At 45.3% G+C, this 72089-nt stretch overlaps 1 pseudogene; it reads right to left on the bottom strand.

Moving 5' to 3' along the window:
• Positions 1-37605: 37605 nt before the first annotated feature.
• On the bottom strand, positions 37606-65784 carry LOC146855082 (apolipoprotein L3-like; annotated as a pseudogene).
• Between the last annotated feature and the right edge of the window lie 6305 nt (positions 65785-72089).

The raw sequence follows: 72089 nt of genomic DNA, 5'->3' as shown, positions 1-72089 counted from the left end.
TAAGTTAGTAAATCAATGCACCGCAGTCATCCCACCGCTACACTCTATTCCACTTCTACACAGACATTTGGGTCTGCTGTGGTTGTTGTTGACGTGTTTACCTTTAGGCTTTTAAGTTTTATGCCACTCATGAAACGTCCTCCTGACTTGTTATTATTCCACCAATCATCATCTCCGATACTTTTACTGACTGACTGTGAAGATCGGCCTGCAGTAGAAGTAAAATTGTTATTACACAACAAGAGTAGAAATATTATTGACTTGAGTCAGTCTTCAGTGTGTACAGAAAGATAGATTACTAGTAACCTTTGACTTCACTTTGTGCACAACAAACAAACAACGAAAACACAAACACCAATCGCTCAGAGTCAGGTGTCCAATGCATGCCATTAATTGTCATTACCTGTTCCTTCTCATCTTAAGTTAACAGGCCGTCTATTTCGCCATCATCATCATGGATGGTGCTGTTGTGTCAATCCTACTCATTGCGCAGATTGAGTGAGTCCCCTTCCTGTATTGAATTAAAAGCAATGTATCACCAAGCTGCAGGAGAAGTACAAATTTCTTATTTGCAAGAAAGGGAAAATTCACCTTGAGTTAAGTTTAGTGTGTACTGTAGAAAGATGATTAGTGCACAATTACATAACTTCACGCACAACAAACACAACAAAATCACTCAGTCTGCGACTCTGCGTCCAATGCATGGCATCAATAATTACCTGTTCCATCCTATTTTCAGTTAATGGGCAGTCTCTCTCGGCTCTGAAAGGAGGATAGCTATAGTAGTCATCTGATTCATGCTCCACTTCTTTTGGCGGGACTAGGAAAGTTTAAATTTTTTCTTCTATTTACCATCATTCAATCATCATTCATGAGGGCAATGGATTTGGGCGGGAGATTCAGTATGATGGAGCGGAGGAGCTGGATTCGGAGGACTGTACTGTCAAATTGCAGACACCTGAAACTTGTATATTAAATAAGAAGAGTAGAAGATGGTGGTAATGGATTTGTTGTGCTTCAGAAGTTTGTAACCGGAACGACAGACACACAAATAAAGGGTGGGAAAAGGGAGGAAGACAGTAAGTGCAAGCCTAATTGTCGGGGAAGTATAGCTCGTCCTCAAACTCTGGGGGGTCAGCCAGTAGTAGGTAATCATGTGACACACTACTTCTGTCACCTGAGCCGCTGTCCTCATCTTCCTCCATTGATTCATGTATTGTGTAATTCGGTGGTATGAAGTGCTGATTCATTTTGATCATTGTTAACCTCTCCACGTTTTTGGGCGCGAGACTGGTCCTTCTCAATGTTACAATGGAACCAGCAGCACTGAAAACACGTTCGGAAGAGACACTTGCGACAGGGCAAGCCAGATAGCTGAGCAGTGGCCATTCAGACCTTTTCCTATACCAATATTGCAATGGGTTTTGATCAATGTACACCTCTGTTGGGTCGTCCAGATAGGCCTGGACCATCCACTCAATGTCCACGGGTGCTGCTGGTAAGCTTTCGGGCTCTTTTCTCTGTGCATCAGCACTGTGCTTATTAATGCCTAACTGTACATACCAATCGTCTAACGATTCTACTGGGCCTAATGATCCAGTTATTGTTGCTGTTGTTGATAGCGATGGTGAGTGTTGTGATCCAAACGCACTGCCCTCAGCCGACAAAGTTGCACTTGATCCTGCATGCCCTGCTGCAGTACTTCTTGTGGGTTGATCTTGCGGGCTTTTAATTAGCAGCCGTTTGTTTTCCAACTTACTGGCTGCCTCAGCTATACAAGTTTTGTAGCGGGCAACATCAATCTCTGAAAAAGCAAAGAATGTCTTCAGTCCAAATTTTGCACGTGGATCCAGAATTGTGGCACAAATGTAATGTTCTTGTGGCAAAAAATTTATTTTCTATCCTTGTATTTTCAGCTAAGCGACGGGCTAAGCTCTCAACCAAGTCATAGGCATCCCTTTTGTCCTCTACACCTTTGTATGATTCAGAAACCTTCTTCAGCTGATGCTCTAGCATTTGCAATAATGGGGTAGCTTGCCCATTGTACAGTCCTCCTTGCTGACTTCACGTGTGAAGACCTCAAAAGGACGAAGCATCTCAGTCAGGCATTTAATTAGGCTCCATTGCTCCATCTCAAGGTTCATGCCTTTAACAGTAGCATCCCCTCTTTTCCAGACATATTCATGTAGTGACCTGTACTGCTCATACAGACGATCAAGCATGTAATACGTTGAGTTCCAACGTGTTGCCACCTCCTGGATGAGTGCCTTGACTTGCATCCTATTTTAACGTTGGATGATCCTCAGCTGCTTCCGAGCTTTAAAAGAATGGCTGAAATTAGTGCATATTCTTCGGAAGATGGCCAGTAAGTTGCTGACAATGGGTTATATTTTCAGAAAGTCTTGAACTATATTGTTTATGCAGTGCGCCAAACACGTAACCCTGAAATAGGAACCAAGATCCATTGCCTTAAGTACATTACTGCCATTGTCTGTGGCAACAAAACCAATACTAAGCCCTCTTGGGCGCAGCCATTCAAAAACCTTGCTGCGAAACTCTTGCAAAATGTTTACAGCCGTATGAGATTTCTCCATGGCGAACATGGCTACAGTTGCATGTTTCCGAGTACCTTTAAAAATCGCAGCTGTGTCAACAGCACCTCGTGCAGATAGGTTATCTCTAACCCCCACAAAAGAGACCCAGTGTGCAGTGATGCACATGTAATCTGTGGCTTTGCTACTGGTCCACATGTCTGTTGTCAGGTGGATATTGTGAACAGCACTCTGCTGCAAAGCTTGTCCAACCAATTCCAGCACATCATGATGTAGTGCCGGAATAGCAATTCTTGCGAAATAGGACCGGCTGGGAACCTTCCATTTAGGGCAGATGGCTGACACAAATTTAAGGAAACCCACCCTTTCCACAAATGAAAAAGGAAGAAGGTCCAGCGCTAACATTTTAGCCAGCTACGCATTGTACAACCGTGCCATTGGGTGGTTGCGTTGGAACTGCCCCTCCAACCTAAGCATGCTCTCAATGGTAGGCTGGATTACTTTCCTTTGTCGTGCTGTTTTCATTAACCCACTTAGGCTCAACGACACAGTTTGTCTCATTGCGGTACTAGGTGGCCTTAGTGTCTCAGCCTGACTGAGTATGGCTCTTACTGCGGTGCCACACAGATGTTACTGAGGAGGATGTGGGCGGTACCACTGCACTACTGGGGACAGGGCTAGAAATGCCTCCATCTTCTTCACCTTCCACCGCAATAATATCGCTCCCTGATTCTTCCTGACCAATTTCAATGGGTTGAATTTTTCTACTTTCTTTTAACTGAAGTAGGTGATTCTCCCACACGATAGTGTGGTGTATTCTGAGATGACTTGCTTGTCCTCCGGTACCATAGTTTGTACCAAGCTTACCCGGCCGAACACCTTGCCGACAAATTGAGCATATAGCAACGTTCTCCTCCTTGGCGCTAACAGAAAAGAAGTCCCAAACTGGGGAGGAGAACTTTCTGGCACTGCTGGATGTGCCACTTTCAATACCAGATGAACTGGAGGGTGTGCTTGAAATGTGACCCTGTGCACCTAGACTGTGACTTTTACTACCACTACCTACTGAGATGGTTGAGCTGGATGTAGGTCCCTGCCGGACCTTGGAAAATATGGCAGCTGGAGGTAGTGGTGGTGTAACCTGTGTTGGTGATATCCGTGCTACATCCCGCTCAGTAGCAGCCTTTCTGGATAGGGTGAGAATGTTGGTCTCCAATCCCTTTGGGGCGGGAGTAATGTGCGTGATGACTGGCTCGTCTTCATCAACATCACCCCCCTCTTCTACATCTACCTCCATAACTCTAAGTTTTTCTGGGACCTTCCTTTTCAGAAGCATTGTCTTGTGGCGTATATCACTCTCAGACTGAGCTGGTCGGTGCCAAGTGGCATCACGATCATCAGAAGCGGGGCTTGAAGAATAAGATGATGGACTAAGCCTCCTTTTCCTTGCTGGCGGTCTGGAAGACAATAAATCTTCTGAAACAGTGGTTTGACTTTGCTCCACTTTGTCTGCAGGAAGCTCGATTTCCTGAAATGCCCCTACGTCAGGAGCAACAACTACTATGGTGGGCTGTTGCAGCTGCTGCTGTTCTTGTTGCGGCTGCTGCTGTTCTTGTTGCGGCTGCTGCTGTTCTTGTTGTGGCTGCACATTTATCTGCTGAGTTTGCGCCTGCGTTGATTGTGTACTACTTTGCGATAATGACATTTCAACATCGCTGCTCGTTAGTAGACTGGCTACCTCTGGGACACTAAAGCCCTTGGGCCTAGGTTGTTGGGGTTGGACCGCTGGTGCTGAGGTGCTGCTCCCAGCTTGGTTCCCGGACAACGCTGCTGCCGGCGTAACTTTTTTGGTGCCAAAAAAACCATTGGCCGGCACACCACCAGTCGTGGTTAATGGCACTTCCTTTTTCTGTTCCTTCTTCTCACCGGCAACTTTCTTGGTACTGGACCTGGTACCTTTCTTTGGGGCCATCTTCTTCAGATGTCAGGCAGGATCCAGATGCACAACAAGTTCTGGTCACACGTGGGCGTGATGCGCAGCAGGACTTCTGTCTGGCTGGCAGTACAACGGGTAGCCGGGTGATGCTGATGACACCTCCTCCTCTGGCTTTTTGTGCACCTAAAAGCAAATAAGCCAGGAGAAGAACATCAGTGAAATGTTGCATTTGTTGTTGTGGTTCAGTTACTTAGTACTGTCCTAGTGCAAACAAAAGATAGTCTGGCCATTTAGGACTTTTTTTTCGACAAGGGCTATGTTATACTATTGTGTACAGTCACACACTACACTCTCAGGAGGGATAGGAAAGTTAATAAGAACCACCAAAATAAAAATATAATGGAGGTGGGGTGGACCCTATTTGCCATTAAATTATTTGAGCATCTCAGCATCCATGGAGCTGCTGCTGGCAAAGGGGGTGGATGGATGGAAGCAGTAAGCCAATAGGAAAAACATGCAGGCCTATATGGCAACAGCAGGAAAGTAATAACTCCCAACACAAAAAAGGCCACCAGCCACATGGACACTCACAAATCACAAATAAGCCTGGGAAACACCAGGAGCTGACAAAAGGCCTATAAAAGCCAGGTAAAGGATGCATGCTAAAGCACACTGCTCTGCCTTTTTAATGCAACAAAATGCAAATACGAACATTCACAGGCCACAAAAATGTCTGCTGCAGGGTGCATGCATTGCACACCAACACACACCAACACACACCAGACACACACAACAAAAGCATGTCTTTAAGACAACCAACATCAGAAAGCCCACCCCAAAAAACACACTGCCCCAACTCAATCCAATGCCATCCATGCCCTAAATGATGTCTAAATTCAACAGACCACACAGAAAACACTTGATTAATACAGCTGTGGCTACCTGCCCTGATCCTACTGGATGAAAGCAGACAAGGCCAGGCAAGCTTGCAGGCCTAGGCTTCAAAATGGCCACCAGCCACATGGCCAGGCCCAACAACATCAGAAAGCCCACCACAAAAACACACACTTCCCCAACTCAATCCAATGCCATCCATGCCCTAAATGATGTCTAAATTCAACAGGCCACACAGAAAACACTTGATTAATAAAGCTGTGGCTACCTGCTCTGATCCTACTGGATGAAAGCAGGCCTGTTGGCAGACAAGGCCAGGCAAACTTGCAGGCCTAGGCTTCAAAATGGCCACCAGCCACATGGCCAGGCCCAACAACATCAGAAAGCCCACCACAAAAAAACACACATTTGCCCAACTCAATGCCATCCATACCCTAAATGATGTCTAAATTCAACAGACCACACAAAACAAAATACTTGCTTAATAAAGCTGTGGCTACCTGCTCTGATCCTACTGGATGAAAGCAGGCCTGTTGGCAGACAAGGCCAGGCAAACTTGCAGGCCTAGGCTTCAAAATGGCCACCAGCCACATGGCCAGGCCCAACAACATCAGAAAGCCCACCCCAAAAAAACACACTTCCCCAACTCAATCCAATGCCATCCATGCCCTAAATGATGTCTAAATTCAACAGACCACACAGAAAACACTTGATTAATAAAGCTGTGGCTACCTGCTCTGATCCTACTGGATGAAAGCAGGCCTGTTGGCAGACAAGGCCAGGCAAGCTTGCAGGTCTAGGCTTCAAAATGGCCACCAGCCACATGGCCAGGCCCAACAACATCAGAAAGCCCACCCCAAAAAAACACACTTCCCCAACTCAATCCAATGCCATCCATGCCCTAAATGATGTCTAAATTCAACAGACCACACAGAAAACACTTGATTAATAAAGCTGTGGCTACCGGCTCTGATCCTACTGGATGAAAGCAGGCCTGTTGGCAGACAAGGCCAGGCAAGCTTGCAGGCCTAGGATTCAAATGGCCACCAGCCACATGGCCAGGCCCAACAACATCAGAAAGCCCACTCCAAAAAAACACATTCCCCAACTAATTCCAATGCCATCCAGGCCCTAAATGATGCTTGAAAATGAAATACATTCAAAAACACCAAAGGAACAGTTGCTTCATCATGCACACACCCATGAGGCCATGACTAGCTCGGGCCTACTACTGACTACTACTACCCACAACGTTTAAAAAAAAAGGAATGATTATAGTTACCAGAAATATATTGTAGTTACAACAACTGCAATGCCCCCAATCAAACAGACACAACAACCACTTACTTGTAAAATATCCAATTAAAAAATCCTCAAATCCAATTGCAATGATGCAGCAGACAAAAAGAGTGATCTTTCCAGCTCAAAATACAAAGGCAGAATGAGCAGGAGATGGGCAAAGCACTGGGAGGAGCCTGCTGGACAGGAACAGGAAGTTGGAGATTCTGTGGCACTTCATCCCTCTCCCCACCTTTTCAAAAAAATACTCCTTGCACAAAAAAGGACAGCCAAATGTCAATCTGAGGAGTTGTTTTCATCCAAAATCATCATTTGCAGAAGGTTTCATGCTGCTGGAGCTGATATTCTTCTCCAAATTGAAAATTTTACATGTTCGAGTTCTCGAGCTTCACATTACTTCCGCCGGATGTCGATGGCATGTCCAAAATGACTTGATCGCATTCTCTCGCTCCCTGTTACGTTGGATATGACGTGTTCGGGGCCTCTTTCTCCTTTTCGCGTGCGATTAGATGTGACCGCGTCGTCACGCTCTCGCTCGCGGTGGAGAATGACGTGTTCGAGATCTCAATCTTCTCATACTCTTGCGGTGCATGATCGCGAGAAGAAAGACGTAATCATGCGACAAATGACGTGATCGCGTGACAAATGACGTTAATGGGGGCACGAACTGTTGCGAGACAGCGGAAAATGGCTACCAACAATCCAACATCTCGTGGAGAACGCGACCGGGTCGGTAAAACTTGTCGGCGAACGTGGGGATTCAGGTAAGGCGATCGCGCGCACACGAGAATGTATTTTTTTACAGCGCGAGCAAGAAACAAATTACCGCTAAGATGCGGTTTGCGGAAATTTTGACATTTTTGCGCTTTCAGCGGAACGTGACAATGCCAAATTATCGCAATTTCCGCGAGCGGAAAGGAATTTTGGCCCAGGCCTAATTCAGCTACCAGTATTGACGAATTCCGCACACGAGCAGTGGCGGTAGAGTCAAGGGAGATTGAGTTGCTGAGAGGTGATCATCTTTAACGAAGAAAAGTTCTGTATTTGTTCTTTCATGACCCATCCGTCCACCTGGGGTTCTCTTTGAACTCCTCAAGCACCATAACTTTGAGGGGGGGAAGGTGCTCTCCAGCCCACTCATTCTGTGAGCCCGCACAAACCTGTTCAAGCCCTAAGAATAATAAGCCCCGGTGCCCAAAAGTGGAAGCATTCATGCTGAGAGACTAAACCAGTTTTTTTTTATGAAGGAACTTGGTCTGTTAATTGTGTGAAGGAGTTCAATAATGCCTTTAGTGCCAATATGGCTATGTGAGAAGCTGGCTTGGTATATGGTGTACACTTATGTAAGTGGGCACATTGCACCATTCCATACAACCCTTATGGTGATTTTTGTGATCTTAGACAACTTCAGAAAGCTCTCTAAGGGGTTGCTGTGGAAAGCAGCCTTCAGGCTTAGCCCATAAGGAGTGTAAAGCAGCTTGTGTTACCAGACCATAGTCTTATAGGTATAGACTAAGGGAAAATAAACCACACAGTATAGTTATAAAAATGTGTATTTATTATAAGACACTCAAGTCAAAGTCAAAGAAGGCTTTATTCGATTGAGTAAACAAACAATCATAAAATCTCAAAGTTTAAAAACATTCTTACAATTCATACAAACATGGTTCAGATAAGAATTACATTATTGGTTAAATACATAAAGTTAAAAAAGATATTAAATTTAGAAAGCCTTCATAGAATACATTTAAAAAGAGATCCATAACTCATTAAAAACAATTAAGTACACCTTTGTTTCCTTAAACTCAACACCCTTTTCAGAAAGATTGTTATTCTGAAAACACTATGCTCATTATCTAGATATTGGAGAGCCAAGAAAGCAGGACGGCATTGACGTAGCCCGCAGTGAGTCAGGATAGGTATAAGGAGAGAGCTCCTGGGTGCAGAGTAAAACTTACAGAAAAAAGTAACATGTAACGTGGATTGTGGGGAAGTGTTGTCACAGGGGCATAGTTGGAGGTTTTGAGACCAGTCATTCCTTGTGGGAAAAGTAACTAGTCTATGAAAGACCCCCAACCTAAAACGAGTTAATAAAAATCTATCATGGGCACTAGGTACAAAGGTTAGGTAGGGTTGAATATTAAAAGTAGTTTAAACCATCTGATTGCGCAGGACTGTGGGATTTAAGATCTCAGATGACATTCTAAGGGTATCCAGATGGAGAATGCCATCATACCTTAGTATGTTGCCCTAATTGTAATAGTTTTAATAAAATAGTCTGCATGGCCGAGATCTTTTAGAAAATGATAAGCATATTTTAGCCATGGAATCCTCATTACACCTTCCAATTTCAAAATATCAGTAAGGATATCTCTGTTCAATTTGGCCTCTACTTTAGTCCAGAGCCTGTGCCATAACAGGACAGGCTCGAGCCTTATTAGATCGGAGATAAAAGATAGTCCTAGCTCAGTGTGACAAATGCATGCTGAGGTACTACTCGGGACTGATGGGATGTATCTTAGGAAGGAATTCTCTACTCTCTGGATTGGTAGCGGATCAGCAAACCCCCAAACCCCGCTCCCATACACTGCAGCTGAAACCCACTTAGCCTTGTAGATTTTAATGAGCTCCTCTGGGATTTTTTTGCCTAGTTTTTTTGCAAAGGCAGTAAGAGCAGAGGTAGTGCGTAAAAGTACCACTTTATTTGCTGCAGTTGCTTGCGCCCAGGTATCATTGTGGGCAAAAAGAATGCCCAAATATGAGAAGTTATTTGTGACTCCAATCTTTTGTCCTGCCACATACATATCTTTATGTTTCTTTATACCGATGCCACAGCACATAATAAACATTTTGGAAGAGTTTACCCGTAAACCTAGGTCATTCATAAAAAGGGAAACACTATCCAGAATGCGCAGTATGCCTACTTGTGTGCGAGACATCAGCACCGTGTCGTCCGCGTATAGAAAGGCTGGGATAGAGCGGCCGGCTATTTGAGGGAGGTCCCTGTTGTCTTTAATAAGAGCCTCCCCCAGTCCGTTTATATACAAATTAAAAAGGAACCGAGCCAGGACACAGCCCTGCATAACTTCGCTCCTAATTGGAAATGCAGCCGAGCGCTCGCCCTTCAGTCCGCAGCGGACGCGAGCCTTGGCATCGCTATAAAAATATTTAAGAAAATAAATAATATTTACATCAACCCCCATGTCTTGTAATATTGACCATAGTTTAGTGTGGTGCACACAGTCAAATATGGCTGTGAGGTCCACAAATGCTAAAAAGAGATTCCCTTTTTTGGCTCTGGTATACTTCCCCACCAGAAGGGAGAGGTTTATGCCCTGCTCAACAGTCCCCACACCAGTCCGAAAGCCATACTGAAGATCAGACAAGAGTCCTGAAGGTGTTCCAAGACAATTCTACCCACTACCTTTGTTATAGCATCCAACAGGGAAATTGGTCTATAACTTCCTGGGTCATGGCTGTCTCCATTCCTAAAAATGTGCACAATAGTAGATTCTACCCAAGTGGGTGGAAAATCAGTGCTACAACTGGCGTTAAGCACCTTTACCAGTAGCGGCTCCCACAGAGAAATGTTTGATTTAAACATATCCACGGGGACCCCGTCTGGTCCAGGCACCTAATATAATTTGAGCCCTGTGCCCTACAGGCTTCAATATCCACCTTGTCAGGGCTCCCCTTGCCCTCAGGGCTTCCATCGCCCTTGTATACTTGGGCAAAGTGCCCGATCCACTGTTATTCCGTTATGGCTTCTCGATTGACGGGCCGATCTCGCTAGTTAAAAAATGTGGCCTGATGACCTTACAAAATGCCGCAGTATCTCTAGCTATTGAGGCCGCATGTAGCGCCTCCCATACCTCCTTTTTCAGTGTGTTTTTTCTATCCCTTATTGCTTGATTGTATACCCCTCTAGCTAGCCTTATTTCCGATGTATTTCTTGGAGTTTAGTGAAGTACTTTTTTTAGCTGGGAGTTAGCTTGAGTGCACCTGGGATCAAACCACCCGTTCTGAGACCTATTACTCTTTCTACGCCTGATGAGGGACTCTCTTATCGCAGTGGTTATTGCCATAAAGGAGGTTAAAATTTTGTCAGGGGGCGCTGTTTTGGTCAGACGTCTCTATGTGCGATTTGCATTTATCCACCACTACTTTAGTCACGACAGCTTAGTCTACCATGGCCCAACGAAGGGAGTACCCATTGGTACTACTAATGGATATGTTTTCTAGCAACCGGTCATTATTAATGTCAGATCTAGAAGTTTCACTGGAGGGTAGCATAATAGTCAGACAAAGGGGAAAGTGATCGCTAAGCGAATTCTCTGAGACACGAAAAGAATGTAAGCTTTGTGCGTGATTGTTTGATACTAAAATGAAATCAATGGTGGATCAGAGGCCCCTACCATTGAATGTCCATGGCATTGGGGCTGGTGTTGGACATACATCGTGAAAAAATCCCAAATCAAGACTAAAAATAAACTCGTTTAACTGCTCCCCCAAAGCTGTATGCCTAAAATGAGATGAACATACTTCTTCTTCTCTTAAGACACTCAATAACACATACAGATATCGCCCAGCCAGAGATATACACAATGCACACAATACTTTGCAATTGGAACAGGATAGTAGAACGAAATACACAGTGGTCACCAGCGGAAGACCAAACCATACACTAAATAGTGTTATGTGAACCACAACTTTAGTCAAGACTATACCCAGGAGACATAAAAGTGACACAAGGAACCACCCAAGGTAAGTAACCCGGAGCCCCACGGAGGGCGTGTGCAGAGTGGGAACACAACCGCGGGATCAATGCAAATCAAAGGGTAAGTCGGAGTTGCAATTTTAAAGAAGTACCCTTCCCAGTGGACCCTGATGAAACCCCATGGAAGACAGAAGGTTGTACAGCGACCCCACCCATTGATACCTTAGGAATCAGGATACCTGAGCCAGGGAAGCCGGGTGCATAGGTGTGAAGTGGTGTCGGAAACTGCTGTCGAACTCAATGGAGGACTTCAGAAAGATGCTGCTGCTGGAGAAGGTGAAAGTGTCCGTTGGAACCCAAAGGTGGATTCAAGTTGTGGGTTCAAGTTGTGAAGAACCTGCAAGCAGAGTAGACAGAGTCTATGCCACTCAGAAGTGACCAGGAGGCACGGGAGAAGAATGCCCATCCATGTCGAGAGTTGCAGGGAAGTTGACGGTGACCTTGCAGCTGTGCAGACCAGGCAATGCTGTGGACAACCATAAGCTGGATACGAGCTATCCCATGTTGGATGTAGAGAGTTGAGGGGTCGGTATATGTCGGAAGCACCAACAAGCCTTGGAACTGCAATTAATGTGGAAGTTGAAGAAGGTGCAATGTCGGGTCCAGCAAGGTTCAGGAGACTCACCACAAGCAGGAGAGTCAGGGCAGGCCCCGAGCAATCAGGGGCGCCCAAATAATTCAAAGATGACCCTCAGGAGGACCCACAGGCAGGAGACAATGGAGTCACAAGGGACCTCGAGCAGCTCACCAAAGATGGAGGCCCACGGTGCAAGTGATGCAGTGTGGACAAAGATCTTGGTTACTAGAGATGCTTGGGGTTGGGGCTACTTGGAGCCCTAATATCTTGGTTGGTGAAAGGCAGGCAACAAGCCTTTGCAACTGCAAGTCAAAGCGGTGCAAATGGGCTTGGGTCCTGCGGCTCCGATGAGGGATACGGCCTCAAACTTGGTGAAAAGACAGGGCAGGCCTCGAGAGATGTGAAGAACTATCACTTGTGTTGCTGAGCCTTTCAGAGTCCATGGGAGCCCAGGATTGGCAGACCCGTCAGCTTAGTTGTGGGGTCTGCAGATGCAGGGAAGGGACTCCTTCACTTCAAGGGAGATTCCTTCAGATGTCTTGAATGCCCACAGGCCTTGGAAGGTTCCTGTATGGTGCACAGGCATGGATGTTGTAGCAGAAGACCAGGGCGAGGAGATCATGAGCAGCAGGATTCTTCCCGGTTGCAGCCCTGATGCCTAGAGCGAAGTCCAGAGTGCCCAGACGGTAGAAAAAAACTTGGTGTCGGAAATGTATCTTGCCCCACAACGAATCTAGGGACCCACCCACAGGTAAATCCTTAAATACCCTAAGGGGAGGGTTGGAATGATACAGGGGTCCCTCCCTAAGGAGGCGCTGGACAAGAGGAATGATATGCCCCTGTCCTTTGTCCAGTTTTGCGCTGGAGCCAACGGCTACCTGAACTGGTTTGAGCCAGACTATGCATGCAGGGCACCAAGTGTGACCTGAACGCAGACTATGTGGCGCTGGCAAGGGCCCCCCACCCTGCCCCAATACACTAAACCCTGTCTCGGAGGTGGTCACACATGAAATCTCACTAAACAGAGAAGTGCTAAAGTCAATAAGACTACTTGATCTAAAGAAAAGAAGCGAAGGGGTTGTACTGCACAATACCTCCTAAACGCCAACACTACAGATCAATTATAAGAGGACAGTACAGAAAGGGGAAGACAACAATTGTCTTAATACTGCCCTCTGTCATGATTCTGGGCTGCGGCTCTAGGGGCACCACTCGAAGCCGCTCCATCTGTGGTAAAATGCACAGCGCCAAACATTTAGCCCGTTTTTGGTGGCAATGTGCATATCTGTAAAGCCTGCATAAACATGGTTTATCTTGAATAATGACCTGAGGCCTTTCCATATGTATTTTTGTTGATTATGCGTGTAATGTTCTTGCCATGTTTTGACTTGAGTTACGCACACAATTGTTGTAAATGCAGCATATGCAGCGTTTCTTTCATTGCATCTAATATACGTTTCAGGTGCACGCATATAGTACGTGTCAGAACGTTATGGGTTAGGCATTCGCTGCTCGCATCCCATAGTTTCTACGAACGTCTGTTACGTTCGCGCGTTCTTGGGTGTGGCACATGTATAAAGGGAAACCACACCCAAGACAATGCGCTCAGTATTCTTTGATTCTTCGTTGGAGAGAGTCTCTCGATCTTGGTGCGACCTCCAGTGGCAATCAGTGGAAGGCAATTGCGAGGGATTCAGCGTTCCAGGCGGCACGAAGCGGAGCACTGGAATTAAATCCGAAAAGACACAGTACAAAAGGAAGCGCTGGGCTAAGTATTGAAGAAACCTTCACTGCTACTTTGGGTAAGCCTAGCGAACTATTTAATCTTTCCTATTGAACCTAGTCAGATAAATAGTAACAGCCAAGGAGCGAAGCCACTATAAGAACGCTACAGTTAATATGTTTTGGAATGATTGAAATACTTGATGAACAAACCCTGCAAAGATCTAATTGGAGACTTATTGGTTATGTTTAAAACCTCAGAGAATGTACATGATTTATAAGAACTATATGTTGCAACCAAAGAGTTAAAGACTTTCAGATTCAAGCGTAAAAGAATACTTTTGATAAAACGAACTGCCATTGTAAAACCAATAATTGTATATAGTTGCGTGGCTGGCCCAGCACTAAAAAGACTCTTGAGATAACAACAGACATTTACATTTTGGATGAAGATCAATCTAAAATCATTCTACATAAAAGGTAAAGATCACAACAGGTGAATATCTATGTTTCCCAAACAAATTGATAAGAACTGTAATAAATTAGAAAAGTAGTATGTTTGGTTAACTTGTATTCCATTCTTTTACAGATCTCCTTCCCCGCTGTCCCTTCCCAAAACCCTTTCCCTCACCTGGCCACTCTAATACTATGAGTCATTACGACACTGCAGAGTTGGAGCTGCCTGGAGGTGGAATTTCTAACATCGAACAAGCTCCGAGGAATCAGTGCCTTGACACCCTCACACACTTTGCAGTGTCATGCTTCATCATAGGGCCGCATCTAATGTCCAGGTGCAGACCAACACACTGGACTTAATCATTCTTCCTTGCCGCTGCCTCCTAGTGTCCTCCAGACCTCTTCTCTCCCGGTTGATATATTGGTTAATAACCCTCAGGCACTCCTATTGCTATCTTGGAATATTGCGGATCTGTCAGCCAAATTCAAGGATGATCACTGGTTCTCCTTTGTTAGGCAATACCAGGTGATCTGTATACAGGAAATGTGGTAAAAGTCAAACCGTTTCTTCATGGAAGGGTAGAAAACATAGTTTACCCCGGCAGGGGCCACGGTGGCAGGGCAGGCTAAAAGGGAGCTGATTACTTTTGTTTAATTGAACATAGGTAGGAAATTTGAGGATCTGGCCTTGGGACTCGCATTTGTTACAAGTATTGAAGTTAACTGCTCAGGGCTTCATATCATTTTCTTTCATCAATGTTTATAATACCAAAGCCTGGATGGGGGAGTTAACCAGTCTTAGATCTCTAAATGCAGCTATGGACACCTTGTCATGCCTAGGCATGGGTTGGAGAAATACATTTTAGTCGGTGATTCTAATTGTGAGCTTTGTGAGCCCCCTTTTGTCTTAAATATCACCAAGACCAAGTGCTTCTTCGTAAAGGAGTTACTTATAGTGCACACCAGGGTAGGTGTGGGGTTAAATGCATTGTTAAGCAACCATAACCTTGTCTACTCCTTTGAAACACTTGTAAACTCAATCGGCCCTTGTATTTTGCATACCTTCAAGTACAGGATGTGTGCCTATATAATTGATTTCATCTTGAGTCAGCTCCCCTTTTCTTTTGGATTTCCTTTTTTTTGTCCTCATTTCACCATTGCATCTGCAAGACTCCAGCCATTTTACAGTTGCTGTCTGACTCATGGTCTGTTGCATTTGCATTAGGCCCAAACGCACCATCCAAGCCTACTGGCCCGCCACCCAGAGAGGTGCCTCGGTCTAATCATAGGACGTGTTGTTCTATCGATTCTACACCCAAGATTCCACTGCACCTAGGGAAATCAGCCCATACCTTGTTTGCTCCGCCAGGCTTACCTCTATATCTAGATGGCAAGTCTGATTTACCATTCTAAGGTCCTTCCTTAGTGCATGGAGGAGATGGATCAGTCCCGCGTTTACAAATCTCCCACCTGGCTAGAAGCACAAGGTAATTCAAGAGGCTGTGCTCTACTCAGTAGGCTACATGAGGCTGTATCCACACCCATTAGATCTAACACAAGATTTAATGTGATATTGACCCCCAATTGTCCTTTAGAATGTTCTCAAAGTCTCCCCAAAGCACATTGATCCCAGGACAAGTGTAAAAGACGTTTTCATCATGACTCTGAAATGGCCACATCTTCTACATCTGGGGTCAGCTCCTGTACACATTTTGCGATCTTTTGGGGGTGTCCAGTAAAGTCTATTGATGGTAAAAAAGGTGATTTCACATGAGATTAGCTGGCTTAACCACTAAATACAATAACTTCAAGGAATGTTGCCATATTAGTAGCAACTCAGTCCCCTGAAAGGTACCTTCCCACACTTCCCCATTATTTTTCTATCCTCAGCCTCCAGAAGCTTCCAGTACCAAGTGCCAACCTCCTTACTTTTAGGGCTCACATCCTGGTGTGTGGACTCAAATTCCCAGGCCCTTCCAATCTCCTGAGCCACACTTGTGAGCCAGGAAGACAACTGCACATATCTGAACCTTAACAGGGAATCCCCAGTCTTGGCTTTTAAAACTTTCCACGGTAATACCGCCTGCACTGTCATCAGCTCCCCCCAGGTAGCTATTGATTACGCTAAATTGCACCCCTGTCTTCCTCCTAACAATTAGCGTTCTGGATCTTTTATTTATCTACTAAACAGTGGTGGAGGGGAAAAACATTTTATAACACAATGACAATAGTATACCTGAAAGTACCACGGACTCCGACTTTAGGTTTATCAATTTATTATAAGGCCAAGAATAATAAGATGCCCATCTCTCACTCATCTCTATCCCGGCGTTCAAATGGGTACATCAAGGAGGCCGCAGATTTGCCACCCTTGCTCCTAAATTGTGGAACTCCTTTCCGTTGGAAATCCGGTCTTGCACAGACCTTCTGCAATTCAGGAAATCCCTGAAAACGTGGCTATTTGCACAGGGTTAGCTTCTATGTTTCTCTCTGACAGCTTTCCGAGCCTTAGCGCCATGAAGCCACCCGGCGTACGTGCGCTCTACAAATTTTTATTAACATTAACACATCGTAAGATTAACATATAAAGATATAAGAAAAGTAATACAAGCCGATCCTACGAATATAAGTAATTCGGCATAACAAAAATAGAATGGTAAATTCGAGGATCAGGATGCAACTCAAAACTGACACAGAGTCTAAGGTCCCTTATCATCAGAAATAAAACAAATCTGTCCCTACACTGTACTAAGAGAAGATGCTATCTAGTACCCTTCCATCTATTCCCAAAAGTGTCAGCACGTGTTGTCTTCCTGAGAAGTACTCACGTCAAATGTGTTAGGGTGCTTAAGGCTAGGAGCGAGTTCTAAGCTGCTCCTTTCTCTCCGAAAGCTAGCAGAAATCTGGGGTCTCTGTCCCTGCGCATCATACAATATAGAATTCGATTCTTAGTTTCATCCTGGTAAAATATTCCATTTCAACTTTTTCTAAATGGGGAGGTTCACACTTTCTAATTAAGTTTTCTTTGTTCGGCGTGGTGACCTTGATTCCCAGAGTAGCCAGACACGATAGATACCCTCCCTTCTCGCTTCCAACTGTCTTCAAAGCATTCCTTGTATCTTCTCCAATCTGAAAATGATGAGTTGGCATTCCGATACCTGCAGTATGATGAGAACACTGCTATTTCTTGAAAACAACATGCATTTCATTCTTTATTTCTCAAGAAGCCAAGGAGGTGCAAAACAAGTACAGTCTTGGGCCTAGGAAATCGGGCAACCTAAACATCAGTCGATTATAGTATATGATTATAAACTGTCCTGCTCTCTATATATGCAGGCATGACCATACATAGATGATCATATTATAACAATTCCAAACCAACTGCCAATTTGTCCGAAACCCTTTCCAATGTGATCCCAGAGTCCCTCAGCAGCCAAATTACTCAATTCTTGATGGATATCTGAAATATTGGCAATATATTTCCTTATATCCCGACTATTGTCTGGACTATAAGTGCAGAACTGTTGGACTCTCAAACGTTTACAGACTCCTCCAGCTTTTGTAGTAGGACATCTAAAGGAAGACGATTTTGAAGAACCATAGCCCTTATCGAGACCATCTCACCATCCACTAATAACAGGATTTGTGCTGTATTCACGGAGAGTTTATACACCATCGTTGCCAGTTTTTGAATTTTTACATCATTCAAAACCACACCTAAACTAGGTATCATGGCACCAAACACATCACCAATGATTTCTCCAGCACTTACACCATGTCTTCCCCTATGAGTGCTTTTCCCTTCCAAGGGCCACAAATCATCCACATGAAATATTGTGCGAAATACTATGGCTAAATTACATGTCCCATACCAATTCTTGGGCAGTTTCACATAAGCATTCTTACAACACACAAAATAAACATTAGGCACTATGGTCAATTTATCCAATAGTGCTTTTCTTATGGACTCTTCAATCAGAAAAACTTGTTCACAATCACTTTCACCCACAAATATCTTGTCGTAATATGTGGACGGATGTCTAATGCACAACTTTCCTTTCTGCTAAAAGTCTAAAGCTATGGGTCCTGAACTACCCTTTGCCTTGTGATCTAATTCTTCCTTGGTCCATGGTAGTACCTTATGCTTCGGATCTGGACGAAACAAAGTTTGCCTATGTAGATCATCTATCTGATCTACGAATTTCTTTTCAATGTCAGTTAACATGCAGATTAAATTGTGTCTGTGTGCATAGGACGTATCTAGAGTGATGGTAGGCACGAAGTACTTAGACATGTGCTCTACTTCCTTGTAATAATCATATTTGTTCATGTATTTTAGGACTGGCACTTCAGAGAGTATCACATTATAATTCGAGAAATAATATTAAAAATGGTTTGCTGTAAAACATACTTAATAGTACACTGCATGTAATGCCATAAGTCACAGGTAAGTGATGGTATTGTATGCCTTCCTCTACTGAAGCTGGTAATTGCATGCACACATAGCAGTCTTTCGCTTCCATTGTGTCCACGTACTTGTACAACAAGCGTGCATATGCATTCAGCGTGAAATCACCCTTTGACAAATCGACATGCAATCTACGACTAGTTTCCTTGATCATTTCCTTATCTTTCATAGATGGACCTTCTTCTTTATCAACATTTGAACCAGGTGGGGTAAGGGTAGGTTGTTCCCCATTCTTTTCATCATTGGGAGACCCACTCAAAGATGTGACAATCACCACAATTATGACAAGCGGTACTACTGCTATTAGAGTTCCAATAATACATTTTTGTTTTCGATTAGATTTTTCGGAAGCCATGATTTCACTGTCGTATTTGATACACCAAAGAATCATTGAGAGTCTCTGTTTTCTTTTCTGTTCTTTTAGTTTCAAATTACAATGTACTTATTGATTTCTTCACTCGATTATTGCTGAATTTAGTCCTTCAATACTAAGCCTATTGTAGAGAAGTAGTCAGCCCTAATCCTGAATTCTTCTCTCTATTGAAAGGACCATAATTTGAAATCTTCTTTCACGGGGGGATAGGTTATCTTCTTTCTCAGGCCTAATGAGTTCTTTGATCAGATCACAGTTCAAGCTTCATCTCTAATGCAGTTAGAGCCAAGTATTTGGAGAACCATTTGCAGGATTTTAGCACAAATTTCTCCCAATTCCAAGGCAGTAAACTGTCGAACAAAAGAAGGGAAAACAACTTGATTAAGGATCAAGAATCGCAGTCCACTCAACTTGGGCGGATTCAGAACTTGCAATGTCAGGGTTCCAAAGGCTTCAACTCCCGGGACTAGTAGCTGAATATCAATCGGTAGGGTGTCCCCTCCGTAGCTCACTGTTCCAGTTCCCAGTCTCCCAGAATTCCTCGGTCCCTGCATCTGCAAACAGATATGTCCACTCAGGAGATGTGTACTTCTGAGACGGTGTTCTTTTTCTTCTTGAGCGTCTTAGATCATCCAGAATATCTTCTTTTTCACTTTGTTCGGATTCAGACATATTAGGAATCGTATCAAGATTTTTCTCAGATGCAAGTCTTATGTTCACCCTTTCTTTTATTGCTGGCCACTTTTCTGATCTGGCACTTGCTCTCTGCTCTTCCTCTTTGTCTGTTCTTTCTGCGCCAGTCTGTTTACTCTGGTCTGGTTCAAAGGATACTTCCACAATGTCATCAATCTCAGGCTCTGTAGTTGGCTCTTCTGCAGGCATTTCTCTTTTTCCTTGTACTGTTTCTCCCTGTATATCTTCAGATTCAGTTGTTCTTCGAACAATTTGAGGAATGGATGCTTCCTCTACCGGCTCCGGAACCTTGCGGGTATGTGAAGCATGAATCCAATGTGGCAGTCCTCCACACTTCACCGCTGTATTTGTGACCAATATCACCTGATATGGTCCTCTCCAATGGGCATCCAGACAGCTCTTCCGCACGTGCTTGCGTACAAGAACCCAGTCTCCGAGGTTCTGATCATGCAGCAGGTCTCTCGAGGTGGATGCAGTTGCAGCCTCGACCTGGTGGGACACAGAATTAACCACATCAGCCAGCCCTCTACAATAGTTCAACACCATATCATCAGTGATATTAATCAATGCTGTTGCTGGCACCATAGGCAATCTCATAGCTCTCCCTGTCAGTATTTCATGAGGGGATAGCCCTGTCCTTCTATCAGGAGTGCTACGCAAACTCATGAGAACAAGTGGCAAAGCATCTGGCCACTTCAATGCAGTCGATGAACACACCTTAGCCACTCTCATTTTGATCATGCCATTCACCTGTTCCACTAGACCAGATGCTTCTGGTCTGTAGCTGCAATGCAATCTCTGGTCTATGTTTAAAGCAGCACACAACAGTTTCATGAGTTCACTATGGAAGTGAGTTCCTCTATCTGTTTCCACTGAAGTCGGAAATCCGTATCTTGGGATAAGTTCTTGAAATAACAGCTTTGCCACAGTGAGACTATTACATCGTCGAGTTGGATAAGCCTCAACCCAATGAGAAAAGATACACAGCACCCCCAAAACATATCTTAGCCTATTGCATCTTGGCATCTCAATAAAATCCAATTGTATTCTGTTAAAGGGACCTCCTGATCTCCCAATGTGACTCATTCTAACCACAGTTCTTTTTCCTGCATTCATTTGCTGACATGTAACACATCTTTGACACACTTCTTCAGCAATCACACAAAAGCGTGGATTAAACCATGTCAGCCTGAACACTCGCACCATGGCTTCTCGTCCCAGATGAACTGCTCCTTGAATCTGTCTTGCCATTGGGCTCAACAAACAATTAGGAAGTATTGCTCTATTATCAGTTGACACCCAAATGCTATCATCTCTCTTTTCACAACCTGCTCTGACCCATGAAGCAGCTTCTTCCTCTGAGACTTCATCTTGTAACCATTTCACCTCATCCCATGTATAAGCTACAGCTAACATCATGCTGAGCTCGGTCTCTTCTGTGCTTTCTCCTGTATATTGCCCATTAAAAACACATGCATGTATGGCACAAAAACGAGCTACTTCGTCAGCATAGTTATTGCCCTTTCTGACAAAATCTTCTCCCTTTCCGTGAGCAGCGCACTTTACAACTGCTATGGCCTTGGGCTTTTGCAAAGCATTCTGTAGTTGGCGCACATATTCACCATTTTGAATCGGAGACCCTGAGGATGTTAAAAATCCCCTTTGAGACCACAGCTGACCAAAATCATGAACTACACCAAACCCATATTGGCTGTCCGTATAGATCGTCACTCGGACTCCATGTTAAATAGTACAGGCACGTATCAATACAATGATTTTTGCTACCTGAGCAGAGAATACTCAGCTTCTACTACTCTGGTGATGGTACATACAGCAAATGCTGCTCTTAGGTACCCTTCATTGTCTATTAGACATGAACCATCAACAAAAAGGGTCAAATCAGAGTCAGGTAAAGATTCATCTACAATGTCAGGTCTGGGTTTGGTAGATAGTTCAGTGACATCTAGGCAATCATGCTCTTCACAATTTTCATCTCCATCTTTTTGGGGGACAGGCAACAATGTAGCAGGATTCATAGTGGTGCAACGTCTCAACGTGACATTTTCAGATGCTAAAATAACTTGCTCATACTTAGTCAACCTATTGTTCGTGAGGTGTTGCGTTTTCGTTCTAGTCATCAACAATTCAACAGAATGGGGTACATACACAATTAACGGATGACCCATCACGATGCTTTCGCATCTTTCAATGCTGACACCAGTTGCAGCAACGGATTTCAGACATCCGGGCAACGCAGAAGCTACTGGATCTAATGTAGCTGAAAAATAGGCCACTGGTCTACGGGCACCCCCATGTGTCTGTACAAGGACCGCAAATGTACATCCCTCCTTTTCATAGCAGAAGAGCGAAAACGCTTTATAATAGTCTGGCATTCCAAGAGGTGGGGCATGACATATGCTTTCTCGCATCTCATGGAAGGCTCTCAAGCACTCTTCATCCCATGGTACCGGATCACTGATGTCTTTTCGTGTCAATTTTAACAGAGGCTTTGCTTGTAAGGAAAGGTTTGGGATCCACTGTCGGCAATAGCCGACCATACCCAAAAACATGCGGACTTCTTTTTGTGTTTTCGGAGTTCCCATTTGCAAGATTGCCTCTATGCGATCTGGTGACACTCTTCGCTTTCCTTTCTCAATGCGATGTCCCAGATACTGAACATCAGGTAGACAGTATTGTAATTTGTTTGGAGATACCTTGTGTCCATTCTCTGCCAAATGGTTTAACAAAGCCACTGTTTCGATCCTGCACGCATCCTCATTTTCTTAGGCGACCAAAAGGTCGTCTATATACTGAACCAGGATTGATTTCTGGGGCATCACCAGTCCTTCGAGATTCTTTTTCAGGCACTGGCTAAAGATGGAGGGGCTTTCTGTATACCCTTGTGGGATTCTACACCATGTTAAGACACGGTCGCCTATCCGAAATGCAAATAAATACTGGCTATTTTCATGTAACGGTATAGAAAAGAATGCCTGACACAAATCTATGACAGTAAACCATTCCGCTTCACATGGTATTTTAAAGAGAATCACGGCTGGATTCGGTACCACAGGACAACAGGGAATCACAATTTCATTAATTCTGCGCGGGTCTTGTACTATCCTATACTTGCCGCTAGGCTTTTGAAGTCCCATAATCGGTGAATTACAGGGACTTCCTCGTATCTCCTTCAGAATGCCTTGTGCAATCATTGACTCAATGACAGGAGTTATTCCAGCCACTGACTCCGCAGACAGTTTGTATTGCTGGGTTCTTGATAATTCAGCATTTGGTTGCACCTGTTTCTTCACAGGTTCCACACTTCGGATTAACCCTATCTCTTCACCTGTGAAATCCCACACTTGCGCGTCAACTGAGTCTCTCAAATCATGCGGCAATTCGGCCTTTGTAAGAACCACAAACAGTTCTGCACACATGCTCATAGATATTAGCCATTTTGAAATCAGCATCATCATCATAGGTCTGCAACTCCACACCTCTCGGAGTGCATGAAATGTTACAATTTAATTTGTACAACAAATCACAGCTCAATAGACAGACCGGACTTGTATTGCATACCACAAACTAGTGCTTGTCCTTGAACGGCCCTATCCTGACATGTAAGGCATTAGTCAATGGGTAGGTCATTCTCTGATTACTGACACCTACTACTTGTATTGATTGTCCAGAAAGAGATAGATTGGGGACCAAATTATTTCTTACTGTGGAACGTGCAGCTCCAGTATCTAATAAAAAGGTGACAGGATATCCGTTCACATTTGCATCTACAAACTGCCCACTCTGATCTACCTCCAATATAGTATCGAGAGGGCATTCTTCCTGCACCCCCTTCTGGTACTCTAGAGGGTCCTGAGATTGATTGTATCTATCTCATATTTCAAAATACGGCATCTGTTGATATGTCTGATTGTACATGGGTATTCTGGGAGGCTGTGGCACCTGTATTTGTGGCTCGCAACCTCCGTACATGGACCTAGGTCTAGTCACTGTCTGTAGAATCTCGCTCATGTGTCCCTCTCCCTCATATGGAGTCTGATTAGCAGGATTCAAGCGACACTCGCGCTTCCAATGTCCCGTCTTGTGACAATAACGGCAGGCAGTCACCTTTTTTTGTTGTGCCAGACACTCACTTGTACTCATTTCTGTACCTCTTCCTCGTCCCTGACCTGGTTGGGTTCCCATTTGCTTACCCATACCTCGGCCGCTTCCTCTGCCCCGACCTATACCTCCTCCAACCCCCTGCATGTAGTCTGTACTTCTCAACTGAGCCAACATCACCTTGTCTATCAATTTCTTTTGTGCTGATTCTACTTGATCACGACAATACTTAGCGTACCGCAGTATTTCATCCACCGACTTATTCTACCAACATATTAGGTGGTGCTGTATCATCAGACTAATATCAGATTTCAAACCCAACACAAACTTGGAGACATTGGGCCCGATTCACAGAACTAACTTAAGAGAAAATCCTAAACTTACTACCATTTTGGTATTCACAGAAGGCACTTACTCATTTTGGTATTCACAGAAGCCACTTACTCATTTCGATATTCACAGAAGTTAGGAGTCCTAACTTTAGGACTCCTAAATGGCTTCTGAGAAAAAACAGAAAAATCCTAACTTTAAGACTTTCGGTATTCACAGAAGGCATTTAGGAGTCCTAAAGTTTGGAGTCCTAACTTTACTACTTCTAAACTGAGAAAAATCCTAACTGTAAGACTTTCGGTATTCACAGAAGCCATTTAGGAGTCCTAAAGTTAGGACTCCTAACTTCTGTGAATACCGAAATCACCAATCTCTGTCTGTCCTGGGTTCTAGAACAGAAGTTGAGAACAGTCAGACCTGTTGAAACCTATGGTAGGGTGCAATATTATTAAACACAGTTCAGCCCATGGAACCTTACTTATTTATCGTGAACAATGACAGGGACAGGTTTCTTTTGACCAGACTGAGATTCAACATATTCCGAGGGGTCAGAGTTTTTCATACTCATTGGGTGACTGCGACTGCGATAACATATCTCCGCATGATACCCTTCATTTTAGGATGTTCTGCAGGTATTTTAAGTCCCCCAGGAGACTGTTTCTTAAGCCTTTACTAAAGTCCCTTAATCTTAGGCAAGTTAGACCTGTTCTTATATTCTTTCAGCTACTATCTATGTTCCTTCATCCACTATCTAACATCCATATCATTTTTTAAATGCCCTTTTTTAGGAGCTGTGATAAGGGTGAGGAACTCCATGTTTGATGAAGTTGTTGCTATTAGATAGTATGCCCTGTGTATTTTATTAGGAACTTGATGTATCCTCTTTTTGCAACAAGTATTTTAACTGATTTTTATGTTGTTTTTAGTCATGCTATGTTTTGTATTTAATTGTATGCACATTTATGGTTATATTTATAACCAAATAAAGATTTTGAATTTGAATTTGATTTTGAAAACCAAAAACTCTGGGTTCTATGAGCAAAGGCGTTTTGGAGTATGTGAAGTGATACTCCTGTAGCACTGTTTATGTACTCATATATGTGTATTTATAAAATGACTCCAGGGAAGACCCTTAAAGCTATTCCCATCACAGATTTTACATGCCAGACAGGTTGACATAAAGGATGCAGGACCAGCCTGTCTCAGTGATGGTACCTGTGAGAAGTTGCCCTGGCATATGCTGGTCACTAGTTAAAGTGGTCACCTTGCAGCAGTCCAATTCGACTCTTATGGTAGATAGGTTTAAGACAACTGTTATATTGAAGAATACGCTACACAGCAGGTAAGTTGATGCAGCCTTTATTCACTGACCATCCGCTCTCACAACAATGAAAGACTTCACCTGAACATTCTAAGGTGAGCTCCCTAGGGTCATACCATATACTTGAGGGGAGGGGGGGGTTTGGAACATACCAACTCACTATAAGTATTACAAGATTATAACACATCTCCCTTTGACAGGATATAAAAGGACATTATTTCACACAGTGTTTACAACTCTGTCTTTGCTCCAAGTTTGTCCGTTCTCCAAACGAACTACACTCTTACTTGTTCTTCCCACCCTTTGTGGAGCTCCAAATTTGCTCGTTCCAGGTTGCACCCTACCAGGTTTCCTAACGCACACTTTGGTGTGAGGTTTCACCTCCACTTCCCTTGCTCCATGTTTTACATCATACCATGACTTGTACTTCTGTTGATGAGATTCTACCCGTTCCTCGGCAAGATCTAAGTAAGGCACAACACTCCTTCCCCCACCCAACCACCTCGGGTTCATTTTGGTGCTGGGCTCCCATCCTCTAAGAAACACAAACGGAGACAGCCCTGTAACCCCATTGGGCGTGGTGTGATATGCCCACATGGATTCTCTCAATGCTTCCTCCACATTCAACCCATTAGCTATGGCTAGTTGTATGTGTTCCTTGATCATGCGATTTGCCCTTTCCACCAATCCATTGGCCTTTGGGCAATAGAAAGCAGTCCTTTCATGTTTTATATTGTGTTCCTCCAAAAACTCTCTCATAGTCTCAGAGACGAACTGCACTCCATTGTCCGTTACCAAGGTGGCTGGTATCCCATCATACACAAAAACGTTTTTAAGAAATGCAATAAGATTGCTGGTCGTGGTGGACGCTGTGAACTTAAAATTCACCCAGTGGGAGGTGTAATCCACCAACACAAACAAGAATCTCTTCTGTGGCCCAAGGATGTCCATGGGACCTACTATGTCCATGGCCAGCTTGGTCCACGGAATCATCGGCACATTGACTGGGGCCAAAGGAGCCCTGTGAATGATTTTGCTCTTGTCGCTTCTCGCACAGCTGACACATTCCTTTACTGAGTGTTCCACCATCGAATCCATTCTGGGGAACCAAAAACAGCTTCTCACCTTGTTTTTAGTTAGGCTCCTGCCCAAATGCCCTTCATGGGCCAGGTCTATGATCCATTTCCCTCAACCCTTCCGGTGGAACAATTCTCTCCCCCCTGTGTAAGCGACCCGCTATAATCGAGAGTTCAAATCTGACTTCCCAGTAGTCTCTGACTTTGTCAGGAACCTCTGAAATCTTCTCCGGCCACCCCTTGACAATGAGCTCTTTCAACATGTCCATTGTCTTATCTTCCTTCATGCTCTTTTCCCATTCCACATCTGTCAGCGAGGGCAAATGTACCGCGAAAATGGGCACATCGAGTACCTCCTCACTCAATTTTCCTTTGATCGGTAACCTTGACAAGTAATCTGCAATCACATTTTCAGGTTCCGGTAGGTACTCAACTTTGAAACAAAAGTTCTCCGAACCCAGCACCCACTTACTTATTCTTGGAGACATGTTCTGCGCCTGCTTCGTCGAAAACATGAAGGTAAGAGGCTTGTGGTCCGTGTGTATGGTAAACTTGGTTCCCCACAAATAAAACTTAAAATGGTGTACCGCCCAAAAACACGCCAATGCCTCCCTCTCGATGACAGAGTAATTGCGTTCTGCCTCGCTCAAGGTGCGTGATGCAAACGCTTTTACTCTCTCCTCGCCTTCACCTTTTTGGGACAACATGGCCCCCAATCCCTTGCTTGAGGCATCCGTGGTTAAAATGGTTCTCTTCTTGGGATCAAAAGAACCCAGTGCTGGTGACTCCAGTATGCGCTTCTTTATCATCTCAACCATGCCACTGTGTTCTTCCTCCCACACAAATGCAGTATTCTTCTTAAGAAGCTCACGTAAATCCACACACATTTCCGCAAAATTTCTGACAAATTTAGACATATACTCCACTAAGCCCAAAAATGACTTAAGTTCCTCCTTGTTCGTTGGGTGTGGGGCATCCCTTACGGCCTGGACTAAGCTGTGCTTGGGTCTGAACCCATCTTTGGTGATGGTGTGCCCTAAATAGTCCACTGACGTTACCTTTATTCTACACTTGTCCAGCTGTACCGTCAAACCTGCATCAGATAGTCTGCGACACACTGTATGGAGGGTGGTATCATGTGCTTCCTCCGTTTCCCCATACATCAGGATGTCATCTTGGAAGCAGAGTGTGTTCTTGACTCCTTTTAATACCTGCTGCATTATTTTCTGAAATACCGAGGCTGCTGAGGCGAGACCGAAAGGCATTCTTACAAACATAAATGCCCCAAAAGGCGAGGTGAACGCTGTCAGCGGTCTCGACTCGGGATGCAGTTCCACTTGGTGGTACGCTCTGGACAGATCAATTACAGAAAAATAACATGCCTTACCCATGGTGCTTATCATCTCATTGATGTTGGGGAGAGGAAACCTCTCCACCCAAATATTCTCATTTAAAGAGCGTAGGTCCACACACAAACGAATGCCCTTCCCATTGCCCTTAGATGCCAAAACCAAAGGCGCAAGCCACTCCGTGGCCTCAATAGGTTGTATGACCCCTATTTCACATAGTTTATCAAGTTCTTCCTTGAGCGTCTCCCTCAGGTGGAAAGGTACCGATCGTGCTTTGTGAACCACAGGTTTTGCTCCAGCTCTAATTTTAATTTTGTGCTGGAAATCACGTAGTTTACCCAACTCCTCATTGAAGAGCTTGGGGAACATCATCTGTAAACCCTCTTCTTTGCTAACTCTGTCGATCATGATCACCTGATTTTCTTTACTGGGATCTAGTATAATGCCTAATTCCCTTTGGTGTTGCCACCCCAGGAGATTGGCCCCACGTTCTACAATGTACACATTACCCTTTGTGGTCCTCCCATTAAAATCTATGTGGCTGTTCAACATGCCTACTAGGGGAATGGGATCTCTCGTGTACCCTTCAGGTGTGATGTCAGGAGTTTCTAATACTTCTCTCGATCCGCCCAGTGATTCCACAAAATCTTGTACATTTATCAACGTGAAAGGGGAACAGGAATCTGCAAACACCTCCAGAGGTTTGTTATTAAACAGTACAATACATTTGGGGTAGTTCTGTTTGGCCCCCTCAGCCATGCTCCTCACCTGGAAAATGTACTTGGCATGAGATTCCTCCCCATTACTCACCACACTCACAGTGTTACTTATCCCCTCTCTGCACACCCTTGCTAGATGTCCCCTCCTATTGCATTTTTTGCACATGACACTTCTGGCTGTACACACTGGATTATTGGCTAGATGGTTACTGCTGCCACACCTATAGCATTTTAAATTACTAACTTTATGGGTTTGAGCCTCCTTCGTGCCTCATTTATCTGACACTTGTAACACCTCTTTACTCTGCTCTTCCACCTGTACAGACGCTACTACATCCTCTCTAACTTTCATTTCTTTTACACATTTTGCAGTATGCTCCACGGACTGAGCAATGGCCACAGCGTCTTTCAAGGTGGGATTCTTCGCCAACAGTTTCTCTTGGATCCTACTACTATTCGTGCACCTAACTAATTGGTCACGTATGAGTGAGTCATTCAGCTCCCCAAACTCACACAACTGCGTTAGCCCCCTTAAAGCTGCAATGTAATTAGAGATAGATTCACACTTCCCTTGAACTCTGCTGAAAAATGTGTGTCTCTCCAACACCACGTTGACCTTATCCCCAAAATGTGACTCCAATTTCATCAATGTCACATCAAAAACATCAATGTCATCCTCCTCCTCCAACTCTGGTTCCGGAAGAGTCTCATAAACCTTGCGACCATGCACGCCTAAATTATGCAGAAGAATGTGCTGTTTCCTCAATGCTGAAAACCTTTCACCTCTCATGGCAATCAGGTAGGATTCGAACAGTTTTGCCAAATCTTTCCAGTGGATCTCTGGGTCCCCACAGTCATTCAAAAAGGACGGGGGTTGGCTCATGCCTGGTGTGCCCATGAGGACTGACTAAAAACTTCTTACACCGCCAGCAGAAACGGTAGGACAAGCAACGCCTTTTGGAGGTAAGTTAGTGACACTTAAAGTTCCATGGAAGGCTTTACGGTGGGTACCACCTTGCACACTTAGTTCCCGCTCATGAGACCAGTGTGACAGTCAGTGAGGAAACTGCCCGGTTCATGTGCTTCACGGGTTCGAAAATGGGTGGCACACGTATAGCAGTCACCTCCTTGCGACACTGCCCAGACCTTTCTCACTCCCCCCACGCAGAACAGATGATTTCGCTGGACTAACCCCAGTCACAATGTAAAAGGCGCCCGATACCGCTCCTGACTGGCCTTAGCGTAGTTATCACAAAATGCGGTGGTTCCCCCTCCCTGGGTTACAGGATGGAAAAGTCCTCCCACACACTGCCAGAAGAACGCAAAGGGGGAGCCCTGAATAGACTCACCAGGCTCACACGAAGATCTCCAGGGAATCGACACCGGCTCGCAGGCGGCTGACGCACCGAACAAGCTGACTGAACACCCTGGGCTGAGCGGTCCTCAGAGGCTGGAGCGCCGGATCTTCAGAGAGGAACTGCTTCACCTGACTGAACTTCCCGGGCTGCGCGGTAGAATAAACAGGAACTGCTTCACCGGACGTCCACAAGTTGCAGAAATGTCACAGCGGCTGATAGTGTGCGGTCTTCCCACACAAATCCGCTATAACACAATCTCAGCCTGAGATATCTTCCGTCACAGACTGGGGCTGACTCGCTTCTCTGCCTCACAGGAACGCCTGGAAGTCGATCGTCACCACGGGTTATGGAACCTGAAGCACAACCTGCCCTTGCTGTCTCACAAGTATTCTTGTATCTGTGACGAACGCAGGGACTTGGGTGATATTCTTCGTTATCCACGCCGCTGGAAGTTTACTGCGGGTCACAGAACGAGACGCCTCCTTCCTCCTCACCACTGCTACACCCGAACTCCACTTGGCATATCGTAGTGTACTGGCACCCCACAGCGATGCATACGGAGTACCCAGTTGGTCAAAACGACCTACGAGCCCCGACCTCCTTGGATTGCATGAAATCTTGAGTCACTTGATGACCACCAGATAATGCTCTACAGATGCGCCGTCCTCACAAAAGGTGCCCTAGCACTCTTCAAAGGTACTAAACTCCTGCTGCTCCGAGAGAATAAACAGAGGGGAGATGGTCAGCTGCCCCCTTCGCAGTTCGTCGCCAGTGTTATATTGAAGAATACGCTACACAGCAGGTAAGTTGATGCAGCCTTTATTCACTGACCATCCGCTCTCACAACAATGAAAGACTTCACCTGAACATTCTAAGGTGAGCTCCCTAGGGTCATACCATATACTGGAGGGGAGGGGGGGGGTTTGGAACATACCAACTCACTATAAGTATTACAAGATTATAACAACAACCTTTTAAAAAAAGCTATCCTAGTGGTAGCTGTGGAGAGCAGCCTTCAGGCTAAGTCTCTGAGGAATGTAAAGCAGCTTGTTTTACCTTATAATCTCTTGAATTACCAAATGAAAAGACACCACACAGGTATATATATAAAATATATATGTATTTATTTCTAGACATACTCTGCTAATCTCTTGATGAGATTAGAAGTCGGGAACATATGCACAAATCAATGTTTCACAACAAATTAAGCACTTATATGGCTGGGGCCCTAGGGGCGTACCAGAACATATACTAAAAAAGAGGTATAAGAAAAACGACTTGAGAAGGGAGAAGGCCTATGGTCTTCAGAAGCGCTGGGGCCTCACTAATCCACCCAAGGCAGGTAAGTAAAGGAGACGCATGCAGTGCGAGAACACAGCCGCGGATCCCAATAGACTTCAATGGAGCAAGTCGCGGTTGGAATTTTAAAGTTTTAGGGTACTTCAGGAGAGTCTACAAGCAAGTCACTTACAGGGTAAGTAGTTCGAGGGCCAACACACACAGGAGCACCGGAGTGCACGAGTTACCTCACCCAGGGAAGCAGGGTGCATAGGTGTCTTTTGGTGTCGGGTCGCGGCTTCGTTTTCAATGGGAGCCAAAGAAGACTTGCTGCTTGTGAAGACAGGAGAAGTGTCCGGTGGAATCCAAGGCTGGATTCTGAAGAAAGAAGACCGGAAAGCAGAGGAGACAGTGTTCAAAATCACTTGCCAGTGACCCGGGGCCAGGAAGATGGATGCCCACTGTCACCGGGTGATTTCAGGTGATCACAGGTGTCTTGACTCTTCAGCCACGATGTCCAGGAGGTGTCGACAATGACTAGCAGCTGGATTCAGAGATTCCCATGAAGTCTGCAGCTTACTAAGGTGTCGGCAACCAGATTGGAGCCAACAAGCTTTGGCAACAGCAAGTCTTGTGGAATGTGAAGAAAATCAGCGGTGCAGACCAGCAAAGTCTGAGGGACTCACCCAGCAACGGTAAGTCAGGGCAGGCCTGGAGCAATCAGGAGAGCCCTTTGGTTTGATTAAAAAGTCTTCAGGGGAACCACAAGCCAACCGGCAAGCGATCGCAAAGACACCTCGTGAGGATTCACTTCACAGGAGCCCACGGTCACTCGGGATGAGGTAGGCCTCTGATTTTCAAAGGAAATCCTGCTGGAGGCTTGGACCACACGTGGTGCAATGCATAAGTTCGTAGAACGTCATGAAGGGGTTGTACTCGACAATAGTGCACGGTACCTGGGTATTGCTGTTCCTTGTCACTCGTGGGGTCCACTCATCTCAGGTTTGCTGAGGACTTGCAATGGCCATCAAGAAGTCAGGAAATCTACTTCCAGGGCTGCAGGGACTTTAGACTCCGGCAGGAGCAGGAAAGTTTGCGACTGTTGATGCAAAGTTTTGGTGCCTGCCAAGCAGGGGAGTCACTCCTTGACTCCAAGGGAGATTGTCCAGTCTTGCAAAGGTAGTGGAAAACCGAAGGTCAAGGATTCTTCTTGTAGAGCGTCGTACAGGAATATCTAGTTTGCAATGGCAAGGGTTCCCTATCTTATACTAAAAGAAAGGGAGGGACTAGCTCTATGACCACTCCTCTGGGAGGGTCAGGGGAGTGGGTGATTACACCCACTTCCCTTTGTCCAGTTTCATGCCAGAGCAGGGGCTGGTAGCCCCTGAAACGGTTTGAGCTGGCATATGCACAGAGGAGCCTACTGCTCCCCAGTGCAGGACTTCAAAGCACTCTAGGAGTGCACCCACCCAGCCCCAATACACTAAATCCTGTCTGGAAGGTGGTTACACCTCCCTGTGACAGGATGCCTATTGTTGGGCCTCCTCCACTGCGAGTTTCGGTCAACAGCAGGAGGGCAGCCCAGTGTCTGTGCTGGTGGCATCCATTTTGTGATGCCAGGGCTCTTTCAGGATTCTACCGTGTTTCCACAGTAGGTACATGTCTTCCCCTCTAGAAGGGTGGGATCATACTCCCACACCAGTTACTGGCGTGGGGGTATGATTCCAAAGTGTTTGACACCAAACACGACATGTTTTGATGCAGCCATCCTAGAGTTAGCATTTACCGCGAGGTTATAATGCACTTAGGAGTATATGGTTTAACTGCATCCACAAACAGCTACAGAGAATAGACTCTGAGGGCTGCAGAGGGGCCCTGCTCAGGCAGAGGCACCCCCTCACATTTAAACCAAGCACCTTGCCCTCAGGATTGATAGGGCCTGCCTTAGGGGTGACTGATAAGCTTATATGTGTGTGTAAGGTGAGGTATAGGGAACCTATACCTCAGTGAGGAGTGCTAACACTACCTCACCCAGGCTGCAGTAGTAGGCCTGTGGTGTCAGATTTAGTCTGCTTCCCAGGGGTGGCATAATACATGCTTCAACCCCTGGTAGGCATGTGAAGTGCCTATGCCCTTGGTACCTAAGGTACCATATACTAGGGGCTCATAAGGTACCACAGTATCCAATCACTAGTACATCTAATATGCACTCCAAGTTGTTTAGAGAGAACAGAGAGGCTGGGGCCCTGATTAGCAGGGTCCCAGCCAGACTATAGCCAGACACCAGTGTAAACATCAGAAAAAAAGTGAGGGCAACATAAGTGCAGATCCTACTCTCCTACAGTACCTCACCTAGATATAAAATGTGGGGCATCTGATACTTTTCCAACATTGGCAACCTAATGCCGATTCTGCCATGATGTACATCAGCGCCTTTTATGCAATCCCTTTTCTCCGCTCCCTACAGAGAAGGAGAGGGAAGAGATGGTGTGCTTTCATAAGTGTATATCCATGCTGACAGTAACTTCCATCAAAGTAACTAATGTTTTAGCGATTAGTCGACACTGTCAGATGAATGTCAGACTCAAATCACCACTAACCTGTAGATCAGAATGTTGCTGAAGGAGAGATGCAGAGCCCACCAGTCCTCTGCAGTGCCAAATACACCCACAACTGAACCTGACACTGACAGCGAAGTGGAGAGAAGGCGCATAGGGATAATGTAGAAGGTATGCAAGAGAAATCACTAGTTTGCAGTGACAAAGCTTATCCTATCAGATGGGGATTCCCTCTCACGAGTGACATATTTTTAATGTTTATGTTGATAGATCTAAAAGACTCATCAAAAGTCCGGTCTTGTTAAAATTTCCTATATTACCCAACTTGATACAACTATCAGAATCAAAGGTTCATACTGGATCTGCATATAACACTGGAGAGGCCTGAGAGACAGTTGTTAAATAATCCTAGGATGAAGATGCAGTGGACAGTATATAGATCTATAGTCAAAACAAGTAGTATTTAAATCTCCCTAACCATCATTAACTTGAGGCCTTTGAACAGAACACTGGGAGAGGATGAATAATTTCAAAGATGCAAGGCAAACCATTGAAGTGATGTGGCAGAAAAAATTTCAAGAAGCACTGCAAGCAGAAATCTTCTGTGAAGATGTTCGCAATGTCTGGCTTTAAGATAATCTTGATCGGAGAGCCAGAAACAATTTTGAGCTGAGCCCAAGGAGAAGAATACAGGTTAAGGGAAGAGGCAAAGCAAAGGTTTCCTCTCATTAACACAGACGAAAGCAAAGCATATAGCCATGTCCTGTGTGTGATTTTTACAGACTGTGTGATTCTTGAATCCAGCAATAGTTCCTTGAATTTTGACATGCTCAAATCCTTCAATAAATCCTTGAATACCAGGATGCTCAAAGCGTGCAGAAAAATATTTAATCCCTCTGTAGCGTGTGACTCCGATGGGGAAGCTTTTGGGGTAGGAACAGAATTGACTGTGCTTAAGAAGGGAGGTAACAACTGGGGAGCACACACGTGACCGCCACAACCGTGGGCAATATGCCTCCTGTCACACAGTACAGATTCTGAGTGTCAATGAAGGAGTGGAAGGGCAGACCAAACATCACTGGGCCAAAGGTTGGTGGGAGTGGTGGTGAGCACCTGTGACAAGGCATTACAACATCTGTTGATGGATATGGCTCTTTGTCTGTACTTGCTTTAGATGACAAGAAACAAAAAGTGAAAGCCATTTAATGAGAGCTTGCAAAAGCTTTAGTGGCTATCATAATCAGATTGATGTATGTAGCCACAATAGGGTTTCATCAGATGGCTGCTGCTGTAGTTTTATGGTGCAAAGATTACCTGTGATCCACTTCTTTTTGTCCGGATGTGCAGCATAGCAAATTGTATTTGTTTGAAAGGCAAGTAGTGGGAGCTCTACAGTCAATCAGATCAGACACTGAGTTAGCATGGTCTCTTGGACCTCTAATGTACAGGAGGTAATCTCCTTCTTGAGGTGGTAGGGGCAACGTGTTTATCCCCTACAGTGGCAGTTATCAACTGCAAGGTTTCTATCAACAATCCCTGCAAGCACCCTATTTTTATCAGCCTTACTATTCCCTAAATATGTCTCTTTTACATCTTACTCCAAGCAGCAGCTGCTAAGGAAATTTGCTGCACAATCTAAATAGCGTGATCCTTTAAGGGGACTATGACTTACAGAAACTGACTTTCCTCAACCACTCCTCCAAGCCCAGTGGGGGGAAATGATTTTAGCTTTTTATCAGATTTGGGTGGAGATAGCAATAGACAACAGTTTGCTGTATATAGTTTGCTATGCATATATGCTCTATTTTCCTAAACCATCACTGCCTGTTTCACTCTCAAAATCTACTCACCAACATCTGTAATTTATGCAAGTGGAATACTTTCCATTCTCTTCAAAAAGGCTCTGAAAATTGCTTTCAAATCTCTGTGAAACTCAGTCTTCTACTCAAAGGTTTTTCCTGTGTGCAAGAGATCAGGAGACTAGCATTCTATACTGGATTTAAGACAGGAATGGAATTCCAGGTGATGGCTCCTCAAAATCTGAAAGGAAAGACCAACCCACTTCTGGTATTTGTGAGAGGGAACCGAGATGTTTGGTTGGGAAGCCAGTCTTAGATTGTGGGAGGGAGTTTATTTATTGAATTTTCTGGTAAGCAAAGATGGAGTTTTTTAAAGGTTCTATGTTTCCTTATAGGCAGCCAATGAAGTTGCTTAGGGAGAGTAGCCTCTGGTTCAAATTTGTTTTGGCCATAGATGGATGGGCCGAGAGCATTTTGGATCTTTTTGTAGTTAGTTATTCTACATTCCAAGATGCTCTAAAGAAGGATGGAGTGATCTACAGTATTAGAGGCAGTGGAGTGATCGAGAAATATTGTTACTCCTGATCCTCTGCTATCCATGATATGTCTGAGATTGTCTATTGCTGAGGTAATCAGTGTCTTGGTATCATAACCAGAGAGGAAACTGGCCTGGGTGAATTCAAGGATATTGCATTCCTCAATAGTCTTAAAGCTGTTTGACCTCTATATTCTCTATCAATTTAAAGAGATAAGACATAAAGATGTAAAGATTTAGGCCTAAATTTAGCAAGCTCATTAGAGTTCAGATTGGATTTCTTTAAGAAAGAGTGGATGATACCTTTTGAAGCTTGTCAAGGAATTTACCATCCTTGAGGAGGTGTTGATGATATAATTAATATCCTCTGAAATTAGAACAGCAAAGGACGTGAGATGAAGTGCTCGGTAAATGTCCAAGGGGAAGCCAGTGGGTTTCTTCATAGCAATGAGCTTCAGACAATCTGCTTTGGTAATGGGAGTAAAAGTAAAGAGGGTTTGTCTCATTGAATGAGTGAGCCCAAAATGTGAGGTGGTGAGATTTATACAAGTGACTGATTCTATAAATTGCTGATTAGGAAGAAGGAGTTTGCTGTTGTTCTTCTCTATTAGAGCAAATGCTTTTTGAAAGAAGGGTGAGAGTTGTGCCACTATAACAGGGATACTCATAGTACGGCCCGCGGGCCGCCAGCCGCCCGGCAAGCCTTCCTTGGCGGCCCGCGGACCTCCCAGACATCGTGCCGGTTGCAGCAGCGTGGAGCTATGGGGGCCGGGCCGGGTGATTCTTTTAAAAGCCATTCACTTGTTAATAAGGCTTTGTTGTATTTCACCTCTTCTTAGCGCCCCTGCATCTCCCCTCTGATTGAGTGGAGATGCAGGGGCGCTAAGAAGAGGTGAAGTACAACAAAGCCTCATTAACAAGTGAATGGTCTTTAAAAGACCCGTGAAGTACTTGGGTGCGGCGGCTGTGTGCGCTCTGTCCACTCTGTGCCCCGCCCCGCCTCCCCTCTCATCGCGCCTGGCTCTGCCTGGGAATGAATATCATCTGAAGTTAAGTAAAGACTACAACACCCAGAAGGCATCAGCTTGTCAAATGAAGACTCGAGATCCAACCCGCAAGCGCACAGGTCTCAGAGTCAAGTGAAAGAGCCCCCCTAGTGCCCCTTTACATACTGTTACATGTCTGTGTGACAGGGCCTGAAAACATCAAACATGTGAATATTCACACACGGCAGAAACAGGAAGGACTGAGCTGTCGGTGCTCTTGCACTGACAGCGGTGCATGCTCAACGACTTGTCGGGGTGGGTAAGAGTCGCCCTGTAGTACCTCTTCTCTCACTCGTAAGTACTTGTGTGATTCGCCCCATGTCTGTTCTGAAACGGGGTGCCGGGGAGGGAGTGTGGGGGGCAGAGGGCCCTAGCTGTTTGTTGGTTGAGGGTTTCTCAGCTCTCGCATAGTGCGTTCAAGGGCAGGTACCTCCAACTCTGTGAGCAGAGCCCTTAGCTCACCCTCTGCCTTGCGGATGGCTGTTGCGAGGTCACTTGGGGCCCACCTGCTGAGCTCCTTGTCGCTGTGTATGAGGCTGAGCAGATCAAACACCACGAAGAAAACACTGAACTCTACGGTTGTGCTCCCGGCTATTCAGGCTAGAAGGCGGCCACTGTTCAATACCTGGACGGTTTTAACTAATTTGGAGAGATGGAGGCCGGCCTGGCTGACTCCGAAGCACATGTTCCCAAAATCCGGGTTTACAGTCTCGGTCAAATCTCTGATTTCCTCCGCCAGCCGGTTGGCAGCCGTCATGTGTTCTTTGATTCTCTCCAGCCCCCTTTCACACTCCTTCAAGAGCCCCTCCACTTCGTCTTTCTCTATTTTGCTGTTGATCGCATCCACCACACTTGCCCCTGCAGAGGTGACTCACCCTGCGGTGGAGAGGCCGAGTCCTACAGCAGCTGCCCCGAGGGATGCCTCCCCTGTGAAAGGTGCAAGGACCAGCCCCCCCAATGCCAGCAGTCCCCCAGAAACACCCGCGAAGCTCCCGATGGAGACAGAGGGAGAGAGAGAGATAGAGAGAGGGAAGGAAGGAGACGGAGAGAGAGAGGGAAGGAGACGGAGAGAGAGGGAGAGTGATAGAGAGAAGGCGAGAGCGAGAGAGAGGGAGGGAGACAGAGGGAGGGAGACAGAGAGAGGGAGGGAGACAGAGTGATATATAGATAGATAGATAGATAGATAGATAGATAGATAGATAGATAGATAGATAGATAGATAGATAGATAGATAGATAGATAGATAGATAGATAGATAGATAGATAGATAGATAGATAGATAGATAGATAGATAGATAGATAGATAGATAGATAGATAGATAGATAGATAGATAGATAGATAGATGATAGATGTGTGAATGCCTGGTCTGGTGGCTCAGTGGACAAAGGCGTCCGCTGCAGTGGCCTGTGTTCAACCTCATGGTCATAGATTTTTTGGGGGTCTAGCCCCGCCCCCTCCCCCACTGGCCCCGCCCCCACCGGTGCGGCCCTCAGCCAGAAACCACACTGTAAATTTGGCCCCCGAGAGAAAGTTTGTGAGTACCCCTGCACTATAACGTGTGATGGTGTCTCATTAGAGTTAGTGGTCTGAGGGCTATATAGAGATTCAACAAGGGCAAAGAGTGAGTTATTGAGGGAAGACACATTTTTTGGGTATACAGATTCCTTCTAGCTTTTTTAATAAGGTAATTATATTTTTACATTTGTATCTGAAAGTTATTTTGCCTGTGCCACTAAAAGATTTTCTCCAATATTTCTCCAAATGCTTTGACATATTTTTTCTAGCTTAAGGTCATCATTAAACCACAGTTTCTGGAAGTATTCCTCTTTCACTTGTTTGGTGTCATTGGGGGCAAGTTTATTAAGGGTCCGAATTGGTATCTGGTTGAATAATGATTCTAGCATATCAGGTGACTGAATGTCACTAGTTTGTGTAGATTGCTTGAATTACTTATCAAATGTGGCAAGCGTGACGTTTCCAATTACAACAGGACATTTTATCCCTAAATCAATGGGGATTTCCTAATTTAGTGCTGACTATTTCAAATTTAATGCAGTGGCAGTCAGTCCAGAGCAAGTCCTTAACAGTTGTAAGTTTTATTTGGTCAGCGGTTGTAAAGATGAGAACCAGTGTGTGGCCAGCTTTGTGAGTGGGAAGATTTCTAATCTGTTTGAGGCTAAGGGTGTTAAAACTGTTTAGCACCTGATTTTCTGAGGACGCTCTAATGAAATTCACCCATAAGTTAAAATCCTCAATTACCATTACTTCGAGAAAGATGGTCCTGTGGCATGTATTATTAACTCTCCCAACCATTTAGGCATAAGAGAATATCGGAAATGTTTATTATAAGAGACTATTAATGCTTGCTTACGACTGCAAAAGGATTGCATGTAGATTACCCCCTTTGTTTGCCCCTGGTAGATGGATAAGGATCACACAAAATCTGTGCATTTGCACTACTATTCTCTTTGACATTCTGAAGACAAAATAAATTAGTTCTGTCAGCCCTAGTTACTTGCTCTGTGTTCTACATGAAGAACATCTATAAAAAAGGTTTTTGAAGAAATGGACGGTGCACCATGGAGTTAAGTCAAACTGCTTCCAAAATATCCAAAATATATTCTTTAATCTTTTTTTTACATCTTAAAATTCAGACACAGCCAACGCGTTTCGTTGACCGCAAAACACGAAGAGATAGCTTACAGCAAACAGGAAATTTGGCCATGATACTGGCTCTCAAATATACAACGACATTGTTGATTTGATTATTACATATCGTGTCTGGAGGATTCCGATCGATACTGGATGGTACGTATCATGTACGGATCCAGGTGTTCAACTATTGTGAGCATACGATTCCTATTATTCTAAGAGGCGGTATAATCAGGATTACTTTGGATCTTAATTGTCTATGGATTTATCGGATTTGTCTATCTAAAATTTTTTGGCCCTGACGAAGTTCGTAGAGAACGAAACGCGTTGGCTGTGTCTGAATTTTAAGATGTAAGAAAAAGATTAAAGAATATATTTTGGATATTTTGGAAGCAGTTTGACTTAACTCCACGGTGCACCGTCCATTTCTTCAAAATTCGTATATCTGTTCCACAGTAGAGCATAAGTGCGGCTTGCTCTGGACGTTGTTTGCACAAAATTGAACTTTTGTATTTACATTGAAATAGAGGTGCTGAACACTGGTCAGCCGTACTGTTCTTTTCTCACATATCTATAAAAAAGGTCTTAATTCCTATTTGTTTTTTAAAGGTGAGACTCTTGTGTGATTATATTGCATACATCTAATTCACATTTGTAGTACAATTTAATCAAAAAATCTAGTTAGTCTTGTCGTTGCTGTATCAATCTGTTTAAAATTGTATTAAATCCTACATTCATCTTTTCTTAGCTCTGAAAAACACTGCTTAAAGTTTGTAAAAAATTCTATTGGCCCAAATTGAAACTATAGAAACAGCAATAGATCTTATTAAGGTGTGCAATAATATTTGTGATTATTATATGGATGAGACAAATATAAATCCTTATCTGTAGCGTTTTTGCATCTAGTTCTCAATAAATAACTTTCACCGGAAATGGCCCAAAATTCCCCAGATCTGTGCTTCCTCAAAAATATTCCTCCCTAGGCATGTGAACATTTACCTATGCTGTACACAACAGCTTCTAGGCAGTTTTAAACCTAATTACATGCTCCGTTTATTGATTTGTACCAATCTCTACTTCTACTGTTTTTCATTCACTGTAAATGTAATAGTTAGTTTCATTTTCTGGAGAGTTTTCAACAAACAATTAGTATTAAGATGATTTTCTATGCAGAATTTAGAATACTGTACTGTAATTGCACTAGCGCAAAGCCCTTGTCAGCTACAGCCTGTAGCTTAGTCCCACTTGAGATTTTCGACTTCTATAAAAATTATTAAGGGCCTGATTTAGAGTTTGATGGATGGGTTACTCCATCATAATGGTGGCAGATATCCTGTCTGCCAAACGTCCACTAAGATCTAATCTGGGCCGAAGCCTGAACATAGAAACCTACACCTCAATTTCGTCCAGCGGCTCCCCGACGATGACACCTTCTCCTTAGACACCCCTGGCTGCCTTGCCCAGCTGAACTTTACCTTCTGAGACATATATCTTGAACCTTTCTTCAAAGTTCAAAGGAAAGCGGAGACTAGGCCCAATCTATTTTGTGTATCCAACCCGCACTCCATTGCAGTAGGCCATAATTTGGCTTTGCCTGGGTCTTGCGCGACTTAAGAATTCATAAGTCTGGTTCAACTGATTGGCTTTTTGTTGTTATGGTGTTAAATAATTTATTAAAATGTACTCTATTTTTCTAAATTAGTGTGGGATTTTTCTTATGTTGTGTTTTTACTTTATTACTGTTTAACCCCTTGGATGCTCATGACGGAGCGGTTCCGTCATGAGCATCAGTTGGGCTGTGCTCATGACGGAACCGCTCCGTCATGAGGACAGCCCCTGGGGGAAGCGCTGGCGCTCCCCCCCTGGGGCACCGATCGTGCCCCCACAGACGGGGATGGCAGCGGAAGAGTTTCCGCTGCCACCCCCGAGCCCCCCCACGCTTCCTGGTGACGTCAGCGCGCACAGCGCGCGCTGGCGTCATCAGGAAGTGCTCGGACGCCTGGAAGCCATTTGCTTCCAGGCGTCCATAGAGGAAGGTGAGTGGTGTTTGCTCCGGTGGGGTGGCGGGGGCCTTGTAGAGTGTTTTGAGGCGTCGGGGGAGAGGAAAGAGTATTTCCTCTCCCCTGATGTCTCAATACAGGGCATTCCTGCTCCACGATCGCGCACAGCGTCGCGATCGTGGAGCAGGGATGCCCCACTAGACACCAGGGATGTGTTTTTTTTTATTTTGGAAGCGACCCCTTGGGTAAGGGTCGCTTCCTGGGGCCAATTATTATCTGTAGACTTTTCTGCCCCCTCTGGGGGCAGATCGGTGTTTTTTTTTCACCGTTTCTGCTCCCAGGGGGGGCAGAAAAGCCCACTAGACACCAGGGATATTAGTATTTATGTTGGAAGCGACCCCTTGGGTAAGGGTCGCTTCCTGGGGCCAATTATTATCTGTAGACTTTTCTGCCCCCTCTGGGGGCAGATCGGTGTTTTTTTTTCGCCGTTTCTGCTCCCAGGGGGGGCAGAAAAGCCCACTAGACACCAGGGATATTAGTATTTATGTTGGAAGCGACCCCTTGGGTAAGGGTCGCTTCCTTGGGGCCAATTTATATCTGAAGACTTTTCTGCCCCCTCTGGGGGCAGATCGGTGTTTTTTTTTCGCCGTTTCTGCTCCCAGGGGGGGGCAGAAAAGCCCACTAGACACCAGGGATATTAGTATTTATGTAGGAAGCGACCCCTTGGGTAAGGGTCGCTTCCTTGGGGCCATTTATTATTTGAAGACTTTTCTGCCCCCTCTGGGGGCAGATCGGTGTTTTTTTTTCGCCGTTTCTGCTCCCAGGGGGGGGCAGAAAAGCCCACTAGACACTAGGGATATCAGTATTTATGAAGGAAGCGACCCCTTGGGCAAGGGTCGCTTCCTAGGGCCCCTAAATATTTGGAAGACTTTTCTGCCCCCTCTGGGGGCAGATCGGTGTTATTTTTTTGCCATTTCTGCTCCTGGGGGGGGGGGCAGAAAAGCCCACTAGACACCAGGGATATAAATATTATTGTAGGAAGCGACCCCTTGGGCAAGGGTCGCTTCCTTGGGCCCCTAAATTTTTTGAAGACTGTTCTGCCCGGGGGATCGGTTTTATTTTTTCGCCGTTTCTGCTCCCACGGGGGGCAGAAAAGCCCACTAGACCCCAGGGAATTAGTTCAAATAAAAATAGAAGTGACCCCTCGCTTCCAGGGTGCAATTTGTTTTCTGCCCCACCTGGCACACAACCCGATTGACCATTTGGGTAGTGACATAGCATGTTAGAATGTTTATTGTTATATTTTTTGTGATTTCCAATTGTAATGTTTTTTTTTTGTTTACTTTTTTGTTCTAGGTGAAGGCTTTTCTTCTTTTCACGTTGCCGTTTTGTGGCTGGTGGTTCTGCTGTTTGTGTAGTTTGGTAAGAGACTTATTTTTGTACAATGTAAATGTGTTTGATTTCTCTGCCTGTTTTTTTTTGCAAATGGTGTAATAATAGCAGTATGTTTGGTTTTTGAGTGTCAAAAACTTTTTGCATTGGTGCTCGATGTGTATTTTGTTGTCTTGTGAGTAATTTGTTTTTTTTTCTTCTTTCTAGTTTGATATCGTTGGTCTTTGCTGTGTCACTGCAGAGTTTATTTCTGGTGAGTGCAGCTGTCTCTTGTAATTGGATTGTATAGTTTTTGAGTACATTGATCTTTGTGATAAAGGTACACAATTCTTTACTTACTTGGTGTGCACATTGTTGGTTGTTGTTGACTTGTTTGTGCAGTCTTCCATCTTAGTAGGTATAATGGCTAGCCGCAGGATGACTGCTCAGCAGGTTGTTGGTTTGCTGTTTGAGTCTTCCTCTGATATTGGGTCAGAGACTGACTCTGCTTCTGAGGGAGAGGGGGCAGGGGAAGATTCTGGCAGTGAGTTTTCTCTCCGTATGGGGTCATCGGATGATGAAGATACTCTTAGTGCGGATGAAGTGCCTGTGTTAGAGGAGGAGACTGATGTGCCGATAGTGCGGCAAGAGGCATCTGGGCTGCAGCCTGCGGCTGCAAGGCTTCCCGTTGGTGTAGTGCGGCAAGAGACATCTGGGCTGCAGGCTGGGACTGCAAGGCTTCCCGTTGGTGTAGTGCGGCAAGAGACATCTGGGCTGCAGGCTGGGGCTGCAAGCCTTTCCGTTGGTGTAGTGCGGCAAGAGACATCTGGGCTGCAGGCTGGGGCTGCAAGTCTTCCCGTTGAAAGTGATGACCTCTGGGTTGCCCCTGGCATGGTGCAGCCGGAATTTCCTGAGTTTACTGGTGTTCCAGGGTCTAGAGTGAATACCGAGAACTTTTTGCCTGTAAATTTTTTTCAGTTGTTTATGGACGATGTGTTTTTGGCAGAGATTGTTGAGCAGACTAATTTGTATGCCGAACAGTTTTTGAGGGACAACAGTGCCAGTCTTAAGCCACACTCTAGAGCTACCCGGTGGACTCCCACAAATGTTGAAGAGATGAAGAAGTTCTTGGGTTTAACTTTTTTGATGGGCTTGCTAAGGAAGCCATCATTGGCTTCATATTGGTCTAGCAGTCCCTTGATGGCAACGTCTATTTTTCCGGCAGTCATGAGTCGTGACAGGTATTTGCTTCTGCTTCGGATGATGCACTTTGTAGATAATGGTTTAGCGTTGCCACGAGATCACCCTGATTGTGACCGTCTTTTTAAGATTAGGCCTGTCCTTGATCACTTTGTTGATCGATTTTCTGAGATTTATGCCCCTGGTAGAGAAATTGCAGTGGATGAGTCTTTGGTGTTGTTCAAGGGCCGCTTGGTTTTTAGGCAATACATTCCTAGTAAGAGGGCACGCTATGGAATAAAGCTGTATATGCTGTGTGACAGTAGGACTGGATATGTCTCCAATTTCAGGGTGTACACCGGTAAGGAATCTAGGTTTAACCTCCCTGGTTGTCCGTCCACTTTTGGAGTGACTGAGAAAATTGTTTGGGAACTTGGAAGAGGATTTTTTAACAAAGGCCACCATTTATATGTAGATAACTTCTACACTGGTGTACGGTTGTTCAGGGAATTGGCCAAAGTGGACACTTTTGCTTGTGGCACAGTCCGCTGTAACCGTAAAGGTTTTCCGAAAGAACTTGTTTGTCAAAAGCTTGTGCGGGGACAGTGCAGTGCGTTGCGTTGCCAGGAGCTTCTTGCTGTGAAGTTTACAGACAGGAGAGATGTCTACATGCTGACTTCCATCCATGATGAAAGCACTGCACATGTGACTGTTTGGGGTCAGGTCGCTGAAGCGCGCAAACCTGTATGTGTTTTAGACTATAATAGGTACATGGGTGGTGTTGACAGAGTAGATCAGAGGTTGGAACCTTACACTGCTCTTCGTAAGGCTTACATTTGGTACAAGAAGTTGGCTATCCATCTTTTCCACTTGGCAATGTTTAATGCTTTTGTTGTGTTCCAGGATTCTTGCCCTGAGTCAAAGATGACTTTTGTTAAGTTTCAGGAGTCTGTAATAGGCAGCCTTGTTGTAGTGGAACAGGCAAGTGTTCCTAGAGTTGGACTGGTGGAGGATGTTGCTAGATTGAAAGAACGCCACTTTCCAGATCACATTCCTCCCACACCCGCAAAAGATTTTCCCAGTAGGAGATGTAGAGTCTGTTGGCGAAGAGGTACGCGGAAGGAGAGTCGTATGTACTGCCCCGATTGTCCCTCTCATCCTGCACTGTGTCTCTCTGCTTGTTTTAGAGCGTACCACACGCGAAAAAATTTTTGGGAGGATTCTTGAGTGGTAAAGTGAACTGGCTGGTCTGTATTCTTTGGATAATTTGATTCTGTTTCAATGTTGGTGTTAGTGCAATGTATTTAGTTGCTGATTTTCTGTTAGAAGATTTTTATCTATTTGCAATTTGTTTGTGTTTTTATTTTTTTCTAAAAAAATCCAAAATGTGATGGCGGTGTGTGTAGGCTTGCGCTTGGCTGTTGGTGTGTGTGGACTGGCACTTGGTTGGTGGTGTGCGTGGAATGGTGCTTGGCTGACGGTGTGCGTGGACTGGCGGTGTGCATGGACTGGCGGTGTGCGTGGACTGGTGCGTGGCTGGTGGTGTGCGTGGAATGGTGCTTGGCTGGCGGTGTGCGTGGCTGGTGGTGTGCGTGGAATGGTGCTTGGCTGGCGGTGTGCGTGGAATGGTGCTTGGCTGGTGGTGTGCGTGGAATGGTGCTTGGCTGGCGCTGTGCGTGGACTGGTTCTTGGCTGGCAGTGTGTGTGGACTGGTGGTGTGTGCGGACTGGTGTTTGGCTGGTGGTGTCCGTGGACTGGAGCTTGGCTGGTGGTGTCCGTGGACTGGAGCGTGTCTGGTGGTGTGTGTGGACTGGAGCTTGGCTGGCGGTGTGCGTGGAATGGTGCTTGTCTGGTGGTGTCCGTGGACTGGAGCTTGGCTGGCGGTGTAGGTGGATTGGCGATTGGCTGCCGGTGTGCCTGGACTGGCGATTGGATGGCGGTGTGCCTGGACTGGCGCTTGGCTAGCGGTGTGCGTGGACTGGCGTTTGGCTAGCGGTGTGTGTCGACCGGTGCTTGGCTGGCTGTGTGTGAGTAGTGACTTTCTGCTGGTCACTACACACACTGCTAGCTGAGTGCCACTCCACGCAATCCTTCTGCCTGTGTAGTTGCTGTGTCTGGATTGTGGGCGTGTGAAAGTGATGGGCCCTTGAATGGCGCTGTGTGCCGGTGTGAGTTTTGTTATGTGATGGGCCCGCGGCTGGCGGTGTGAATGGTTTTGTATGTCTCACACGTATGAAAGGTGTATGAATGGCCTGTAAAGAGGTTGGTGCCTTGTCGTGGCTTTACAGCTCACGAGCTGTGAGTCAATGGTTCAGTTTCTTGCCCTTTCAATTATTACCAGTGCATTTCATTTTTTGTGAAATCACTTGGTAATACAATTTTATCTACTGAACCATCACTCACCCTCGTGCCAAATCCAACCAGTATGTGCGTGTGCTTGCGGGTTAGATGACTGTGCAGTAATATTTGTTTTTTTGAAGCAGGGTGTACCTTGTCCCTTTTTGGTGATTTTTGTACTGTGTTGCTTTTGTACCTGGTGGTGCGAATGGTCTTGTTTGTATCACGTATGAAAGGTGTGTGAATGGCCTGTAAAGCGGTTGGTGCCTTGACGTGGCTTTACAGCTCACGAGCTGCAAGTCATTGGTTTGGTTTTTTGTGAATTTAATTATTGACAGTGCATTTCATATTTGTGAAATCTCTTGTTAATAAAATTTAATACACTGAACCATGACTTGCCCTCGTGCCAAATCCAACCAGTATGTGTGTGTGTTTGAGGAATAGATGGTTGTGCAGGAATCTTTTTTTTTTGTTTCTCTGCCAAGGTACACTTTCCATGTAAGAATAACCCACCAACTGTAGATATTGTCGAAAACCTTTGGGAGTTCATGGTGATGTCTCTCTAGTGATTTGAAAAATATTTTTTATCCCCATTGTCCTGTAAACCTCAAATTGTCTGCCACATTTTCTTTGCAGTATTATTCCTAAATTCTCACGCTGTAGTAACAATAGGTAATCTGGTTATGCAAGGGGGGTTACTTTTGTTTTTTGCCCAGGGCTCGGCGGCCATCTAGGGAAACCTACCAAACCCAGGCATTTTTGAAAACTAGACACCCGGCGGCTTCCAGGGAGGTATGGCTTGCGTGGATCCCCCAACGTTTCCTTACCCAGAATCCCCTGCAAACCTCAATTTTTGCTCAAAAAATCACTTTTTTCACACATTTTGGGGTGGGAAAGTAGTGGCATCACCGGGCTCACACAAATTTACCACCACCCAGCGTTCCCCCAGGTCTCCCGGTAAAAATGGTGCCTCACTTGTGTGGGAGGCCCAAGTACCCGCGGCAGGCAAGGGCCCCAAAGGTAGTGAGGCCACCTCAAGATGGCCTATCGCCAAACCACCTGGTTTTGCAAGGGGGGTCACTTTGGTTTTTGGCCCGGTGCGCGGCGGCCATCTAGGGAAACCTACCAAACCCAGGCATTTTTGAAAACTAGACACCCGGCGGCTTCCAGGGAGGTATGGCTTGCGTGGATCCCCCAACGTTTCCTTACCCAGAATCCCCTGCAAACCTCAATTTTTGCTCAAAAAATCACTTTTTTCACACATTTTGGGGTGGGAAAGTAGTGGCATCACCGGGCTCACACAAATTTACCACCACCCAGCGTTCCCCCAGGTCTCCCGGTAAAAATGGTGCCTCACTTGTGTGGGAGGCCCAAGTACCCGCGGCAGGCAAGGGCCCCAAACGTAGTGAGGCCACCTCAAGATGGCCTATCGCCAAACCACCTGGTTTTGCAAGGGGGGTCACTTTGGTTTTTGGCCCGGTGCGCGGCGGCCATCTAGGGAAACCTACCAAACCCAGGCATTTTTGAAAACTAGACACCCGGCGGCTTCCAGGGAGGTATGGCTTGCGTGGATCCCCCAACGTTTCCTTACCCAGAATCCCCTGCAAACCTCAATTTTTGCTCAAAAAATCACTTTTTTCACACATTTTGGGGTGGGAAAGTAGTGGCATCACCGGGCTCACACAAATTTACCACCACCCAGCGTTCCCCCAGGTCTCCCGGTAAAAATGGTGCCTCACTTGTGTGGGAGGCCCAAGTACCCGCGGCAGGCAAGGGCCCCAAACGTAGTGAGGCCACCTCAAGATGGCCTATCGCCAAACCACCTGGTTTTGCAAGGGGGGTCACTTTGGTTTTTGGCCCGGTGCGCGGCGGCCATCTAGGGAAACCTACCAAACCCAGGCATTTTTGAAAACTAGACACCCGGCGGCTTCCAGGGAGGTATGGCTTGCGTGGATCCCCCAACGTTTCCTTACCCAGAATCCCCTGCAAACCTCAATTTTTGCTCAAAAAATCACTTTTTTCACACATTTTGGGGTGGGAAAGTAGTGGCATCACCGGGCTCACACAAATTTACCACCACCCAGCGTTCCCCCAGGTCTCCCGGTAAAAATGGTGCCTCACTTGTGTGGGAGGCCCAAGTACCCGCGGCAGGCAAGGGCCCCAAACGTAGTGAGGCCACCTCAAGATGGCCTATCGCCAAACCACCTGGTTTTGCAAGGGGGGTCACTTTGGTTTTTGGCCCGGTGCGCGGCGGCCATCTAGGGAAACCTACCAAACCCAGGCATTTTTGAAAACTAGACACCCGGCGGCTTCCAGGGAGGTATGGCTTGCGTGGATCCCCCAACGTTTCCTTACCCAGAATCCCCTGCAAACCTCAATTTTTGCTCAAAAAATCACTTTTTTCACACATTTTGGGGTGGGAAAGTAGTGGCATCACCGGGCTCACACAAATTTACCACCACCCAGCGTTCCCCCAGGTCTCCCGGTAAAAATGGTGCCTCACTTGTGTGGGAGGCCCAAGTACCCGCGGCAGGCAAGGGCCCCAAAGGTAGTGAGGCCACCTCAAGATGGCCTATCGCCAAACCACCTGGTTTTGCAAGGGGGGTCACTTTGGTTTTTGGCCCGGTGCGCGGCGGCCATCTAGGGAAACCTACCAAACCCAGGCATTTTTGAAAACTAGACACCCGGCGGCTTCCAGGGAGGTATGGCTTGCGTGGATCCCCCAACGTTTCCTTACCCAGAATCCCCTGCAAACCTCAATTTTTGCTCAAAAAATCACTTTTTTCACACATTTTGGGGTGGGAAAGTAGTGGCATCACCGGGCTCACACAAATTTACCACCACCCAGCGTTCCCCCAGGTCTCCCGGTAAAAATGGTGCCTCACTTGTGTGGGAGGCCCAAGTACCCGCGGCAGGCAAGGGCCCCAAACGTAGTGAGGCCACCTCAAGATGGCCTATCGCCAAACCACCTGGTTTTGCAAGGGGGGTCACTTTGGTTTTTGGCCCGGTGCGCGGCGGCCATCTAGGGAAACCTACCAAACCCAGGCATTTTTGAAAACTAGACACCCGGCGGCTTCCAGGGAGGTATGGCTTGCGTGGATCCCCCAACGTTTCCTTACCCAGAATCCCCTGCAAACCTCAATTTTTGCTCAAAAAATCACTTTTTTCACACATTTTGGGGTGGGAAAGTAGTGGCATCACCGGGCTCACACAAATTTACCACCACCCAGCGTTCCCCCAGGTCTCCCGGTAAAAATGGTGCCTCACTTGTGTGGGAGGCCCAAGTACCCGCGGCAGGCAAGGGCCCCAAAGGTAGTGAGGCCACCTCAAGATGGCCTATCGCCAAACCACCTGGTTTTGCAAGGGGGGTCACTTTGGTTTTTGGCCCGGTGCGCGGCGGCCATCTAGGGAAACCTACCAAACCCAGGCATTTTTGAAAACTAGACACCCGGCGGCTTCCAGGGAGGTATGGCTTGCGTGGATCCCCCAACGTTTCCTTACCCAGAATCCCCTGCAAACCTCAATTTTTGCTCAAAAAATCACTTTTTTCACACATTTTGGGGTGGGAAAGTAGTGGCATCACCGGGCTCACACAAATTTACCACCACCCAGCGTTCCCCCAGGTCTCCCGGTAAAAATGGTGCCTCACTTGTGTGGGAGGCCCAAGTACCCGCGGCAGGCAAGGGCCCCAAAGGTAGTGAGGCCACCTCAAGATGGCCTATCGCCAAACCACCTGGTTTTGCAAGGGGGGTCACTTTGGTTTTTGGCCCGGTGCGCGGCGGCCATCTAGGGAAACCTACCAAACCCAGGCATTTTTGAAAACTAGACACCCGGCGGCTTCCAGGGAGGTATGGCTTGCGTGGATCCCCCAACGTTTCCTTACCCAGAATCCCCTGCAAACCTCAATTTTTGCTCAAAAAATCACTTTTTTCACACATTTTGGGGTGGGAAAGTAGTGGCATCACCGGGCTCACACAAATTTACCACCACCCAGCGTTCCCCCAGGTCTCCCGGTAAAAATGGTGCCTCACTTGTGTGGGAGGCCCAAGTACCCGCGGCAGGCAAGGGCCCCAAACGTAGTGAGGCAACATCAACATTGCCTATCCCAAATGTCGCCTCACTACGTTTGTTGTCCTTGCCTGCCGCGGGTACTTAGACCTCCCACACAAGTGAGGCACCATTTTTACCGGGAGACCTGGGGGAACGCTGGGTGGTGGTAAATTTGTGTGAGCCCGGTGATGCCACTACTTTCCCACCCCAAAATGTGTGAAAAAAGTGATTTTTTGAGCAAAAATTGAGGTTTGCAGGGGATTCTGGGTAAGGAAACGTTGGGGGATCCACGCAAGCCATACCTCCCTGGAAGCCGCCGGGTGTCTAGTTTTCAAAAATGCCTGGGTTTGGTAGGTTTCCCTAGATGGCCGCCGCGCACCGGGCCAAAAACCAAAGAGACCCCCCTTGCAAAACCAGGTGGTTTGGCGATAGGCCATCTTGAGGTGGCCTCACTACGTTTGGGGCCCTTGCCTGCCGCGGGTACTTGGGCCTCCCACACAAGTGAGGCACCATTTTTACCGGGAGACCTGGGGGAACGCTGGGTGGTGGTAAATTTGTGTGAGCCCGGTGATGCCACTACTTTCCCACCCCAAAATGGGTGAAAAAAGTGATTTTTTGAGCAAAAATTGAGGTTTGCAGGGGATTCTGGGTAAGGAAACGTTGGGGGATCCACGCAAGCCATACCTCCCTGGAAGCCGCCGGGTGTCTAGTTTTCAAAAATGCCTGGGTTTGGTAGGTTTCCCTAGATGGCCGCCGCGCACCGGGCCAAAAACCAAAGTGACCCCCCTTGCAAAACCAGGTGGTTTGGCGATAGGCCATCTTGAGGTGGCCTCACTACCTTTGGGGCCCTTGCCTGCCGCGGGTACTTGGGCCTCCCACACAAGTGAGGCACCATTTTTACCGGGAGACCTGGGGGAACGCTGGGTGGTGGTAAATTTGTGTGAGCCCGGTGATGCCACTACTTTCCCACCCCAAAATGTGTGAAAAAAGTGATTTTTTGAGCAAAAATTGAGGTTTGCAGGGGATTCTGGGTAAGGAAACGTTGGGGGATCCACGCAAGCCATACCTCCCTGGAAGCCGCCGGGTGTCTAGTTTTCAAAAATGCCTGGGTTTGGTAGGTTTCCCTAGATGGCCGCCGCGCACCGGGCCAAAAACCAAAGTGACCCCCCTTGCAAAACCAGGTGGTTTGGCGATAGGCCATCTTGAGGTGGCCTCACTACCTTTGGGGCCCTTGCCTGCCGCGGGTACTTGGGCCTCCCACACAAGTGAGGCACCATTTTTACCGGGAGACCTGGGGGAACGCTGGGTGGTGGTAAATTTGTGTGAGCCCGGTGATGCCACTACTTTCCCACCCCAAAATGTGTGAAAAAAGTGATTTTTTGAGCAAAAATTGAGGTTTGCAGGGGATTCTGGGTAAGGAAACGTTGGGGGATCCACGCAAGCCATACCTCCCTGGAAGCCGCCGGGTGTCTAGTTTTCAAAAATGCCTGGGTTTGGTAGGTTTCCCTAGATGGCCGCCGCGCACCGGGCCAAAAACCAAAGTGACCCCCCTTGCAAAACCAGGTGGTTTGGCGATAGGCCATCTTGAGGTGGCCTCACTACGTTTGGGGCCCTTGCCTGCCGCGGGTACTTGGGCCTCCCACACAAGTGAGGCACCATTTTTACCGGGAGACCTGGGGGAACGCTGGGTGGTGGTAAATTTGTGTGAGCCCGGTGATGCCACTACTTTCCCACCCCAAAATGTGTGAAAAAAGTGATTTTTTGGGCAAAAATTGAGGTTTGCAGGGGATTCTGGGTAAGGAAACGTTGGGGGATCCACGCAAGCCATACCTCCCTGGAAGCCGCCGGGTGTCTAGTTTTCAAAAATGCCTGGGTTTGGTAGGTTTCCCTAGATGGCCGCCGCGCACCGGGCCAAAAACCAAAGTGACCCCCCTTGCAAAACCAGGTGGTTTGGCGATAGGCCATCTTGATGTCGCCTCACTACGTTTGGGGCCCTTGCCTGCCGCGGGTACTTGGGCCTCCCACACAAGTGAGGCACCATTTTTACCGGGAGACCTGGGGGAACGCTGGGTGGTGGTAAATTTGTGTGAGCCCGGTGATGCCACTACTTTCCCACCCCAAAATGTGTGAAAAAAGTGATTTTTTGGGCAAAAATTGAGGTTTGCAGGGGATTCTGGGTAAGGAAACGTTGGGGGATCCACGCAAGCCATACCTCCCTGGAAGCCGCCGGGTGTCTAGTTTTCAAAAATGCCTGGGTTTGGTAGGTTTCCCTAGATGGCCGCCGCGCACCGGGCCAAAAACCAAAGTGACCCCCCTTGCAAAACCAGGTGGTTTGGCGATAGGCCATCTTGAGGTCGCCTCACTACGTTTGGGGCCCTTGCCTGCCGCGGGTACTTGGGCCTCCCATACAAGTGAGGCACCATTTTTACCGGGAGACCTGGGGGAACGCTGGGTGGTGGTAAATTTGTGTGAGCCCGGTGATGCCACTACTTTCCCACCCCAAAATGTGTGAAAAAGGTGATTTTTTGAGCAAAAATTGAGGTTTGCAGGGGATTCTGGGTAAGGAAACGTTGGGGGATCCACGCAAGCCATACCTCCCTGGAAGCCGCCGGGTGTCTAGTTTTCAAAAATGCCTGGGTTTGGTAGGTTTCCCTAGATGGCTGCCGCGCACCGGGCCAAAAACCAAAGTGACCCCCCTTGCAAAACCAGGTGGTTTGGCGATAGGCCATCTTGATGTCGCCTCACTACGTTTGGGGCCCTTGCCTGCCGCGGGTACTTGGGCCTCCCACACAAGTGAGGCACCATTTTTACCGGGAGACCTGGGGGAACGCTGGGTGGTGGTAAATTTGTGTGAGCCCGGTGATGCCACTACTTTCCCACCCCAAAATGTGTGAAAAAAGTGATTTTTTGGGCAAAAATTGAGGTTTGCAGGGGATTCTGGGTAAGGAAACGTTGGGGGATCCACGCAAGCCATACCTCCCTGGAAGCCGCCGGGTGTCTAGTTTTCAAAAATGCCTGGGTTTGGTAGGTTTCCCTAGATGGCCGCCGCGCACCGGGCCAAAAACCAAAGTGACCCCCCATGCAAAACCAGGTGGTTTGGCGATAGGCCATCTTGAGGTGGCCTCACTACGTTTGGGGCCCTTGCCTGCCGCGGGTACTTGGGCCTCCCACACAAGTGAGGCACCATTTTTACCGGGAGACCTGGGGGAACGCTGGGTGGTGGTAAATTTGTGTGAGCCCGGTGATGCCACTACTTTCCCACCCCAAAATGTGTGAAAAAAGTGATTTTTTGGGCAAAAATTGAGGTTTGCAGGGGATTCTGGGTAAGGAAACGTTGGGGGATCCACGCAAGCCATACCTCCCTGGAAGCCGCCGGGTGTCTAGTTTTCAAAAATGCCTGGGTTTGGTAGGTTTCCCTAGATGGCCGCCGCGCACCGGGCCAAAAACCAAAGTGACCCCCCTTGCAAAACCAGGTGGTTTGGCGATAGGCCATCTTGAGGTCGCCTCACTACGTTTGGGGCCCTTGCCTGCCGCGGGTACTTGGGCCTCCCACACAAGTGAGGCACCATTTTTACCGGGAGACCTGGGGGAACGCTGGGTGGTGGTAAATTTGTGTGAGCCCGGTGATGCCACTACTTTCCCACCCCAAAATGTGTGAAAAAAGTGATTTTTTGGGCAAAAATTGAGGTTTGCAGGGGATTCTGGGTAAGGAAACGTTGGGGGATCCACGCAAGCCATACCTCCCTGGAAACCGCCGGGTGTCTAGTTTTCAGAAATGTATAGGTTTGCTAGGTTTCCCTAGGTGCCGGCAGGGCTAGGGTACAAAATCTACAGCTAGTCACTTTGCCAAAAAAAGGGTCATTTTTCACTCCAAAACCACTTTGCGTTTTGCGCTATTTCCTGTTGCGGGCACTAGGCCGACCCACACAAGTGAGGTACCATTTTTCTCGTAGGACTTTGGGGAACGCGGGGTGGGTGGAAATTTGTGGATCCACGCAGGTTCCAGAACTTTCCATCACAGAAATGTGGGGAAAATGTGTTTTTTTTGTCAATTTTTTACGTTTGCAAGGGATTCTGGGTAACAGACCATGGTGGGAGGCAGTCAAGTCACCCCATCCTGGATACCCCTGGGTGTCTAGTTTTCAAAAATGTATAGGTTCGCTAGGTTTCCCTAGTTGCCGGCAGGGCTAGGGTACAAAATCTACAGCTAGTCACTTTGACAAAAAAAGGGTCAATTTTCACTCCAAAACCACGTTGCGTTTTGCGCCGTTTCCTGTCGCGGGCACTAGGCCGACCCGCACAAGTGAGGTACCATTTTTCTCGTAGGACTTTGGGGAACGCGGGGTGGGTGGAAATTTGTGGATCCACGCAGATTCCAGAACTTTCCATCACAGAAATGTGGGGAAAATGTGGTTTTTTTGTCAATTTTTTACGTTTGCAAGGGATTCTGGGTAACAGACCATGGTGGGAGGCAGTCAAGTCACCCCATCCTGGATTCCCCTGGGTGTCTAGTTTTCAAAAATGTATAGGTTTGCTAGGTTTCCCTAGTTGCCGGCAGGGCTAGGGTACAAAATCTACAGCTAGTCACTTTGCCAAAAAAAGGGTCATTTTTCACTCCAAAACCACGTTGCGTTTTGCGCCGTTTCCTGTCGCGGGCACTAGGCCGACCCGCACAAGTGAGGTACCATTTTTCTCGTAGGACTTTGGGGAACGCGGGGTGGGTGGAAATTTGTGGATCCACGCAGATTCCAGAACTTTCCATCACAGAAATGTGGGGAAAATGTGTTTTTTTTGTCAATTTTTTACGTTTGCGAGGGATTCTGGGTAACAGACCATGGTGGGAGGCAGTCAAGTCACCCCATCCTGGATTCCCCTGGGTGTCTAGTTTTCAAAAATGTATAGGTTTGCTAGGTTTCCCTAGGTGCCGGCAGGGCTAGGGTACAAAATCTACAGCTAGTCACTTTGCCAAAAAAAGGGTCATTTTTCACTCCAAAACCACGTTGCGTTTTGCGCCATTTCCTGTCGCGGGCACTAGGCCGACCCGCACAAGTGAGGTACCATTTTTCTCGTAGGACTTTGGGGAACGCGGGGTGGGTGGAAATTTGTGGATCCACGCAGATTCCAGAACTTTCCATCACAGAAATGTGGGGAAAATGTGTTTTTTTTTTCAATTTTTTACGTTTGCAAGGGATTCTGGGTAACAGACCATGGTGGGAGGCAGTCAAGTCACCCCATCCTGGATTCCCCTGGGTGTCTAGTTTTCAGAAATGTATAGGTTTGCTAGGTTTCCCTAGGTGCCGGCAGGGCTAGGGTACAAAATCTACAGCTAGTCACTTTGCCAAAAAAAGGGTCATTTTTCACTTCAAAACCACGTTGCGTTTTGCGCCGTTTCCTGTCGCGGGCACTAGGCCGACCCGCACAAGTGAGGTACCATTTTTCTCGTAGGACTTTGGGGAACGCGGGGTGGGTGGAAATTTGTGGATCCACGCAGATTCCAGAACTTTCCATCACAGAAATGTGGGGAAAATGTGTTTTTTTTGTCAATTTTTTACGTTTGCTAGGGATTCTGGGTAACAGACCATGGTGGGAGGCAGTCAAGTCACCCCATCCTGGATTCCCCTGGGTGTCTAGTTTTCAGAAATGTATAGGTTTGCTAGGTTTCCCTAGGTGCCGGCAGGGCTAGGGTACAAAATCTACAGCTAGTCACTTTGCCAAAAAAAGGGTCATTTTTCACTCCAAAACCACGTTGCGTTTTGCGCCGTTTCCTGTCGCGGGCACTAGGCCGACCCGCACAAGTGAGGTACCATTTTTCTCGTAGGACTTTGGGGAACGCGGGGTGGGTGGAAATTTGTGGATCCACGCAGATTCCAGAACTTTCCATCACAGAAATGTGGGGAAAATTTGTTTTTTTTTTCAATTTTTTACGTTTGCAAGGGATTCTGGGTAACAGACCATGGTGGGAGGCAGTCAAGTCACCCCATCCTGGATTCCCCTGGGTGTCTAGTTTTCAGAAATGTATAGGTTTGCTAGGTTTCCCTAGGTGCCGGCAGGGCTAGGGTACAAAATCTACAGCTAGTCACTTTGCCAAAAAAAGGGTCATTTTTCACTCCAAAACCACGTTGCGTTTTGCGCCGTTTCCTGTCGCGGGCACTAGGCCGACCCGCACAAGTGAGGTACCATTTTTCTCGTAGGACTTTGGGGAACGCGGGGTGGGTGGAAATTTGTGGATCCACGCAGATTCCAGAACTTTCCATCACAGAAATGTGGGGAAAATGTGTTTTTTTTGTCAATTTTTTACGTTTGCTAGGGATTCTGGGTAACAGACCATGGTGGGAGGCAGTCAAGTCACCCCATCCTGGATTCCCCTGGGTGTCTAGTTTTCAAAAATGTATAGGTTTGCTAGGTTTCCCTAGGTGCCGGCAGATCTAGGGCACAAAATCTACAGCTAGTCACTTTGCCAAAATAAGGGTCAAATTTCCCTCCAAAACCACGTTGCGTTTTGCGCTGTTTCCTGTCGCGGGCACTAGGCCGACCCGCACAAGTGAGGTACCATTTTTCTCGTAGGACTTTGGGGATCGCGGGGTGGGTGGAAATTTGTGGATCCACGCAGGTTCCAGAACTTTCCATCACAGAAATGTGGGGAAAATGTGTTTTTTTTGTCAATTTTTTACGTTTACAAAGGATTCTGGGTAACAGACCATGGTGGGAGGCAGTCAAGTCACCCCATCCTGGATTCCCCTGGGTGTCTAGTTTTCAAAAATGTATAGGTTTGCTAGGTTTCCCTAGTTGCCGGCAGGGCTAGGGTACAAAATCTACAGCTAGTCACTTTGCCAAAAAAAGGGTCAATTTTCACTCCAAAACCACGTTGCGTTTTGCGCCGTTTCCTGTCGCGGGCACTAGGCCGACCCGCACAAGTGAGGTACCATTTTTCTCGTAGGACTTTGGGGAACGCGGGGTGGGTGGAAATTTGTGGATCCACGCAGATTCCAGAACTTTCCATCACAGAAATTTGGGGAAAATGTGTTTTTTTTGTCAATTTTTTACGTTTGCAAGGGATTCTGGGTAACAGACCATGGTGGGAGGCAGTCAAGTCACCCCATCCTGGATTCCCCTGGGTGTCTAGTTTTCAGAAATGTATAGGTTTGCTAGGTTTCCCTAGGTGCCGGCAGGGCTAGGGTACAAAATCTACAGCTAGTCACTTTGCCAAAAAAAGGGTCATTTTTTACTCCAAAACCACGTTGCGTTTTGCGCCGTTTCCTGTCGCGGGCACTAGGCCGACCCGCACAAGTGAGGTACCATTTTTCTCGTAGGACTTTGGGGAACGCGGGGTGGGTGGAAATTTGTGGATCCACGCAGATTCCAGAACTTTCCATCACAGAAATGTGGGGAAAATGTGTTTTTTTTTTCAATTTTTTACGTTTGCAAGGGTTTCTGGGTAACAGACCATGGTGGGAGGCAGTCAAGTCACCCCATCCTGGATTCCCCTGGGTGTCTAGTTTTCAGAAATGTATAGGTTTGCTAGGTTTCCCTAGGTGCCGGCAGGGCTAGGGTACAAAATCTACAGCTAGTCACTTTGCCAAAAAAAGGGTCATTTTTCACTGCAAAACCACGTTGCGTTTTGCGCCGTTTCCTGCCGCGGGCACTAGGCCGACCCGCACAAGTGAGGTACCATTTTTCTCGTAGGACTTTGGGGAACGCGGGGTGGGTGGAAATTTGTGGATCCACGCAGATTCCAGAACTTTCCATCACAGAAATGTGGGGAAAATGTGTTTTTTTTGTCAATTTTTTACGTTTGCAAGGGATTCTGGGTAACAGACCATGGTGGGAGGCAGTCAAGTCACCCCATCCTGGATTCCCCTGGGTGTCTAGTTTTCAAAAATGTATAGGTTTGCTAGGTTTCCCTAGGTGCTGGCAGGGCTAGGGTTCAAAAACTACAGCTAGACTCTTTGCAAAAAAAGTGTAAATTTTCAGTGTGAAAATGTGGTGTGTTCACCTTAGGTTTTGAGCCACTTCCTGTCGTGGGCACTATGCCTACCCACACAAGTGAGGTACCATTTTTCTCGGGAGACTTAGGGTAGTTCAAATTTGTAAAGCAACTGTTATTACCTATTGATTTTTGATGCATTTCTCCCTTCCAAATGAAAGACATTGTGTAAAAAAAAAGTCATTTTGAAAAATGACCAATAATTGTCATGCAAATATGAGTATTCCCAATTTCGAAAATGTGCAAATATGCACTGTTTCTGAACTCTGTAATTTGTTCCCATTTCAGAAATACATAGGTGACTTTCATACCGATTTTTCCAAGTATACATTTTCCCACAATAATTGCTATATACCCGGACCAAAAAAAAAAAACATTACAAAATGCTGCTCATTTTTCTACTCTGGGTTCGTTGGGCTCTTGATGAACCTACAAGTCCTATATGTCCCCACAACCAGGAAGGTCTACCGGATGTAACGGTACATTGCTTTCAAAGAGATGTCATAATTCGAAGAAGTTACAGGTAAAAACGTTGACTCAAGAGGCTGCTTTTTTCAACAAATTTTTAATTTTTCCTATATTTGCCTGTAAATTTCTATAAAGAAACCTTGATGGATCTACGCAAATGACCCCTTGCTGAATTCAGAATTTTATCTACTTTTCAAAAATGTATAGCTTTCCAGGATCCATTATTGTTTTGTTACCCTTTTCTACCGTTAACTGGAAGGAGGTTGAAAGCACAAAAAATAGCAAAAATAGGGTATGTCCCAGAAAAATGCCAAAACTGTGTAAAAAATGTTGGTTTTCTAACAAAAGTCTGTCATTCCCTAAAAGCTGGAGAAATTGTGATTTCAGCCCCACAAACCCTTTTTTGATACCATTTGCAGAGAAAAACCCAGAAGCTTTCATTTGCAGCCCATTTTTCACATTTTTCACAAAAAAAAAAAAAATTGCTGTATTTTGACTAATTTCTGGGAACCCTCTAGGAGAATCCACAAACCCTGGGTACCTTTAGAATCCCCAAGATGTTGGAAGAAAAGGACGCAAATTTGGCGTGGATACCTAATGTGGTCAAAAAGTTACAGGGGCCTAAGCGCGCACTACCTCAAATAGCCCAAAAAGGGCTTAGCACAGGAGGGGAAAAGGCCTAGCAGCGAAGGGGTTAAGTGCTGCATAAATACTTTGCACATTGACTCTAAGAAAAGCCTGATTGCTTTTGTGTCAAGCTACCAGAGGGATAAGCGCAGGTTAATTTAATGACTTTATGTGGTTCACTCTGTCCAGGATTGTGGCTATTGCCTGAGTAGGGTTTCACCCCCTCAACCAGAAACCCGATCATCACAAACATTGTTTGCAATCACAAAATGACTGTAAAGCAGTAACTGTATTATATTGATGGAGCTACAATGCAGAAAATACAGTTTCTGTTTTGAAACAGGGAAATGATTTAACAAGACACAATGTTCACAAATATATAATGTTTGCATCAACTAAACAACTGCAAACACTGTGCTGGAAAATTGACCTCAACCCCCTTGCTAATGGTTGGACACTTTGTATTGGGGACTACAAACAATTACAGTTTATGATTAAACAGATCACAAATATGAAAGCTGGTGAAAATTGTATAGTACTGATTCAGTGTACTGGCATAATGTCAACAAAGTGTCTCGGAGTTCAATTTTTGGAGATAGAACACCAAGAATTTCAGCTTACCTCCAGTTTAGTGTAGTTCCATTAAAGGTAGAAATGGTCACCTAGAGGGGTCTTCTTTACTCTAGATCAGCATCTCCACATTCAGGGGAACTACATTGGTGAAAAAGGGTGACAAACAGCTATCTGATCAACTGAGATGAATGGTCTGATAGCACACAAGCACATCAACACCCATTGGTGCCACTCATGCCCTTAACAGGGTCTCCTAATGTAGCTCAATCCAGAAGGGTCAGTGGTTAGAAAATAATAATAAAAGGTGGTGCAATAAGTATTGCATCTGCATCTATAGATCCCAGGATGAGGGACATCTCCACTGGAAAATATTACCAACATGTTAGGCCAGCATTGATTCAACAGGGCTTGAAACATATTCATATTTTTGGAGGCAACAAACAAGTCCTGTAAGCAACACAGCAGGGTTCACACAAAGATGTGTCCGCAGTTAGATGTTTGCCAGCATGAACTCTTTTGCTCTCAAGAACTGACTGAACTACCCTTTAGGGAATTCAATATGGTGATTGATTATTGAAGTTGCACCTGTGCCTCATCACTTTTTATAACCGTTTATCTCTGCTGAGTCACAGGGAAAACTGGTGAGACTCTATGAATTGGTATAGGACATTGTAGATGATGTATAAATTGACTAAAGCCTGTAGGTGGTAATGTCAAACCCTGTTGCTGAACCACAATTAATGTGTGTAGTAAGACAAGCACTTAAATGGTGAAATAATATGTCAGTTCTTTAACTGTTTGAGCACTGAGCCTCTGCCTCTCATACTACCTCCCATAGGAGCCTTTGATTCCTCTCCCTCGCTATTCTGACAGTCCATTGCAGAAAGGGTGTAGTTGGCCCAGTTTAGAGAACCATTGTAGGATGTGTCCCTGGACACTAGAAGCAAAAGTCTAACAACCACAATTGTGTCCCAGTAGCCCTTGACTGCCCCCCAAAAAGTGTCTGACATCAATTTAATGAACTGGAAGGTTTTGTGAGCAGCTCTTGGTGTAATAACCTCAGAATAAGTCTTGGGCACATTTTTTATTACCCTGAAGTAGTATGGGTAATTTTAGTAATTATTCATTAATCTCATGATGCAAAATAACTGAAATCACGTGATTATGCCAGCGTAAGTAATTAAGAGTCATTTGGAGCAAAAATCCTACTGCAGGAGCACACTTCTATTTGTGACCTGTAGCATTGAGTGTTATTTTCTTAGCGCAAAATGTATCTTCTAACCTATTTTGGACATGAGAATAGCACTAAATGCTGGATTACACTTCTCACACAATTATGCATAATTATGAGTGATTTTGCTGTCATTACGAGTAATTATGCTAGAGAAAACTACGCCAGTCACGCCCACCCCTGTTCAGAATGTGGGTATTCCAGCTGCAACCTAGATCAAGAAGTGGCCAAATTTGTTAAATCCCTTTTTAAACTTGCTTTAGACCTCCATAATGCCAGTTTATGAGATGGAAAGAACCCATAGGGTTTTTATAGCATAGCAGTTAAGAAGGGACTTGTCTCATAAATCCGTTTATTGAAGGTTAAAAAAATACTGTGGTCTAGGGAAGACATGTGTGTTAACTCATACTCTGTGATAATGTGCATTTGGCATGAAGGAGATGCAAGGAAGAAGATCCCAGGAAGAAGGTGATACAACATATGTGAAGTTTCTCCCTACAAATCATATTACAACTCAAGAAAACTACCATCATTCCCACCATGAAGGTTGAGTGGAGGTTGACAGAAGGTTGACAGAATACAGGAGACAGAAGATGAGCCGAAGTATATTGAGCCATCACAAACTTCTACCACAACTCCTGAAGGGTGGGAGGCACAACACTCATTGGAGCAGAACATTTGTTTAAGAAAGATTAATCAACTGTGCACTGCAGCTGAAGGACCCCTGAACATGATGCAATCTGCCTGGGACAGCATGCCCAGCTTAGCCCTGCCTCAATTAAGAGTCAGAAAGGAATAAAGTTACTGTGCGTATCTGTGAGGCACAGAGTAAATATATATTTTGCTTACTTAAGAGCAAGCAGAGATAACATTTATATTTTAGACCAGTCAGCTGGAAAGCTTCACAGTGATTACTGGTCAAGCTTACGGTGAGTGGGTGTATCCTACAGACATGCCGTCACCTTCGGCCTCAGAATAAGTTGACTTGCTCCAGCTGTAGTCCAAGCAGCAATTTGCTTCTTGATTGGGACAAAGAAAACAGACCACATTATTCTTGCACATGCAAAGCTAAACTAGATGTCTTATGGGGAAATCTTGTCTTACATGGCATGCCTGACATAGATGGGCCTTTACCAAAACACCCCATAATATCTCATTAAGAAACTGAATGTCTGTGTTAGTTCCAGGACACCCAGCAACCAAAACCCTGCTTTACACCCCACGCATTAAAAACGAGCGACACTATCAAAATCCTCTTCTGGGCATGTCTCTCAATCCACATAAGGCATGAACCTAAAATCTAGAATGCCCTTCCATTCCACTCAGTCTCCACCCTCTTACATCAAAGACCTCAACAGATGATTTTTAACTAAACATTCTCTCTCTTCCCCTAGAATAAATGCCCTGAATAACCAAGTATAGCTGCTTAAATTGATTTTGCCACTCTATTTATGGCTTGAAATCCATGATTATGACATTTCCCCCTCACTTTCTACGCATCAACTTTCATGATAGTGTCATGTTGTTATCTTCTAATGATGTCTATTTTTGTACTTGTTTAATTCTTTGATTAGACTAAATGTTTTTTTTCTTCGGATTATGTTGCCAGTGTTTATTTTGTAGGACAATGAGTGCCAGGACCCAAGGTTTTCTCAAAGGCCAACCATTGTTGCAGCAGAATGTCAGTGTTCATGAATACCAAGGCTGTCTAGTTTTGATTCCACCCCATGCCTCTTTCATTCACCACTATACATTTCCTGCACACTTATCCCACTCTTGCGAGTTATTTCTCACTCCAGATGTCTCCGTTTACCACTATGTTCCCATCATTCTTTTCCACCCTCTGTCTCCCTTTTCTGTCTCTCTCTGTTATCTTCTGGGCCAAAGTCTGATATGATAAACAAAGTCTTGGTATCTAAAAATGAATGCCTGTAAGCCCCACCTGCAACCACCGGTCCAAATTAAGCACTGGATGTGTCCATTACATATATACTCTCCAAATAAATTATAACTCAATAATGCACTGAGGTACATAGTTCCCACAACCTTCATGGTGTATGTATGGACTTTACAAAAAAACTGTAAATATATATTTTTTAAATACAGCAGATGGCCAAGGCACACTATACACATCAAAAAGTGGTTTAAAAGAGCAACAATGAATTTCATCTATTGTATTAAATATAAAAACACCTGAAACAGATTCCAGGAATATTATCAAGTACGGATCACACTGCCCCCTAGTCTGTACAGATGTCAATGAAATACTTGAAATTCCTACAACGAGTCATTAGGTGAGAGCTTTGCTATATCAGACATTCTTACCACTAAGCTCCTGGAAACATCCGCCCAGCATCTTCAAAAACGTTCCAGAATGTCCTGCTAAAAGCCAACACAATGTTTTTGTAACTCTTTCTTGATAATAGGTGTCCACACTCTATGATGGGCAACTACTCTGTTATCCTCACAGCCAATTATGCAAAAGATTAAGAAGACTATACCTGACACCTATCAGGAACAAATAATCCTTACTCTAATATTTTGAAACCAGTCAAACGTCATCCGCAAACATAACATATATAACAATGATCTTTATTGTAACAGCAGAGCCTAGGCTATTTGATGTCAAAAACATTAGAATAACCAACCTCTGCTAAAGTGCCCCCAGTCCATGAGCTTCAGAAGACCTATCCCATATAAATGTTTTCCATGCTCATATTTCCATATAAGCAACATCAATCATGGGCAGGTAAAATCATCAATGCATCCCATGCACAAGGGAAAAATTCCTTTGCATCATGGCCATTTAATTTTAGTTCTGGTTTCTTTTTTCAGAACAAAGGAAACACTGAAAACTCTGAGATAAGAAGGTGGCCGATTTGTAATAAAAACAATTATGAAAGTGCTCTTGCCAGGTTGGGAGTAGAGTAGCACTATTATCAAATATTCCCAGCAAGACCCAGAACAGTAAGTACAGTGAGCAGCTAACATGGTTGTTTTAGACCGGCTTCCACCAGTCCAGCGGCCGCCAAACGTTAAATGACCCCAGTATCATGTGAAGGCAGAATCATGTAGCTATGGCCAACAAACATGCCAAGGAAGCATCCATCCATGTGAAATTGAAGCAGTTTCAGTTAGGATTTAGTCCTCACTTTATTTTGTTAGTAATGCCTAACTACAAATTGCAATCGGCTTCACTCAACATCAGTTATCACCTTTTGTCCAAAACAATTCCGACCACCTTTTGCCCAAAACAATTCCGACAATAGGGGATTGCATTTCTTTTTTTTTCTTTTTTTTTTATTTGTTTATAGCTATTCAGAGAGATATTACACTTGAGTACATATAAGAAATCATTTAATTTGTTACACTTTGTCAATACTTATCAATTAATCCAAATTAATATGGAGAATGACAGAAGAAAAATATATATCCAAAACATTTATAATAACACAAGTTAATCTATTATACATTACCCTTTCCCTTTTAGCCATTTCGTTACAGGAGCCCATAATTTTGTGCCCCATTTTCTAGCCTGATATCCTCTACAGGTATACAAATCCTGTTCAAGATTATAAACAGCTGTAAAAGCACCCAGAAATTCGTGAAAATATGGGGGCAATGGATCCTTCCATCTAGTTGCAATAAGTAACCTGATTATAGTAACTGAAATGAATATGATGCTGAGCTTGGTCTAATTCTAGCTTGCTATCATATTTAATCAATATGAGCGAAGGGGTTAATTCCAACGTTTGGCCAAGGATCCTTGCCCAGAACTTTACCAGTTCGGTTTTTATCAAGTCCAGTTCTACACACCCATAAAACGTATGGATATCTTCTGCTGGTCCTACCCCACATCTAGGCCATTTATCATCCTCTCTTTTACCCCATTCAAATAGTTTAGCCGGAGTAAAATATAAATTGTAGATCATTTTTTAATGCTGTGATTTTAAATTAGCTGATAGGAGCGTTTTCTTACCTAATTGTAGTGACATATCGATATCAACATCTTCATCCTCTAGTTTACTGGTCCATTTTGTTTCAATTTTATCTATATCATCCTGAGCTTGCTCCATCATCAAGCTATATAGGTGTTTAATTTTACAGGCAGATTTCCCCATAGTTTCAAACAGCCCTATTTTGACACTCGATATTGTCTGTCTCATTTTACCAACAACCCCCTTGATTTGTAAATATTTAAGATAATGTCCATCCGGGATTCCAAATTCTCTTTGCAGCTCGCTAAACAAATATAATTGGCCGTTTGGCTGGATATCCCCCACTGTCCGTACTCCTAATTTTTCCCATTGTTTGGCTATAACATCATAATACACAGGGGGAAATAAAGATGATTTCCAAATAGGTGTATACTTTGTTATCTTCTTGATATTCATTTGCTTTTTTATTCTGACCCAATTTTTCCAGGCGCTAGAAATAATCTTAAATCGCACTTTCTTATAATAACTAGGTTCCAACTCACGTAAAAATAGTGCTTTTGCCCTTTCCCCTAGTGCCAGTTCGTAAATTGTTGGGAGCTCCTTTTCCTGTACCTTATTAACAGAATTTTCAAAACAAAGTATACTCATTTGTTGTAAAAAAAGCAGCCCAATAGTAAAAGGTTAAATTAGGAGCAGCCCACCCTCCCCGTGCTTGTGGTAAAGTAAAATGTAAGAGATCTCTTAACCTTACCATATTGCCAAATAAACCTGCTAAATATAGAATCTAGAGATTTAATTATAGATCCTTCTATTTCCACCGGAAGTGCCCTTAGGGAACATTACCATTTTGAGAATGTTCAACCCTCCCTATAATGGTTAAGTGAAGTGAATTCATTTGCCTAAGGTCTAAGGCTATTTTACTGATCACAGGATCTAGGTTTATTTGAACAATCTGCCTAATATCCGGAGTGATCTTAACTCCAAGATAGGTAGCAGTATTTACTCTTCGATTATCCATAAAGATGACATTTTTAGTACAAATTATTTGGGTCTTTGATTTATTCAATAAATACCCTGATTCCTTCCCAAATAAAATTGCAATATCTTCAATCTCCCTTATGGCTTCCTCAGGGTTAGGTGTTAATATTGCAATGTAATCGCGTAAGCAAGTATCTTGGTTCCATATCCCTGGGTCATGACTGGGACAATTGTCTTATTCTCGATTATCGTTTGAATGAAGGGGTCTATGTAAAGGGCAAATAAAATTGGAGAACAAGGGCATCCTTGCCTAGTTCCTCGCGAAACTCTTATCATCCCAGATTCTCTACCCATTAACTGTAATTTTGCGTAGGGAGCTCTATACATAGCTTTAATTGCTGTGATGACCCAGGGTCCAAACCCTTTAGCTGCCAAAATGCCCCATAGATACTCCCATGACACACGGTCAAATGCTTTTTCCGCATCCAGAAGGATCATAGCTAAATGTCCATTAGTCTCCCCAATGATGTCAAATAGGGCCACGGCTCGTCTTATGTGATCTGTTGTATCTCGACCTGGTACGAAGCCATGTTGCCAGGGTGACACAAGGCTTGCTATGACCCTCTGGAGACAGTTCGCCAATATTTTAGAATAGATTTTTGCATCCGCGTTTATTAGGGAAATGGGCCTACATGAGGTGGGCTTATCCAGTGGCTTACCCTTCTTGGGGAAGATGACAATATTAGTACCCTTCCAAGAATCCGGCGGATTTCCAAGATGTTGTAATCCCAAAAATAAATCCCAGAGCAAGGGGGCTAGCTCTTCCTGAAAGATTTTATAAAATTCAGATGGAATTTTATCCGGGCCAGCTGCCTTACCCGAGGCCGACTGCTGTATCGCTATTTGTATCTCTTCAAGTGTGAATTCAGTCTCAAGCCTCTCACTTACGTCCTCCCCTAATGTCCTTTATTCTTTACTAGCCCTCACATAGATGTCACTATAGGGGCCTTGCTTCACCTCCGTATAAAGATCTTGATAGCATTTGTGAAACACTTCTACTATGTCCCCAGGGTCAGTATATAAAGTTCCCCCACTACATATTGAAGATATCTGACTCTTCATTATTTTTTGTCTTGTCTTCAGGGCAAGTAACTTCCCAACAGGTTCGCCATATTCATAACACTCTGCCTTATGAGTCCGGTACCCTGCCGCAGCTTTTTGGGAGGAATAAAACCCTATCTCAGCTTTAACCACCGTGATATCTAATTGAGTTGTTGCTACTTCCATCCCCCGCACTATCTTGCCCAGATGCTCTCTCTCCAGATCTCTAAGTTTGGCATATAATTGCTTAATCCTCTTCCCTTGTTGTAGTCTTTGGTTAGATACAAAGCTTACCATCTCCCCCCTTACTCCAGCCTTGAACGCATTCCAAACCATGTTACGTGAAGCACTATATCTATTCATACTAAAAAACACCTTTATCCAAATTTTGAAATGACAGACATACTCTTGATGAGCCAGCAATTTCCGATCGAATGTCCATTGTGTTTGGCACGTATGAAGTTGCGGTAGTCTTAGCCTAAGGATCAAGGGATTGTGATCAGACATTAGTTTGGGCAAATTTTCGACCTCAGCCGCTCCTGAAATCTGTTTGGAGATGTAGAAGTAGTCCAGCCTAACATATTTCTGGTGGGGATAAGTAAAGTAAGTATAACCTGGATCAGCGGGAGATTTAGATGCCCATCTATCAACCCATGGCTTTTACTCAATGATATCAGTGCTCGGTATACCTTGAACTTCCGCCCTTGATATCTGTTAAGCGTCACATTACCTACTCCTAAATGAATATTGAAGTCCCCACACATTATTATAGGTGTGGGTCAAGTCGCTAGTTCCATCTCCAAATCTTTGAATATTTTAGGCTCGTCTTGATTTGAGCCGTACACCGTTACTATTGTTATTCTACATTCAAGCTCAGCCAGAGTCCACCTCTCTCCTCCTCCCATTGTGCGCCTAACGGTTCCTATATATATATATTTGAGGTTTGTGTGGAACAGGCCATTAACGAATAACCCTTTATCCCAATTAGTCCCCTCCTTTCCCATGGTAGATGTGTTTCTTGAAAGGCAACTATGCCGGGATTAATACATTTTACCATTTCCATGGTCCTATTTCGCTTACTCCTATCCCCTAAACCACCTATATTGACTGAACATATAGTCATCTTACCCATGTAGACTAATATATTGTCCCTTTATTTTCATTTGATCCCTTTTTTCCTTGACATACAAATACAAACCCAGGTATAAATAATTAGCTCTTATTTCTGTCATTATTCTCAGTATTTTAGCACTTTGTTTACATTTTTTAAATTTTTTATCCATAGCCTCTCTGAATTTTTTCCCCCTGTTTTGTGCCCCCCACCCAAAACCCCTTGACCCCTGGGCCAAACCCACCCCCACCCCTTCCACCAGCCCAACCCCTACCATCCCCCCAGTTCCCCCCCTCCCCCCCTCTCCCATCTTCGGGAAATGCCCAGACTGCACATCGGTCTGTTGGTGGAGATGGAGAGCGATTTGCCAACATCGTGAATCGCAAAACAATAACATACGGCCTTTCTTTAAGGGAGATAGCCCCTGTCAAAAAAAAAAATACTTTTAACCATTTTTTTGTAAATTTCCAAATCCCTGAAATGCCAAACGTTAGAAAAAAGAGAAGCATTATTGTCCCATCCCCTCCCCCACGGCTTCATTTCAGCCAGGAATTCTTGAGCCTTTACTTCAGATGTAAAAAATGTAGTTCCCCCTTGTCAGACTACCTTCAGAGAGGCAGGATCGTTCAAATACACTTTTTCCCCTTTGTCTTGAAAGGGTTTTATCCACTGGCACAAGTGCCACCTCCTTTCCACAGTGACATGGCAAAGTCAGGTCTTACAAAAAAAGAGACATCATCCACCTAGCTTCGGGTCTGGCTTTTTCAAACACCGTCTGTCTCAAGAGAAAGTTACCAAAAAAAACAAGATGGCTCTTGCCTTTGCTCCTTCCCTGCCTGGATTTCTCAGAGTGAACGGTGTCCTATGAACTCGCTGAACCTCTTGTTGCCAATTCCAGCCTATAGGTTCCGGGAATGTTCGTTGAAAGAGGTCCAACACATAAGTTTGAATATCTGATCCCTCTTTCCCTTCTCGAACTCCCAGGACCCTCAGATTGTTGCGACGTTGCCGATTCTCACTTTCTTCCAGCTTCCATTGTATGTCCGTGATTCGTTCCTCTTGTTCCTTGGATTGATTGAGTTTCTCGGCGACTTCCGTTTCTACAAGATTTACTCGAGTTTCAAGTTCCGTAAGCCGTTCGCCTATGGTATTGCATGCTTTTGTCAACTTCCGTACTGCTCCTTGAACATTCTGTACAGCATTCTGTGCTTTGCAAGCATCTGCCCTCGTCTCGTCGCGATGTTGTATTATTGTCTGTAAGACAGTCTCTAGTGTCGGGGCATGTGAACCAGAAATATCTTGAGATACTGCATTTGGGATTGCATTTCTGTTGCTGAATTTCATCACTGACATTTGCTTTGTCTCTAGAGCTTCCAGCCCAATTCATCATGGAAAATATTAACATAAAGAACATACCTCCAACAGGGACTGAACTATATGAAGTGGAGCCTCTCAATCATAATTACACACATAGGTCGGTCCTGGTTATTAGTATGTCAGAATTGTGGTGGTATTTGCTGTAGCAGTAAATACTGATGCCCTGGAGTGCGGTATTTAGCAAGTGCAGGAAGTCTCTCCTGTTCTAGGTTTGGCCATGGAGTGTGCAGACTCAATATTTATTGTACCAAAATTGCAAGATTTGTCTTTTTACTATATCTTTTCTTGAGGTGGAAACACGTGCCACTACTTCTGGAGAAAACCACAAAGAAGCAGAATGTGAGACAGTGCTGGAAGCAAATATCTCTGCAGGTCCCAGTCAGCTAGTTGGAATCCCTTTGTGCACACAGGGAAGTCTTCTCCACTCCTCAGTCTCAGATAGGTTCTCTCATTAAAAAAGGTTAAGCAAGGTGGTGTAGTTAGTAAAACCATGATCATAATGGTGATAGCCCCTAAGAGAATTGAACTCAATTTTCCAAGCTTTACTGTGTCCATTTTACTTCAGTGTGATCAAATTCTTATGGTTTCAGACAAAATTGGGTTGAGTCCCTGCATCATAGAATCCACATTGGTGTCCCCATTATTCATATGTGCTGAATGCTCCTATTATGGTAACTCAACCCTTAGCCTGCCTAGTTAATCCCACCAAGCTTCAAAGGAAATATCCATATCTCAGCTCCCATCTGATGCAGACCTCGGTTCGGTCCTTGCCTTCCAAACTGAAAGGAAAAGGGGTACTGCAAGAGTCAGTCAGAATAAACATCTTTTCTTCCCCTCCTGGCCTTTGCGTAGTTTGAGAAATGCAAACATTATGAAGTAACAACATTTCAAGCCAAATATATGTTGACTATTTTTAAGCTCTTAGCTGAGCTTAGGCTAAATGCATTTTATATTCACAAACAAGTAGAAGCAATATAGATCTCATATGAGTGTAGAGGGAGAGCATGGCGGCCAGTTAGGAGCCCAGGTCGCGATCTCTGCAATGGCAATTACAGGCAGTTTTGAAGGGAGACTATGTTTTCAGCGGATCTGAGGATTACTCACCGGGCTCATGAGTGAACTCTGGGGGCTGCGGAAGCGAGATAAACCGGGAGATCAGGAGACCGGGAATCTGCATGTTGGTGCGCTAAGTGGGAGGCGGCACCCGAGGCCTCCCGAGGCTCAGCAGCACGGAGGCGGTACAGAGGCAGAGGCGGTGGAAGGAGCCAGAGGCGGAGGCGGATCCATGTTGGAACTGGTATCTCAGCTCCTCGAGAGTACTGAGGAAAACAGGAAGCATCTGGGCAGTTGCTGTGGTGGACTTTCGACACCAACGGGGGGGCAACAATAAGAGTAATTCTTAGTGGTTCTCTATGCAAATTCCCTCAAAGCACGCAGAAAAGTTTGAGGTTTTAATGTTTTGGTAACAACGACGGGCAGGAATGCAGGGGAAACTTTAGCGACATAAAGAAAGAGAGTAAGGAGAGTAAGGAGATTAAAACTGACTCTGAAATTAAGCTTAAAACTGAAGACAGCGCAAAAGCCACTGTCTGCATAAATTCAGCCAAGAAAAAAAGGAAGAGCCAAGCGAAGGGGTCTGTCCACCTCAAACATTAACTCGGCGGTTCTGCTGCAAGGGGACACATTGAGTCAATCCGTGCAAATGCTTTCTATACAGGACAAGACAGTTTTAAAACCCCATGAGAGGGATGACATTAAATACAGTGTTAGTGACTTTAATGATACCTGCTACGCGCTAAGAAACAAGTGTTTGCATTTGGAGCTGGTTCCGACAGGAGACAATGACATCCCCTTAACAGAAATAGGGATAGAGAAA

This window comes from Triturus cristatus, chromosome 4_1 (assembly GCF_964204655.1).
Source record: "Triturus cristatus chromosome 4_1, aTriCri1.1, whole genome shotgun sequence".
NCBI classification, from domain to species: Eukaryota; Metazoa; Chordata; class Amphibia; order Caudata; family Salamandridae; genus Triturus; species Triturus cristatus.
Note: the sequence above shows the minus strand (reverse complement) of the source record. Positions and strands in the feature narration are given on the sequence as shown.